Source organism: Triturus cristatus, chromosome 6 (genome assembly GCF_964204655.1).
Source record: "Triturus cristatus chromosome 6, aTriCri1.1, whole genome shotgun sequence".
Lineage (NCBI taxonomy): Eukaryota > Metazoa > Chordata > Amphibia > Caudata > Salamandridae > Triturus > Triturus cristatus.
Genome location: NC_140589.1, coordinates 929,015,729 through 929,087,817, shown reverse-complemented (window position 1 = coordinate 929,087,817; position 72,089 = coordinate 929,015,729). Strand labels below are relative to the sequence as shown.

Genomic DNA, 72,089 nt, shown 5'->3' with positions numbered 1-72,089 from the left:
CAGCCCCATGGATATCATCAAAGCCTTCACTTTGGTTAGCCAGCCAATTTTCTCAAGGTGTTCAAGTGCATAGACCTCGTCCAGAGCTGCAGCGTAAGGGAGTAGCTGGGGGGTAGTTTTCATGCATAGCCAAACGAGTAAGGGGCGTAACTGTGTAATTCCTATTGTCTTAGTGGACTCTCAGGGTACCCACATGTAATAAGTTAGACTTTCTCTGACATGGAGATACCAGTAACCCTGGTTTTCAGTGGTGTAGGTCCTTTGGCGAGGCAGGTGCAGTGGCACCGGGGCCCACTAAACCCTGATTATTGCTGTATTTAAGGGTTTAAACAGTAGCCAGGATTCCACTTTACTTCCTGGTAGTAGCTGCTATGACACACTGGCTACGCCACTGTAGCTATTAGTAACTCCTGATATGGGGAAACACCAGCCCATTTGCCAAACCACTTTTAATTAGGGCCATGGTTGCTAACAAGGTTGAAAAAACAGAAGACGTTGAAAACGAGCAAGTAATTGCTATGTGATTAATGGTCATTTTATATGAAATATTTTCTACAAGGCAAAGCTGGAGGAAACGTATTGTGACATTATTTTAAAAATATATAGTTATGACTCATTTGATAGATCTGCAAACCAAATGAATTTGTACTGTAGAAAACATCGTCCATAAGCAATCTCTTAAAAATGGGCAAGCTAATTTTGTTCTGTTCTGATGAATATGTACTAAGACCAGCACAAAAATGTTTGCGATTAACTTAATAACATCTTTCATGTTTAAAAAGTTCCGAAAATGTAAACATAGTGTGAAACCAGTTTGCTCCATGTTTTTCTTTTTTTTTTTTTTTTTTTTTTTTTTCCCCTTCCTTTTTTTTTTTTTTTTTTTTTTTCCTTTCTTTAATCCTCATATTACGTGCTTAGCTCCAATCTATCAAAACCAAAGGACCGCCACAGAGCAAAGAAAAGAATGGTCAAGTGCAGTGCTGTCTCAGCTTATAGCTGGAAGGAGAATGTTCATTCGTGAGGGAAGAGAACCGGTTCCCCACAGCAACAATCGCAACAGCCAAACATGATTTTGCTTGGGGAAGTGCCTCCGGAGATAGTGCCCAAGTTATCGGGACCCCCATAGCTCCAAGACTGTTGTTCTTGACAGCGAGGATAAGCAATGTACGTGTTAATCATAGGACCTGGGGAAAAAAAAAAAAAAAAAAAAAAAAAAAAAAAAAAAAACCCAGGTTATCCCAGCATTGCCCAAAAGACTCTCCTACTGGGGTTTCCTACTCTGGCGAGATCGAGTTTGGAAATTTGAAGAAGTGAAACTCGCCATTCATGCTCTGTAGGTGGTTGAGCATCTTTCCAATGCCTACATATCTCCCTACGTGCCGCTAAAATGGAGTAGAATGTTAGATTGGTTGCGGCATTGCGGATTTTACTCTTGAGACCAAATATAACAAGAGCTAGGTCTATGGAAACATGTTCACCCAGAAATTGTGAAAGCTTATTACTAATGGCTTCCCAAAAAACGGATAAATTTGGACAGTCATAAAACATATGTGTGTCTGATGCTGCGATAAACCCGCATCTTGGGCATAAGACTGGGCCTGTTAAAGAAAACTTAGTCAACCTCTGAGGGGAATAGTATGCCCTATGTATAGTGAATAAGTGGTTTCTACGAAGCCATGCCGGTTTAACTAGGTCCCAAAGCATTGAGCAAGAGGCTATCCAAAGTTCTTCAACATCTACACCTGGCATTAGTTCAGCCCATAGTGACGTCGGCAGATGAAAGTTGACATCCATTTCATCGATTATTTTGTTATACCAACATGAAATTTCTTTCTTTGCGGCGGGGCTTTCGATGAGGCAAGTTACCAAGTCACTATTGCCACCTAAAGGCAGCTTACTAATCCGTGCTGACTGCTCTTTGTATGACTGTGACCAGCTGGAGATCTGAATATATTTAAATCTCGAGAAACTTGTGCCTACTTTGTTTATTAAATAGTCCCATGGAAGTAATGTCCCATCCATAAACAGGTCATCCCACCTATTTATACCTGCCTCTATTAGCGGATTAATCAGGGCATCTGTTGTCCATGCGGGAGGGACGGGTAGATCCCATATGGGAGCCCTCCCGGAATAGTATCCAACATTTATCGCCTGCCTCACTTTATACCAAGTAGATGCTATCCCTTGTAAAACTTTCAATTTTATTTTCTTGAAGAATTTGGGGTCGCCAAATTTAAACAAAAATGCAGATTGGTCTACTCCTTCACATTCAAGTAATGTAGAAAAAAGAAGGCCCAGCCCTGTTAAAGTAGGGGTTTTAAGTAGCATACGTGTGTGCGTGAGCTGAAAAGCCCATGCATAGATTTGGAGATCTGGGCCAGCCAACCCTCCCTTCTCCCTCCGTCGCCTGATTTTTTTCCACGAAATTCTTGGGCTTTTACTATTCCAGATAAAACTGGTTATCGCGCTCTGTAGCTTTACAATCAATTTTGAATCAAAAAAAAGTGGAATAGAGTTAAATAAAAAAGAAACTTTAGGTAAGATACTCATCTTCACTAAGTTAACCTTTCCCAAAACAGAGAGAGGAAGATGTGACCAGTCTCTCATATGTTTCCGGCACTCTGCAGCAGTTTTGTTGAAGTTAAGTGAAGCAATCAAATCAATGTCTTTAACTATATTGATCCCCAGATATCGAAGTTGGGTTTTGGATGTGCCATTGTTGCAAATTGAGTTGCTATTCCAGGACATTGACTCTGTCTTTTGGGCATTAATCTCATACCCAGAAACTTTACCGAATTTTAGAGCCTGGTCAATAATCTCTGGGTATGCTTCATCATAATTCGTTGTAAAAATCATAATATCATCTGCATAAAGTGCCACCTTTTTATCCCAACCACCAAAAACAAAAGGTTTAATCCGTATACTGTCTCTTAAGATTTGGGCGAAGGGTTCTATGTAGACATCGAAAAGTAGGGGTGACAGGGGACAGCCCTGCCTAGTTCCCCTCGTGACCCTGAAGGTCTCAGTCAAACCCCCGTTTATCAAAAGTGAGGCAGATGGGCACCTATATAACAAATTCAACGTTCTCAAAAATCTGTCCCCCACATTGAACTTCCTCAAGGCCTCCGTCAGGTACAACCAGTTCACCCTGTCGAAGGCCTTTGTTGCATCCAACGTGAGGACATCCAGAGGGATAGCCTCCTTTATGGCGATGTCAATAGAGCCGAGTAATTCATACGTGAGCTCACAAAGCTGTCTCCCCTTAATAAACCCTTTTTGGTTATGTGCTATAATATCTGGCGCCACCCGACCCAACCGTTTGGCCAATATGGTGGCAAAGATTTTATAGTCGGCATTTAATATAGAAATAGGCCGATATGAGCCGCAGTCTGTGGGGGGTTTGCCGGGCTTCAAAATAAGGGTTATAGAGGCATTGTCCCATGATTCAGGTGGTATTTCGCCGTGTCTTAGTATTTGGTTAAAAAGAATCACTAAGATTGGAGAGACCTGAGTGATAAGCTTTTTATATATTTCACTTGGCAAACCATCGGTGCCTGTAGCCTTTCCTCCCTTTGCTCTCCTTATTGCCTCTTCTACCTCTATAATAGTTATCTCCTCGTCCAAAGAGTGGTTCTGTTCTGGTGTTAGAGATGGTAGAGAGATACCTTCTAGCCAGCTCAAGATGTCCTTCTGGGTAACGTTTAAATCATCTTTATAGATGGATTGAAAGAAATTTCTAAAAACTGCTCTAATTTCATCATCCCTTGAAAAGGTGCCCTCCGTGGATGTAACAGACGATATGTTGTTTCGAACCCGGTCTGATTTAATTTTCCAGGCAAGTAATTTCCCTGCTCCCTCCCCGTATTGGAAATGCGAAAGCTTACTTGCCTCCCATCTCTGAAGGACACGTTTCTCTAGAACTGCGGATAATGAGTGCTTCAGCCTGACCAACTCAGCATGTTTTCCGGCGAGATCGTTGTCATTGTCAATTACTCCTGGATTATCTATATCGGCCTGTACTAATAAGATATTGTTTTCAATAAGGGTTACTTCCTCTGCATATTGTCTTCTTCTATAGGCCACTTTGTTTTTAATGAGACCTCTCAATGTACATTTAAATGCATCCCATAAAATTCCTATTGGGGTTGTACCGATATTGATATTAAAAAAGTGGTGGGTTTCTGACTGTAAAAATTCAATATCCTCTGTTGTTCTGAGTAAAGACCTATCAAAGGACCACATTCTTATTAGAGGTGGCGTGTCCAACTTTAATTCTAACACTATTGCAGAGTGGTCAGAAAGATGCATTGGATTATAGTATATTGAAGTAATATTATCAGCCAGAACTCTACTAGTGAGAATAAAATCTATTCTTGATTTGTGTCTATACTTCGAGTTCCTGAATGAAAAATCCTGCCTTAGACCCTCCCTAGACCGCCAAATGTCGATAAAATCGTACTGGTTCATTAAGCCTACTAAGCAAGATCTAGATTTAGAGGTGGTTTTTTGTCTGCTGTTAGGGGATTTGTCTAGAAGTGGGTTTAAAGTGATGTTAAAATCCCCAGCTATAATCACCGGGTCTGGGAAGTTTAGCAAATGATTGAAAAGAGTTTTCAATACGGAGGGGTCATCGATATTTGGACCATAATAGCCCACTAATGTTACCTTTGCTTCTCCCAACTCTACTGCTGCAATGACCCAACGCCCTCCAGGGTCCACTTTCTGTTGTTTTATCTTAAACCTTACTGATTTTTTAAAAAAGATTGAGACCCCCCGTATGTTAGACCCTTGTGTTGTGGAAATAGAAGATTCTATCCATCTATTCCTTTGAACCAACTCGTGTATCTCACTTTCTGTTAGGTGTGTCTCCTGGAGGATAATGATCCCCGCATCCGTATCACGAAGATATTGCATAATTTTATTCGCTCGGGGCTTGGTGCGGAGACCATTAACATTCCAGGATAGTAAATTAAGTCTACTCATTTTGTTGTAGCTTTAGATTGCTCGGTAAGACTGACTGTAGAACTAATAAAGTATTTGGCTATCTGTATAGATTCATATTATCTAAGATGAGATGAGTATAAAACCTTATAACTGCAAACTTGATTAAACACAAAGATTGGAGCTCTTTTATGAAAATATGCTTATGCCCCACCACCCCCCCACACCCAACCCTCCCCCCCTGGGAAAACCCTGTGCTCACCACCCGGAAAAGTTTCCGGAAGTAAGTGCCCCTAGCTCTTCCCCGTCTCGACCCTGTGTGCCTCTACTATATTTAGTGAAAACTCGCCATTAAATATTCAGACATATTGTAGGCAAGTCATGTTCTTATGTGTATTTATTTATTTTGTGTGTTTTTCCCCCGCCCCCTTTTTTTGTTCTTATTCTTTTTATATCCTTCAATCCTTTTTTTTTTTTTTTTTTTTTTTTTTTTTTTTTTTCCCTTTATTTCCCCCTTCTTTTTCTTTTCTTTTCTTTTTCCCCTTTTTCCCACTTTTTCTTTCCCTTTTCTTTTTTCTCTATTTTCTCAATATTTAGTAACGTTCAGGTTTTTTAACAAGACTTTTTTTTTTTTTTTTTTTTTTTTAAGCACAGGCATTAACTTAATATAAGTAATGTTAATGTATTTATGTAGTTATGTGTTCCTTTTTTTTTTTTTTTTTTTCCCTTTTCCCTTTTGTATTTTTTTTTTTTTTTTTTTTGGGGGGGGGGGGGGATTTCTCCATATATGAAGATTATGACCTCAATGACCTCAATGACCTGAATGCGTAATGTCACACTCTTTGTTTCTTATTGCCAAGAGACATTAAGAGATCATCTGCAGCTTGCACTGATCTGATGTTGTGCATTTTGTTGTCTATCATGATTTTAAGAGAAGCAGGAAAGCCCATCTGTACTGTTGCGCCTAACTTGCGGAAAGCGTCCATCCTTCGTCCTAGCTCCCATTGTTTATCCAAGGTGAAGCGGGATAGATCAGAGCGGATCTGAAAGTTATAACCCTTGTATGACTGTGACTTGAGCTTAAGTCCCTGGTTCAAAATTTGTTCTTTTAAAGAGTAGGTATGGAAATTAATGAGAATTTTCCTGGGCTTAGCCCGCTGCATGTTACGTCTGAAGGGGTCTCTATGTATACGCTGAATATCTGCTGCTAACTCCTCAGTAGATTGAGAAATATTTAGTGTTTCTTTTAGTAAGGTAATTATATAGCTCTTGATATCAGCACCTTCGCTCCCCTCAGGAATATTCAAAATGCGTACATTACTCCGCCTTGCGTTGTTTTCCAAAGTCTCCATTCTTTCGGAGAGGGCTTGTTCTTCTTTCCTAAGCTTTACAATATCTTCCGTGGTGCCTTCAACTCTCATTGATATTTGGCCCACTGTCTCTTCTAAAGCTTGAGTTCTTAGCGTCAGGTTGCCTAGTCTCTCATCAAGAGATTCACAAAAGGTTCTTATCTCTCTCTGGTTAAAGGCTGACTCAGCAAATCCTTGTTTAATCTCTGCTGATAAGGCTGCAAACATTGCTTGTACCGAGGCTACAGAAATAGTCTCTTCACTTAATTCTTGGGACACGCCCAAAGAAGTTTCATCGAATAATCTAGCCTCGTAGTTGTCTTCAATGTGATTGATAGAGCTCTCAACTAAGTCAATTCTATCAACTACTGAGGAGTTTGGTAATAATACGCCGTCCCCTGCCAACGCATTTTCATTAACTGTTGTGCCTTGTTCCACTATATTTTTCAGATCTGAGCTCTCTGCTACAAACTCCACCAAAGGAGTCTCTTCTGCTTGTGTAGTATGGGATGGATCAGTGCAGGCAACTTGATTTTCAATTAAGGTGGTTAATGGCTTAGGTAACACGTCCGACTCTTTGTTTTCCATAATCTCTAATCCTGATTTAGCAGTATTACTACTAGACTGGGTTTGCTCTCTCCCGGGGCTCAAGATCTGAGGAATCACTTTGAAATATGAGCGCAGAGAGGGGGTCACTCTAGGGATGGTAGCTATTAAAGATTTGGCTTTGGCACGTTTTCTCCCCCTTTTTGCTTTAACCTCCACTGAGAGATAAGAGGATGTTTCTTCGTTCAATTGATCAACTTCTGAACTTTCCCCTGTTTCAGAAGCCACCTTATCCACCTCCTCAGTAACAACTTGCAATGTACTCTTTCCTCTCTTTCTGCAAGGTGCTGCTGCTCCCACTAAGTCCTTTGATCCCCCCTTCCCTCTGAGTTTCCTAGCGGGCTCCACAGGCTCAACAGCACTCATGTATGCCTGATTTTGGCAGTGGGAAGCGTAATAAACCTTGCTACCAGACCATTCATTCACTTGTATTTTACTTACTTTGACTGATCTGGAGACTTTGAAAAAGATACAATCCTCATGTAGTTTGGAATCAGGTGTGGCATGAGGAACGATATACAGGTTACAGAGAGCTCCGCCAGAAGAATTAACACTGAGGAGACTTTGGAAACGTCTCCCTTTATGCAACTGAACAGCGAGCTGCCTCCCCGGATACAATGCAGGCGGAGATTCGTTGCGCTGAGCTCCGTTAGAGAAGCCGACGCCGTAGAGACTTTGGAAGCGTCTCCCTCTATGCAGCTCGGCAGCGGCTAGCCTCCACGGATGCAATGCAGGTGAGAAAGCACTGAGAGCAGGGCGCTCCCTTCCCTGCCCGCTGCCGAGGCCACTGAGGCAGCCGCGCCCAGCCTCGAGACCGCAGCTCCGGACCACAGCAAACCGGCACATCAAGCGGCACATCAAGTGGCAAACCACACGAAAGGATACGATCCTGACCTACGCAATTGAGAGGTCAAACTCCGCAAGACCAGACCGCCGGCGAGTCAGATTTCCTCCAGTCAATGACCAGGCATCCACGGGGTTTAGACGGAGCGGAGCACTGCCGCAGTCAGCCGATTTGAAAAACTTTAGTTAGACTAAACCTTCTTTGTTGCTTTTCCTATTGACCCAGCAACAAACATAATGGGAAATTAATTCTGATCATTTTGTGCACCAGTGCAAAACAATGATCAAATATTGCTGTACATATACAGAGGAAAGAATGCAATCGTGCTTTGGAAGCTAACAGGAGGTAAATAGCCCCATATGGCCAAAGAAATGTAGAGGGTGCGTCTCATGTATTTTATCAAGAGGATCACATCTATAGAACTCATTTCAGGGGTGGGTAAAGGCTTAAACTATGCCCTGATAGTCACACATATTATGAAAACTTCAGATTGCTTCCAGTGGTGGCTGGCATGAAAGGAGGGTGGTGAGGCAAGGGGGAGCCAAAAATAAAAAACAAGTAAAAAAATAAAATAATTTAACTTACCTTCCTGGTGCAAAGTCCTCCTCGCTCGTGTATTCTCTCCAGGCAGGCAGGGTCTAGGTAACTGCTGTAACCAATCCTGGTTCTGCTCTCATGCTGCATGAGAGCAGCACCAGGATTGGTGGAAGCAGCCTCCCTTCCTCCTCCCGAGTACACTGGAGCCCTATGCTGTCTCCAACCCATCTGTCTTAGACAGCTGGGTTAGAGAGTTTTAAAGTGTGCATGCCTGGCTAGCCGTTGCAAGACGGTCAGCCAAAAAGGCATGCACACTTTAAACTGAATGTGTCCTGCCTATCGCTGCTTTCTGCTGCTGCATGACTGGCAGCAGCAGAAAGCTCTGCCCGCCTTCCTGACGCTTGTCTAGGGACGGGGTTTTGGAAAATAAAATGGTAATAAATGAGCTTCATTGCCATTTTATTTTTCCATCTCCAGGGGCAATTTTTTAGTGGGGCGACACTACTCCACCTTAACGGAGGAGCCGCCCCTGATTGCTTCAGTGATGGAAGCTTCCTGGGAGCAGTGAACTTCAATGGAGTGATAATTAAACCAGCCTCAACAGCCTTTGAAACTGGTCCTAAATTTACTAACGGTTTAGGCTGTGTTTGCATTACTTTTGTACCGCAAACCCGACGCAATGTGTTATGTTAGGATTTACTATTCAACACAGATTAGGATTTAATTTGGATAGCTTTCCAAAGTAACTCAAAGTGGCGCTTTGCACTGCATTGTGTTACTTTGCATCAAGGGGTTGTTCCATGGATAGTAAATGTGCATTCGCATCAACCACTCATGGGCTTTGACGTAAATCCCTAAATAGAAACATTAGTTTACAGGTCTTTTTGCCAAAATGTTCCTCGATGCAGGCATAACAAGGAGACATATTTTCATTTCTCCCTGTTTTTACTGCTTTGTATGAGTGCTGGTTTCTACGGCACACATACCAGGCAGGAAAAGTGTTAAATGACAGGCATGTGTCATTTACTGGAATGGTCCCCTTCCAGTATAAAAACTATACTATGGCGCAAGGGTGTGTGCGTTAGTGCATAGCATCCTATATTACTCTAACACAGGAAGAGAGGTAAACAGCAGCCTAAACTGTCTCAGTAAGTATGTGACTGTTTGCATTTATTCAGTTTGATTTATGAATCACAGAGGCCTTTCTGTAGTATGTGACTGTTTGCATTTATTCAGTTTGATTTATGAATCACAGAGGCCTTTCTGTTAACACTGTTTTGGGAAAGTTACCATAACCTCCAAAGGGACATTAGGGTGTACCCGGGTGCCACAAAGTTGCTTTAATCATTGCCTTATTCCGTTCGTTTGGCTTAAGCTTTCACTTACATCAATAAAGTTAATAACTGTAATGAATAGCTTTCTGGAAATAATGAGCTCTTTTTACATTCAAATTAGAAAATTCCCAATTTGTTACTAGACTTACTAGGATTCTGAAATTCTGTTCTAGTTTAGATTGATTATGTTACCCCAATTTTTGCAGGATTATCTCACTGTCCTCTCACCACTCTTCTAGTCAAGTCAAGTCAAGATACGCTTTATTCGATTTGAAATGTCAAATCATAAAAGCACAATACATTACAATAAGCGAGAATATATACATTCATTTAATTAAAATTTGACAAGTATATATTAAAAATAAGATCTGTTAAAAATTACAAAAAGAACTGTAAACTGATTTCAGTACACAGCCATGACATACATAACAACCATAATCATTTAATTGAAGGAAGGACCTTGCATAGTTTTCCTAGTTCTGACCACCCCTTTCAGATAATTGACAATGTGGTCAGTAAAAATTTCATCATCTAGGAATTGTAGCTTAATGAATGCAGGTCGGCATAGTCTCAGTCCTTGCATTTTCAGATAAGGCAGAACCCATCTTTTCCTGATTAAAATGTAAAATTTGCAGAATAATATAATGTGGATTGTTGACTGTGCAGATATTTCATCAAAGGGGCATGGGCAAAGAGAGCATGACCAATCATTTATCTGAGGGAATGTAACCAAGTAATGGAAGTTGCATAGGTGTAGGCACATCAATAACAACTTGTCATAATTTCTTGGGGTGAATAGTAGATAAGGTTATATCCCCGATTGGGTCAAGAGCAATTGATTAGCTCTAATTGATGTTTTCATAATATTAGAGGGCAATCTAACTGTCTCTAATTAATTGATTCATAATAACTTTAATTCCTTCCTCGTAATAAGAGATAGGCTATTGGGGTTAACAAAGTACTGAGAACGATCTAAGTCATGCATAAAATTTTTAACATATGCGAGCCAATGAATATATTGTACCCGTTGCAAGTTCAAACAGTCTTTTATCATGTCCCGGTTGGATTTTAATTAGGTCGGACAGGTATGACAGTCCCAGTTTGGCGTGACAAATATACGTGGCATGTGCTATTCGGGACAGCTAGAAGATATCTTAGAAACCTATTCTCAACTTGATGGAGAGACTCTACGGGCCCGATTCACAGAACTAACTTAAGACAAAATCCTAAACTTACTACCATTTTGGTATTCGCAGAAGGCACTTACTCATTTCGGTATTCCCAGAAGTTAGGAGTCCTAACTTTAAGACTCCTAAATGCCTTCTGTGAATACCGAAAGTCTTAAAGTTATGATTTTTCTCAGTTTAGGAGTAGTAAAGTTAGGACTCCTAACTTTAGAACTCCTAAATGCCTTCTCTGAATACCGAAAGTCTTAAAGTTAGGATTGTTCTCAGATTAGGAGTAGTAAAGTTAGGACTCCTAATTTCAGGACTCCTAAATGCCTTCTGTGAATACCGAAAGTCTTAAAGTTCGGATTTTTCTCAGTTTAGGAGTAGTAAAGTTAGGGCTCCTAACTTTAGGACTCCTAAATGCCTTTTCTGAATACCGAAAGTCTTAAAGTTAGGATTGTTCTCAGATTAGGAGTAGTAAAGTTAGGACTCCTAACTTCAGGACTCCTAAATGCCTTCTGTGAATACCGAAAGTCTTAAAGTTAGGATTTTTCTCAGTTTAGGAGTCCTAAAGTTAGGAGTCCTAACTTTACTACTCCTAAACTGAGAAAAATCCTAACTTTAAGACTTTCGGTATTCACAGAAGGCATTTAGGAGTCCTAAAGTTAGGACTCCTAACTTCTGTGAATACCGACATGAGTAAATGCCTTCTTTGAATACCAAAATGAGTAAGTGCCTTCTGTGAATACCAAAATGGTAGTAAGTTTAGGATTTTGTCTTAAGTTAGTTCTGTGAATCGGGCCCAAAGTCTCTGAGGGTTTTCTTGGCAGCTGCAATGACATATTGTCCTTTGTGTGCCGGTTCAATAACTTGTTGTCCCAAGCTCTCAGGTATGGCAATCCGCGAACCTCTTGGTATGTTACCTTCCTCAGTGACAGAAAGTTTTTCCTGCACATCCTTGAATTTTTGATATTCCGCGTCATCTGTGAGAGGACAAGTATGTTTTCTCCATGATTGCTCTGCAATTATGTCCTTGAGTGTGAGCATTTCTTTGTCTGTATTGGTAACACAAAGGATCTGCTCAATGGAAAGAGCTGCAGGGGTGCTTCACTTTACTATGAAATTAATGTATGCTTCAGCCACTTTAGACATTGCACTGTGATACTCTAACAGCAGTCGTGAGAAGTAATCTGCAGGGTTTTGATCCTTCCCCGGCTTATGCACAATAGTGTAATCATAATCTTGCAATCTAAAACCCCACCTCTTGATGCGAGAGGGCATCTTGGCCTTTGGATTTCCCAAAATGGTGAGCAATGCCTGGTGGCCAGTAGCAAGGGTGAAATGCTTTTCATACAGAAGCAAACCAAAATGTTCAAGCCCACACTACAGCTAGGCTCTCTTTTTCTGGCTGAGAGTAGGCACGCTCAGTCTGAGATAGACTTCGGGTGGCATAGGCCACAATGTGGCTCTGAGCATTTGTATATCCTTTGTGTTGAGCAAGGATCATGCCCACCACCACTGGGCTTGCATCTACAACAATTTCAGTATGTATCTCCGGATCAAAGTAAGTCAATTTAGTTGCATTTTCAATTGTGTGTTTGATTTTCTTGAAATTTCAGTTACAGTCAGAAGACCATTGAAAGGGAACAACTCTCGTAATTGGGCACTCACCATGGTAAATCACAAATGTATCTGGAACAATAGCTAGCCATGCCTAAAAAGGATCTAAAATTGAAAAGGACTCTGCGGTCACGAAAAGATGCCCGAATCGAGATTCATTCGTGCCACTTCCTTAGCGACTCGGTGCAAGTTCATCCCATAAAAAAACAGAGTCCTCAAACTCGGCTACAGAGCACAGCCTCCATCACGATAATGAACAATCTGACCAAATAGAAAAACTTTCATAGTGGCAAATAGTGACACTGGTTGAGATCAACTGATCTCGTAAAGACATAGTTCTTGTGGTCCTGAAGAGAACCCCAAGATTATTTAAGGGGTTCAAAACGCGTCGACCAGTTTCTTTCCACACAGTGGATATTAAATACAAACCAGTCCCTGTTTCTCGCAATAATTGTATTTGTTGCAAATTGATCAATTGAATGTACCAAAAAACAGGTTGGAGTTGTTCTTGGTGTCTCCACCCATCCACTGAATGTAAAGAATTTTGGTGTATTTATTTTTCTTCTTTACAATGACCAACATTCTACCGTGTGTCTGAACACTCTCTTTTCTGACGAAATCATTGTTTCAATCATGAAGACTTCTATTATTCTTATCCCTGCAGCATGTTTATGTGTGCGATGTATTTTAAAAATTAAAAGTGCGTCATTCACATATAAAGTGATATTGAAAGAAAGTTTTACCCAAGGCTGGCACACCCAGGAGAATTTCAAGCTCTAAATCAGCGAAGGGCAAAGGCACAGTCCCCCACTGCATCTCAGGTCCGACGCGTTTCGAGTGTAACTCTTCCTCATGGACCAATGCAAACTGACAACAGCTGTGTGCAAAGAATCTTGTCCTCTTTTATTTCAACATCTCGTAGGTACTCGCTCCAATGAGCAGAGATGCATGGTGGGATTCGTAGTACAATCCAACCCCAGTGGGTCACACGCTGCTGGAAGTCCTTAAAAAATAAAAAAGCAGGGAATTAGGATTGTCCTTGTGCAATCGCTCATACAATCAAAAGAGCATCTCCCGTTCCGCCTCATGGCTAATCAGAGGAGGAGGCAGACCCGCTGTTACCACGGTGGTGCCGCGCCGTGGCCGGGTAAGCCACTAATGTATTGAAAGAAAGTTCTACCCAAGGCTGGCACACCCAGGAGAAATTCACGCTCTAAATCAGCGAAGGGCAAAGGCACAGTCCCCCACTGCATCTCAGGTCCGACGCATTTCGAGTGTAACTCTTCCTCATGGACCAATGAAAACTGACAACAGCTGTGTGCAACAAATCTTGTCCTCTTTTATATCAACATCTCGTAGGTACTCGCTCCAATGAGCAGAGATGCATGGTGGGATTCGTAGTACAATCCAACCCCAGTGGGTCACACGCTGCTGGCAGTCCTTAAAAAAATAAAAAGGCAGGGAATTAGGATTGTCCTTGTGCAATCGCTCATACAATCAAAAGAGCATCTCCCGTTCTGCCTCATGGCTAATCAGAGGCAGAGGCAGACCCGCTGTTACCGCAGTGGTGCCGCGCCGTGGCCGGGTAAGCCACTAATGTATTGAAAGAAAGTTTTACCCAAGGCTGGCACACCCAGGAGAAATTCAAGCTCTAAATCAGCGAAGGGCAAAGGCACAGTCCCCCACTGCATCTCAGGTCCGACGCATTTCGAGTGTAACTCTTCCTCATGGACCAATGCAAACTGACAACAGCTGTGTGCAACAAATCTTGTCCTCTTTTATTTCAACATCTCGTGGGTACTCGCTCCAATGAGCAGAGATGCATGGTGGGATTCGTAGTACAATCCAACCCCAGTGGGTCACACGCTGCTGGCACTCCTTAAAAAAATAAAAAAGCAGGGAATTAGGATTGTCCTTGTGCTATCGCTCATACAATTAAAAGAGCATCTCCCGTTCCGCCTCATGGCTAATCAGAGGCAGAGGCAGACCCGCTGTTACCGCGGTGGTGCCGCGCCATGGCCGGGTAAGCCACTAATGTATTGAAAGAAAGTTTTACCCAAGGCTGGCACACCCAGGAGAATTTCAAGCTCTAAATCAGCGAAGGGCAAAGGCACAGTCCCCCACTGCATCTCAGGTCCGACGCGTTTCGAGTGTAACTCTTCCTCATGGACCAATGCAAACTGACAACAGCTGTGTGCAAAGAATCTTGTCCTCTTTTATTTCAACATCTCGTAGGTACTCGCTCCAATGAGCAGAGATGCATGGTGGGATTCGTAGTACAATCCAACCCCAGTGGGTCACACGCTGCTGGAAGTCCTTAAAAAAATAAAAAAGCAGGGAATTAGGATTGTCCTTGTGCAATCGCTCATACAATCAAAAGAGCATCTCCCGTTCCGCCTCATGGCTAATCAGAGGAGGAGGCAGACCCGCTGTTACCACGGTGGTGCCGCGCCGTGGCCGGGTAAGCCACTAATGTATTGAAAGAAAGTTCTACCCAAGGCTGGCACACCCAGGAGAAATTCACGCTCTAAATCAGCGAAGGGCAAAGGCACAGTCCCCCACTGCATCTCAGGTCCGACGCATTTCGAGTGTAACTCTTCCTCATGGACCAATGAAAACTGACAACAGCTGTGTGCAACAAATCTTGTCCTCTTTTATATCAACATCTCGTAGGTACTCGCTCCAATGAGCAGAGATGCATGGTGGGATTCGTAGTACAATCCAACCCCAGTGGGTCACACGCTGCTGGCAGTCCTTAAAAAAATAAAAAGGCAGGGAATTAGGATTGTCCTTGTGCAATCGCTCATACAATCAAAAGAGCATCTCCCGTTCTGCCTCATGGCTAATCAGAGGCAGAGGCAGACCCGCTGTTACCGCAGTGGTGCCGCGCCGTGGCCGGGTAAGCCACTAATGTATTGAAAGAAAGTTTTACCCAAGGCTGGCACACCCAGGAGAAATTCAAGCTCTAAATCAGCGAAGGGCAAAGGCACAGTCCCCCACTGCATCTCAGGTCCGACGCATTTCGAGTGTAACTCTTCCTCATGGACCAATGCAAACTGACAACAGCTGTGTGCAACAAATCTTGTCCTCTTTTATTTCAACATCTCGTGGGTACTCGCTCCAATGAGCAGAAGTGCATGGTGGGATTCGTAGTACAATCCAACCCCAGTGGGTCACACGCTGCTGGCACTCCTTAAAAAAATAAAAAAGCAGGGAATTAGGATTGTCCTTGTGCTATCGCTCATACAATTAAAAGAGCATCTCCCGTTCCGCCTCATGGCTAATCAGAGGCAGACCCGCTGTTACCGCGGTGGTGCCGCGCCATGGCCGGGTAAGCCACTAATGTATTGAAAGAAAGTTTTACCCAAGGCTGGCACACCCAGGAGAATTTCAAGCTCTAAATCAGCGAAGGGCAAAGGCACAGTCCCCCACTGCATCTCAGGTCCGACGAGTTTTGAGTGTAACTCTTCCTCATGGACCAATGCAAACTGACAACAGCTGTGTGCAACAAATCTTGTCCTCTTTTATTTCAACATCTCGTAGGTACTCGCTCCAATGAGCAGAGATGCATGGTGGGATTCGTAGTACAATCCAACCCCAGTGGGTCACACGCTGCTGGCAGTCCTTAAAAAAATAAAAAAGCAGGGAATTAGGATTGTCCTTGTGCAATCTTTAGACCAGGTACTTGACAAAAGACTAAGCTGACATTTGTATTGTACTGTATTTATGTGTGGGGCGCAGGAGCTGTGTTCAATGCTCCTTGGGGGAATTTTATTAATTTTAAACCGCTGATCTACTTTTTGCACACAGCACTCGCCACTTTTTACGCTCCCAATAGTAAGGGCAGCGTTCTAGTTCTTGCCGCCGCCAACGCGTACGACACGTCCTCTCAGCTATTTCAGGACTGATGACGCGACCGCGCGGCAGCACTCTTTAGACCAGGTACTTGACAAAAGACTAAGCTGACATTTGTATTGTACTGTATTTGTGTGGGGCGTAGGAGCTGTGTTCAATGCTCCTTGGGGGAATTTTATTAATTTTAAACCGCTGATCTACTTTTTGCACATAGCACTCGCCACTTTTTATGCTCCCAATAGTAAGGGCAGCGTTCTAGTTCTTGCCGCCGCCAACGCGTACGTCACATCCTCTCAGCTATTTCAGGACTGATGACGCGACCACGCAGCGGGCGCGCCGCTGGCGCGCCGAAGGCGCGCCTAAGGCAAGCCCGTCTGCGCCCGTCCGCAACTGGCCGGGCCCAGGGGCCAGAATCCCTGGGACTCCGGCCAGTAATCCTTGGATATACTCCACCATAGAGCTTAAATCTTTAAGACCCAAACCGATTTTGCAGTGTGCCCATACTTTGCAACCTGAGAAATATATGAACGCGTGTGTCGCATGCAAGTATAAACTAGATGTGAATCCCGACGTACCGGAGGTACCTATTAGCACGAATAAGGTCAAAATGTTTCTTGTAAACTGTCGGTCTCTCACCAAACATGCAAATGAAATTTGCCTGCTGCTGGATGACGAAAGGCCTGATTTACTTTTCTTGACAGAAACTTGGCTGAATGAAGAGGGGGGTCCAGGGATTGTTCAAGCATTACCTCCAGGTTACACTATATCCAGGCTTGACAGGACCACAGGCAGAGGGGGGGGCCTAGCCATCATTTATAAAGACAGTCTTAAATGTCGTACCACATCTAGTCCATTACCTAACTGCGAAAGTATCTTCTTCACGATTAGCTTATCTCAGGTGAATACGTTTTCCGGCATCTTCTTGACAATATTGTAAATCTCCACCTAGATGAGGTTTCTCTCCCATTAGTAGCGGAGATGACTGAAGGTCTCGGAGTACTGGACCTAAAACAACTGAGTAACAACCCTACCCATAATAAAGGACACACTCTTCACTTCATTTTTTCTAATATCTCTAATCTAAGGGTGGCTGATCCAATCCCTCTTCCTTGGTCAGACCATTCTTTGATCCCCTTTTCATGGACAATCCAAGGAGCTGATTTATGGGTAAAAAAAAGTACCAAGTTAGTACGACCTTGGGCAAAACTGTCATATGATTCTTGGTCAAAGCATCTAGAAGAAACTGTTCCTAGACTAGACTCTAATCCAACAATTGCTAATGACCAACTTAATAACTGGCTACAATCCTCATTGGACATGGTTTTACCCCAAAAAGTTATTCATAAAAAAAGAGGGTGTCGCCATAACTAAGGGTACACACCTAAGTTACGTGCCCTTAGACAAAACTCCAAGCAGCTAGAACGTCGCTGGAGGAAATCTCCGACAGCGGATAGGAAGGAGGACTATGGAAGCGCAATTAAAAGCTATAAAAATGAAATAAAATTAGCAAAATCTGCTTTCTATGAGAAAGAAATTCTTTTAGCTGAAAATAGCCCCCGTGAAATTTTTAAAATCTCCAAATCTCTCTTTATCCCCCCGCTCCCCCTAGCAATGATAAGGATAGTTTCCAACACTGTAATTTAATTGCTAAATTCTTCAATGAAAAAATTCAGACTATTTATCAATCATTTCCCATCGGCTTAGAATCACAGGTAATACCCCCTGTACGCGCTGTCATTAAGCAACTCAAGTTTTTTCCCCCTATAAATTTAACTATTCTTCCGAAAAATTTTAACCAGGTTAAATCTGGAGCTCCGTCAGATGTTGCCCCCCCCTTCGATTTTAAACCGAGTTTTTGAAACCATTGCTCCAATTGTTCTTGAAGTTATTAACACCTCCCTAGAATCAGGCTCTGTTCCCCTCTTAAGGAAACAAGCTATGGTCAAGCCTTACTGAAAAAACCTAATCTGGACCCTGTGATACTGTCTAATTATCGCCCTATCTCACTACTGCCAGGTATTGGCAAACTGGCAGAGAAGTATGTTAATACTACAATCTCGTCCTTCTTGGAAACTAACAACTGCTTCCATCAAACTCAGACAGGTTTTAGAGCCCAACAAAGTACGGAAACAGCTTTGCTAGTTGTGACGGAAAGTTTAAGAAGGATCACGGATAATGGAGGCTGTGCTGCATTGATTCTTCTCGATCTCAGCGCAGCCTTCGATACCGTGAACCATCAGCTTTTAATCCAAAGAATTAAAAGCCTTGGAATTACTGATTTGGCTTTAAAGTGGCTACAGTCCTACCTAGAGGACCGCTCATTTGTGGTCTTCGATGGGAATGTCGCTTCCGAACCATTACTTCTTGGCTGTGGGGTCCCTCAGGGCTCGTCCCTGAGCCCCACTCTATTCAATGTGTACATGAGTTCCCTTGCCGAACTGGTAATTCCTCATGGGATTCAGATTGTTACGTATGCAGACGATGCCCAGCTAGTGGTATCACTCAGCCAAGAAAATAAGTCTGCTCCGAATCTCATGCTGTGTTTGCAAGAAGTATCAAAATGGATGGATGCTTCTTATCTAAAACTTAGCCTTGGGTAAAACTTTCTTTCAATACATTAGTGGCTTCCACGGCCACGGGGCGGCACCACCGTGGTAACAGCGGGTCTGCCTCTGCCACTGATTAGCCATGAGGCGGAACAGGGGATGCTCTTTTGATTGTATGAGCGATTGCACAAGGACAATCCTAATTCCCTGCTTTTTTATTTTTTTAAGGACTGCCAGCAGCGTGTGACCCACTGGGGTTGGATTGTACTACGAATCCCACCATGCATCTCTGCTCATTGGAGTGAGTACCTACGAGATGTTGAAATAAAAGAGGACAAGATTCGTTGCACACAGCTGTTGTCAGTTTGCATTGGTCCATGTGGAAGAGTTACACTCGAAACGTGTCGGACCTGAGTTGCAGTGCGGGACTGTGCCTTTACCCTTCGCTGATTTACAGCTTGAAATTTTTCTGGGTGTGCCCGCCTTGGGTAAAACTTTCTTTCAATACATTAGTGGCTTACCCGGCCACGGCGCGGCAGCACCGAGGTAACAGCGGGTCTACCTCTGCCTCTGATTAGCCATGAGGCAGAACGGGAGATGCTCTTTTGATTGTATGAGCGATTGCACAAGGACAATCCTAATTCCCTGCTTTTTTATTTTTTTAAGGACTGCCAGCAGCGTGTGACCCACTGGGGTTGGATTGTACTACAAATCCCACCATGCACCTCTGCTCATTGGAGCAAGTACCTACGAGATGTTGAAATAAAAGAGGACAAGATTCGTTGCACACAGCTGTTGTCAGTTTGCATTGGTCCATGAGGAAGAGTTACACTCAAAACGCGTCGGACCTGAGATGCAGTGGGGGACTGTGCCTTTGCCCTTCGCTGATTTAGAGCTTGAAATTCTCTTGGGTGTGCCAGCCTTGGGTAAAACTTTCTTTCAATACATTAGTGGCTTACCCGGCCACGGCGCGGCACTACCGCGGTAACAGCGGGTCTGCCTCTGATTAGCCATGAGGCGGAACGGGATATGCTCTTTTGATTGTATGAGCGATTGCACAAGGACAATCCTAATTCCCTGCTTTTTTATTTTTTTAAGTACTGCCAGCAGCATGTGACCCACTGGGGTTGGATTGTACTACGAATCCCACCATGCATCTATGCTCATTGGAGCGAGTACCTACGAGATGTTGAAATAAAAGAGGACAAGATTCGTTGCACACAGCTGTTGTCAGTTTGCATTGGTCCATGAGGAAGAGTTACACTCGAAACGCGTCGGACCTGAGATGCAGTGGGGGACTGTGCCTCATTTAGAGCTTGAAATTCTCCTGGGTGTGCCCACCTTGGGTAAAACTTTCTTTCAATACATTAGTGTCTTACCCGGCCACGGCGTGGCGTCACCGCGGTAACAGGGGGTCTGCCTCTGCCTCTGATTAGCCATGAGGCGTAACGGCAGATGCTCTTTTGATTGTATGAGCGATTGCACATGGACAATCCTAATTCCCTGCTATTTAATTTTTTTAAGGACTGCCAGCAGCGTGTGACACACTGGGGTTGGATTGTACTACGAATCCCACCATGCATCTCTGCTCATTGGAGCGAGTACCTACGAGATGTTGAAATAAAAGAGAACAAGATTCGTTGCACACAGCTGTTGTCAGTTTGCATTGGTCCATGAGGAAGAGTTACACTCGAAACGCGTCGGACCTGAGATGCAGTGGGGGACTGTGCCTTTGCCCTTCGCTGATTTAGAGCTTGAAATTCTCCTGGGTGTGCCAGCCTCGGGTAAAACTTTCTTTCAATACATTAGTGGCTTACCCGGCCATGGAACGGCACCACCGCGGTAACAGCGGGTCTGCCTCTGCCTCTGATTATCCATGATGCGGTACGGGAGATGCTCTTTTGATTGTATGAGCGATTGCAGAAGGACAATCCTAATTCCCTGCTTTTTTATATTTTTAAGGACTGCCAGCAGCGTGTGACCAACTGGGGTTGGATTGTACTACGAATCCCACCATGCATCTCTGCTCATTGGAGCGAGTACCTACGAGATGTTGAAATAAAAGAGGACAAGATTCGTTGCACACAGCTGTTGTCAGTTTGCATTTGTCCATGAAGAAGAGTTACACTCGAAACGCGTCGGACCTGAGATGCAGTGGGGGACTGTGCCTTTGCCCTTCGCTGATTTAGAGCTTGAAATTCTCCTGGGTGTGCCAGCCTTGGGTAAAACTTTCTTTCAACACATTAGTGGCTTACCCGGCCACGGCGCTGCACCACCGCGGTAACAGCGGGTCTGCCTCTGATTAGCCATGAGGCAGAACGGGAGATGCTCTTTTGATTGTATGAGCGATTGCACAAGGACAATCCTAATTCCCTGCTTTTTTATTTTTTTAAGGACTGCCAGCAGCGTGTGACCCACTGGGGTTGGATTGTACTACGAATCCCACCATGCATCTCTGCTCGTTGGAGCGAGTACCTACGAGATGTTGTAATAAAAGAGGACAAGATTCGTTGCACACAGCTGTTGTCAGTTTGAATTGGTCCATGAGGAAGAGTTACACTCGAAACGCGTCGGACCTGAGATGCAGTGGGGGACTGTGCCTTTGCCCTTCGCTGAATTAGAGCTTGAAATTCCCTTGGGTGTGCCAGCCTTGGGTAAAACTTTCTTTCAATACATTAGTGGCTTACCTGGCCACGGTGTGGCACCACCGCAGTAATAGCGGGTCTGCCTCTGCCTCAGATTAGCCATGAGGCGGAACGGGAGATGCTCTTTTGATTGTATGAGCGATTGCACAAGGACAATCCTAATTCCCTGCTTTTTTTATTTTTTTTTATGGACTGCCAGCAGCGTGTGACCCACTGGGGTTGGATTGTATTACGGATCCCACCATGCATCTCTGCTCATTGGAGCGAGTACCCACGAGATGTTGAAATAAAAGAGGACAAGATTCGTTGCACACAGCTGTTGTCAGTTTGCATTGGTCCATGAGGAAGAGTTAAACTTGAAACGCGTCAGACCTGAGATGCAGTGGGGGACTGTGCCTTTGCCCTTCGCTGATTTAGAGCTTGAAATTCTCCTGGGTGTGCCAGCCTTGGGTAAAACGTTCTTTCAATACATTAGTGGCTTACCCGGCCACGGCGCAGCACCACTGCGATAACAGCGGGTCTGCCTCTGCCTCTGATTAGCCATGAGGCGGAACGGGAGATGCTCTTTTGATTGTATGAGCGATTGCACAAGGACAATCCTAATTCCCTGCTTTTTAATTTTTTTAAGGACTGCCAGCAGCTTGTGACCCACTGGGGTTGGATTGTACTACGAATCCCACCATGCATCTCTGCTCATTGGAGCAAGTACCTACGAGATGTTGAAATAAAAGAGGACAAGATTCGTTGCACACAGCTGTTGTCAGTTTGCATTGGTCCATGAGGAAGAGTTAAACTCGAAACGCGTCGGACCTGAGATGCAGTGGTGGACTGTGCCTTTGCCTTTCGCTGATTTAGAGCTTGAAATTCTCCTGGGTGTGCCAGCCTTGGGTAAAACTTTCTTTCAATACATATACAGTGGTCGCCCCAAGGGAAGCTGGTACATGAAGTTCTCAGGTGGTTCACCCCAGTGGGTGCAAGTAAGTACTTGTTAGACTGATGATCTCTAGACCCGATACATGTCCCGGGTTTTAAAATATCGCCCGAGACATGGCTCGGGTTTCGGGATAACTTCCCTCATCAGTAGAGAAAATAGTTAGGGGTGGAAGAGAGGGCCGCCAAGCAACCGTCAAAGGCCTCAGTGCCCGCACAGGCACGCAGGTGCGTCGTCCAGGAGCTCGTCAGCTCGAAGCTCGAGGGAGCCATTTTTAAAACAACCGCAATGGAGCGCACACCGCTAGCCCCTCCTCCGGGTCGCCCCAAGGGAAGCTGGTACATGAAGTTCTCAGGTGGTTCACCCCAGTGGGGGCAAGTAAGTACTTGTTAGACTGATGATCTCTAGACCCGATACATGTCCCGGGTTTTAAAATATCGCCCGAGACATGGCGCTGGTAGGACGAGCAGAGTGCGGCCAATCGGATTTTTGATTGTATTCAGGCTCCCTTGAGCCGATTGGGCTGACGAGCCCTGGACCAGCACCTGTGCGCTATGAGTGGTACTTTACCTGATAATACTTTTTTGGCAGTCTACGCGGCAACCCCACACACAGACCTACTCCCTGCTGACGAGAGGCAACTACCTCGAAACACGTGTCCAGGGATGGCTAACGCGACACTTACCTTTACTTAAAACTTTGGCACAGGCGTATTTGCCGTCGCCACTTCATGGACCACAATTCCTTGGAGTAACACGCTGGTAGGACGAGCAGAGTGCGGCCAGTCGGATTTTTACATATAAAGTGATATATAACTAAAATAACACTGAACAATCCCTTGTTTTTCCCTTTTTTAATGCCCCAACTGAAATGGAAAAATGCAACATTTTCTCAGCATTTAGCGAAAACATAGCCTCCAACATTGCTTCTAAAATATATACATTTTTGAGGATTTAAGAGCATGTTCAGTATAAACATTTTCCATTCTATTTTTCTAGTCTCTAAAATGAGGTCTGTAACCTTACGGTCGAAACAAAAAGGTTTACACTAGAAAAATAAATGTAGATAAATTAAATCAATTGAAACATATTCCGCGTTTTTTGAATATGCTGTGATTGATTTTTATAATTGATCATCTTCATTCTCTGAGTTTCATCCAATGGCATAAATCACAACGATGAGCCTTCCGTGAGAAAGTGATGAGTGACCCCCTCAGTATCCCATATCTCACAAATATTTATTGGAATTAGGCCGAATGGGCCCCTCCCTAATGTGTTTAAGCCCCCCTGAAGCATTGGGGACCTACCTGTGCTGCAAGGGCTGCAGGGGTCTGCCTTACGCCCCTTGTTCAGTCATGAATTACAGTCAAATTCCATTTGGACTCTAGGCGGTGTTTCATGGTGGAGGTTCCAAGATTGATTTTTTCATCTTTATTCAAGCGCGTCCAGTTTATACAGCTGTGATATTTATAAAAACACACACATACTGTACCTGTATTTCTATTCTACCCTCTAAAACCAGTAGTTATAATTGGCTTAATTTATGAAGAAGCCTATATTCTATGCTTACCATATATGTTCGTGTTTTTGTTCCAATGGGGGACTAAGCATCAGTTCAGCAAGGATTCTCTGATACCAAGAGATTAGTTGACTTATTGACATTTTTGTCTTTATCACACGTTAATGATTGAATTGCACTCTTATCGGTATGAGATCTTTAATATAATAGAGACATAGGGGGTCATTAGTATGGCGGGCGGACTTTGTCCACTCACCATACCCCCGGGAAACAGGACCGCCCGCAATGCATGCGGTGGTCCCGCAACTACAATTAGGATGCGCCCGCCACACTGGCGGGCGCATCCTGCATTCATGACATTGCGACGGGCGGTGCTTTCAGCACCGCCCGCCGCAATGTCACAAAAGCAAGTTGTGCCTTTCAATGTACAACGTGACAGGCACCGCGCGGTGCCTGCCACGTTGTACATTGAAATGCAGGGCACCCCCCACACTCCAGAATCCCTGGGGGCACGTTACGGGCTCCCAATGTCGAAGTCCGCATGTCTTTCCATGGCGGAAGTCATGTCCCCGTCTGCATATTAATATAGATGGCGGTGTCTACCAGACCAGACACCGCCACCATGTTAACAGCTTTTCCTCCCGGTAGGCAATCGGGCGGATTGCCTACCAGCGGAAAACTGGCGGATGGTCTTTCCGTCCGCCGGGGTCCCCCCTTGCCATAGTAATATGGCGGGGGGGAATTGGCATGCGGGCGGGACAGAATGTCGGGCGGATCGCCACCGCCATGCGGGCGGTGGCGATCCGCCTGACATTCTAATGAGCCTCATAGTTTCTAGAACATGAACAGGGAATATGCACACTACGGGCCTGATTATGAATCTCTGGCAGAGATACCACTCTGCCTGATTCTAAGAGGTCCACTATTTCAGGCCCCAAATTACTGGGTCTTTGGGTAATTCTGGGTCTGGAAACACAGGACTCTTTTTAGCAGGTCCAAATCTGCACCCATTAAAATATAATAGGAGTTTGCCCAAGGTTTGAGCTGAGGCAGAGGTGCAGCGTGGCCCATCCCGGCCTCAGTAAGAATCACATGGAAGCTGTGCTTCCTCTGGACTCCAAATGCTCAGACACTGGCTTCTCTGCCCACATTCCTAGCATCCCATGAGCAGCATGAGCCCTAGGCCAGAAGAAGAAACCTGTGATAGGTAGAAACCCTGCCTGCCCTCAGACTGCCTAGTGACTCACCCGTCACCACATCCCCCTACTTCCTTTGCCCCATAGCTGTAGTGTTGGATTGTGAAACCACATCCAGCTAGAGGAAGAGAGGATAGTCTCAGAGTAGAGGCAACAGTTGGAGGCAAAAGCATCCCCAACAGAACAGCAGCAACACCAAGTGGGTGTTTCAACAGCCCCCACTTTCACCAAAGACCCCGCAATACACCAACAGGGCTTGACCCTCTGCCCCTTGCACATCTAACCGTTGTAGCTCCTTCATCACAATTACCACCAGATGAGAGCAAGTGGTAATTGGAGTATTAAACAGGTCAGATTCTGCAAAAGTATGTGGAAATTGACCCCATTCCAGCTTGTTTAATTCATAGTTGGACAGCGCAAGGAATCCAGTCAGGAAGGAATCCAATCAGTAATTTGGCATGTTAATTCAGCTCCCTCCTCCCTCCGGCCAACCTATAAGAAGATTCTAACATTGTTAGCCATGTGGGGTTGGTGGTAACAATTCATAAACGTCCTGGACACCAAGACCCCATTTATGAGAGACATGCATTATGTTTGCACCACGCAAAGTGGTATATGTTTGGCTCAAACTTCAAAGTTATATTTTTGAAGTCAAGCAAAGTCACTTTGCATGGCTCTGAGTGGCTTCAAAAATCTGGAGTAATGCAACGCAAATCGCTGGGTTGCATTACTTTTCCCTGGGTAGGCATTCCATGGGCATTGCAAATGTGCTCCCATGCAACTCCCATACATTTTGACACATCCCCAGATGTATAAGAATTTGTAAACCTGTGGTTGTGCCAAAAAGGTACACCCTCCCAGAGGAGACATAGCAAGGAGAAATATCTCGATTTTTCCTTGTTTTTCCTCTTTCTATGTGTGCTACATTCTGAAGCACGCATAGAAAGAAGAATATTCCTCCCAGGGTTGTTTTTGAGCAGAAAGGTGCCCCTTCCAGCACAAAAACAATACTGCATGCACCACAGGCACCCCTGCACAATAGTGTAAGGGTGTCTGCATTGGCAGTAGGCTACCAAAAGGGAACCTGCACAAAGAAAAGGACAGGAATGTGCCATATTGCTTTAAATACAGCACATTCCTCCCCTTTCCCTTTATGACTTCCTCATAAGTGAGGCCCAAAGTCCTTTGGGTAAGTAGAGAAAGTTGATTGAGATTGTAAGAGAATACTGGGAACTGTGCTTCTCTGTTGCTAACATCTGACTCAGGGGACTGTAGGCTTTCATTCCTCTGACTATAGGACAGCTTGAACATTGATCCAGGATGGCAGCCATTTATCAATATTCAGTGTGTTTTTTCAGTGGATGAGATGCAGGCAACTCATTGGTGGCTGTTAAGTCAATGCATCTTTCATCAGCTGCTCCTGGTATAGGAAATGCGAAGTCAAGGTTGGAATGGCAGAAATAATCCTATTTGCCACTTCACTATAGTAGAATGGACCACAAAAGTGGTAACAGAGTGTGCCACTTTGTACTCATTGAGGATTAGACACATGGTTACTTTCACATATCGTTAGGGGTTTACTGCTTCAAGCAGGGCATTTTGAATGTGCTTATGGACTACTCAACTTTTTATTGGATTTTGGGCCAATGTGGTATGAGACATTGGTGTGAGGTGCTAAATTACTCTCTCTAGTTTTGAAATGTATGCCCTTGAAAATATTACCCCTGGTCTGCTTTCAACTCCAATGGAAGTCCATCTTTTATAATTGTACTACGTAGCACACAACTGCTTTTGTAGCAATAGGCTTGTGGTATTGTTTGTTTTCATCAATTATCACGAGTAAATGCTATGCATCTGGTGATCTGCAGTAACCCATACTCAAGCACTCCCAGAGGGTTGTGCTCAACAGCTCTTTTTCTTTTTAGTTTAAAAAAGCTTTACTGAAATAAAATCAGTAAAACGTACATCAGAATAAACATGTCTAGTATTTAAATCAAAATGATAAACAGAATGAATGTAAGATTATAAATACAACAAGTACTGTATACAATAAAAGAAAAGTTAATGGCGGCTGAAATGCAATCATTCTGTCATGGATCCAGGTAAAGTTACAAGATAAATATGTGGTAAGAGATACCCAAAACATATCCTGCTGATTAAGTTGTTGTGTAGAAGTGGCAGATGCTCTATCGAGTCTATGATGATGACAGAGTACGTTCCACCATCCTGTAGAGGTAACTGTAGTAGAATTCTTCCAGTTGAATGCTATTATCTGAAAGGCAATGGCAATAGGTAGATCTACAAATTTGCCCAATTTATGTATGCCTTTCCAGGTATGAGTAGAACTTCCCCTAAAAAATAGATGGAATCTCAAAAGGAAAAGTAATGGAACATACTGTTGAAATTGTTTTACATATCTTCATCCAGAAAGACTATGGATGGACAGTGAAAAAGCATATGTATATATGTGCCCTGTGTTTTTTACAGGTTCAACATGTGTTCTGAATGTTAGGATTGTATTTACAGAGAGAGTGGTTGGGGTTAAAACCAACGTATGGTAGAAATAATTTAAAGTTTGCGTAGTGCTGGCATTACAGGAGATGTGGATTTTTGGACCAAATTAGCTTCCAGGTTTGTAAGGAAAATGAGTGTTGTAATTCTGATTCCCATATTAATTCTATTTTAGATTTGGGATGTTTTGGAAGTGCATAATTAAGATGTTTGTATATATAGAAGGCTTTAATAGGTAGGGGAAAGCTAATCTGCTCCAGAAGCTCAATGGGAAGGGGGAAAACGCTCATGTGAAAGGGGGGATATTTGTTGTGTAATAACCTTTTTCAAAGTCGTATTTATGAGTGGAGGTAGAGTTAGAATAAGTGGTTAACAGTTCTGGAAAGGCAGTATAAGCGTTTGTGGATCTGAGACATATAAGACAATAACATCAGCATAAGCAGTGAATTTGATTTGAGTGTCTTTGTATGTAAAACCATGAAAAAAAAGGTGAATGATGTAAAGTATGAATAAAAGGTTCCAAAGACAATATAAAAGGTAGAGGTGATAATAGCTACCCTTGACGAATATCACATAAGTGGGGAAACTATGATGATTTAATGGCAATTACAAACATTAACGTTTTTGGGTAGGAATAGAGCAGACTAATATATTTTAAGATACCAGGTCTAAAACCATGCTGTTTAAGTGCACACATCATGAAATGCCAATAAACCTGGTCAAATGCCTTTTCTGAAACCTGTGTAATAGCAGTGATAGGTGTAGAACCTTTCAATGTAAGATGCAGCATATCCAAAAAAGCTCTAGAGTTATCAGCCATATATCTACCTTTTACAAACCCGGTTTTGCTCCATACCAATCAAATCAGGAATGTACTGATTGAGTATAGGGGTTACAGTTTTCAAAATCATTTTGTGGTCAATAATTACATTGCTTCCAAAAAAGTACTGCAAGCCTCATTATTGGAGAGAAAGTATTGGTACAGGGAAAGCAAATGAGGAAGTAAGATGTGCGAGAAGCATGAATAGAATTAGGTTGTAAAGCCATCCAGTCCAGGGGCTTTATCTTTAAGTAGTGTAGCAAGAGCTATCTTTGATTCAGAGATGGATAAATCTTGAGACTGATGAGAGCGTGGTGGAAGAAAATGAAAGAAGTAGTCAAGAGCTTTGTCTGTCGGGGATTGTTCTGGGGTGTATACGTTTGGATAAAAATCTGTAAAACATTTCAGGATTTCAGCATCTCCAAAAAGTTTGATACGGTTGTCATCCGTAAGACAATTTTAGATTTTCTTACATCTGGGTGCCTGCCACATGGTGCAGGGACTGGCCCCCAACTGGAGGCAGGGGGGGTAAAGGGTGCCCTGCTAAGGGCTTCCAATGTCACTTTTTGATAGGTTTTCCATGTCGGAAAGCCTGGCATGGAAAGCCTGTTGGAAACCAACATTGTAATCCCTACGGTGGAAATACCATCCATTGGTATTACGTGACGGTCTCCAACTGGCCGATTGGCTCCTTGAGAAGGATGGAATCCAGCCAGAATGACCAGACAATTTCAGTATTAACCACCTGCATTGTATGCCATGGTCGAAAACGAAGCTGCTTGGGGGAGGATACACATGTGAGTGAAACATCTGGTGTGGGAGTCCAGGCAAGACAAAGGACATCTGCAGAAAGAATAGAAGATAAAAAATAATTTATAATAATATTGTCAAGAAAAGACATCATCTATTATATAACTATAACTACATTTTAAACTCAGAACAAAGTAAATTCAAGGTAAAACATCAATTTAAAAAAAAAAACGTTTTCCCATGTTCTATTTTTTCACCCTTGCATTTAAATATGAATTTTCTTAAGTCATCTGGGGAGTCAAAAGAGAAAGTCCTCTCCTTGTAGGTCACTTTGAAGAAACATGGGTGTAAAAGGCCATAATGGGCGTTCCTGCAGCATAGGGCAGGACAGAACAACAGAAATCCCTCACACAGAGCTACCATTGCATGAGCCACATCTTGAGAGAAAAAGACTTTCTGACCCTACCAGAGCATTTGTTTTCCTTGCTTGGGTACTGACAAAACCATAGGTAACTCAGTATATTCTAAAACAAAAACAATAATTTCTCTTGGGTCGCCCGATGAAGAAGCTCCCAAAAATGTAGGGCCTACCAGATGGGCTTGTTGCAGATTAAGATTTATTCCCTCCTTGAGCCCCACTATTTTCAGAATGTGAATTTTAAGAAAGGCAAGCATATCTTAACCCTCTGCTCTTTCAGGAATGTTCATCTGTTACACTTTTCCAGATCCTCTGTCTGCTGATTTAGAAGGGAAATTTCCTTTGACATAGCTTCAAAACTGGTTGCCGCATCCTGTACATTGCTTAGCCGTTGTTCCACCTCGGTCCCCCGGAGTTTGAGTCTTGACCATTTCTCTTGTATCCTCTGGAGCGTAGCATTGGTCTCCATAATTCTTTTTACAGGAGTTTAATTTTCTCCATTAAATCCTAGAGCTTCAGAGGTAATAGAGACTCTGTTGGTGAACTTGGATCTTCCTTTTGCCTTTTACATTGTTGAAGTCTTTGCACATAGAAGACATTGTTCTAAATGAGGTTGCAACTTTTTGGCTGAAGTATGGAGTAGAGTCCATAATTGTGCATTTAAAGGAGTATCTACGGGCTCAATAGAAGGAGAATGTCACATGTTAGCTGCCCAAAATAACAGGAAAGAATGGAGCAAAGGACACCCAACAGTAGCACCAGACGTTGTGTGGAAGGAAAAATAACATAAACTTAATGTAGTGGAGAAAGCCAAATGAAGAAACACATGTCTGTGTGCCTTATTTCTTTATATCCAATGTATAAATCGTCCAGATGTAGAGCCTGCCATAAACAGACACAAGCAGGCAATAATAGTCTTCTGTGTTGCAAGTGTGCTTCTATTGTAATTCCCCAACAGGTTCTCAGCATTGTTCAGGTATTAAAATATGAAATCAGGCAGTGCAGGAATAGCAGGGCGCCACCGGACAATTCCTTTTTCAAAATGGTGGCCATGACCGATGAGTGTGAGACAAGCAGCGTGGGGGAAGAAAACTAAGGGCCTGATTACAAATTTGGCGGTTTTGGAGCCGGCTGACATGCCATGCCAGGCCCTAAATATGGACTGGAAAACAGTCCAAAATGTTGAACTACCTACTCCCCCACACTTGCGCAGTGCCGCTGCTCACTGCATACCCTTAAAATGTCAAACTGCAATGAGGATCCATCAAATGTCTCCGAGGGGGCGGGGAGACTCATGAGTCAGTGGCCATCTTGCGGGCGGTTCGGCCTCGTCCCGCTCAACTGTACTTTGATGAAGTATGCTGGTTTGTCAGAAAGCCGCCTCATTTGCACATTAGAAACTCTATAATCTGGACATTTTTCATTTGGTCTGCTCTGTTAAACCAAGCCTGTCACCATGTTTGTATCTTGGCTATGACTACTTCCTGATGGCTTGTGTTTGCCCATTGAATGATGTGCCTGGGTGATAATAGTGACACAACAAAATGCACTCCAGTAAGTACCAGCCTGCACGAAATCTGTCTTTTCTGCATGGTCACCCTGGAAATGTCATCTTTTCCTGGACCCTATATTTATGATGGCTTTATAACACTGTGCACTTTACCACTGCTAACCAGAAGTAAAGTTTCTGTGCTCCTGTTTAAACATGGTTGAATTGGCATACTTCTAAATTCATATTTAGTTTCCCTATAGCTCCATAGTATATGGTCTGAAGTGTAGCCAGCACATGGAAGTGAAATGCAACTAGTGGACTGAAGCACCTATTGTGACATCCATTACAGTGGCAATGAAAAATGGCGTCAGGCTGACCACTGTAGCCCAACTATAGCAGTGTAAAAACTGCAATTTGCCCTTACATAAACAAGCTGGCAGGTAAAAAAAACTCCCTTTCAATTATGAATAAGTCACTCCTATGTAGGCCTTGTAGTCCACAAGCAAGGGTGCATGGTATATAAAAGTAGGACATGTAGAAATGTAGGGCTTGATTACGATGTCAGTCGGAAAGGCTCTGAATCAGATCCGGGTCTGCCGAATTTAGGGCCAGATGTACGACTCATTTTTGCATTCTCAAACGGATTAGCGACCCATTTGCGCATGCAAAAACTGTTAGGGCCATGTACAAACCCTATTTAGCGACTCACAATTTATTTGAGACTCGCTAAATAGAAATTGCGACTTGTAATTAGGAAGAGGTGTTCGAAGGGCATACCTTCCTAATTGCGACTTGCAACCCTCTGTAAAAATGTTTTGCAGTTGCGATCACAAAACACTCGCAATTTACCGCCCTCTTCAAGATGGTGGTAATGCAGTCACAAATGGGAAGGGGAAAAATTTTTTTAGGGGCAGGCAGTGATACTAGGGATTATTGTGTATTTAATTTCAGCATTATCAAGAGTAGACAGAGGAGATATTGGCCACGCCAGCGGGGAAGCAGCTGTGCCCTGTAGTTCTGGTGCTGATGCCACAGACACCTAGGAATCCAAAGGCACGGAGGTTGAGCGGAGCGCAATGGAGTACGCCAGCTCCACGACATCCTCTTCAGTGAGCATCCCCTATTAGTGGCGGAGACAGACCTGATACGAAATCTACCAACAGTATTCTTGTCTGCCACCCTCAGTACTATCTCTACCCTCCCTCTTGCTCCCACCAGTTGGCCAAACCTATCCCCTAAAAGGGGTGGCTTCAACTTTGCTCCAGGCACCTCACCCCCTGCCACTGTCCCCTCCCAGCTGCACTGAATGAGGAGGCTATCGACCTCCTCCAGAACATCTGTGTAGGCCAGAGTCCACTACTGAATGCCATCCAGGGGCTTGGCTGCCAATTGCAACAAATGATAGCCTACCTGGAAGGCATTCACAGTGCTATGTCTGGTCTACAGAGGTCTTACTCTATTTAAGGTCTAGCCTTCTCACTGACCACAGCCTCCCAACCATCCCAACCTTGTGCCCCACCTCCTGCCCCTTTCCCATGTAAATTTGCTATTCCCAGACCTGTCCCAAGCACACTCACACCTTTACACATAGCCACTCACATGGACACAAGTAGCACACCCACAGAGAAATACAAAGAACACAACAAAACACAGGTGTGCATCCAGACAGACACCACCCTCACCATCACCACCACAACCACAGACACCGCTGACACCACCACACACACATGTACTACACTTATCACCAACACACCCAAAGACACTGCAGCAGGCCTAGAGGCAGCCTCCATTTTCTCCGTGGAGTTGTGCGTGGGAATGTGTTTTAGAGGTTCGGATTTGGCCAGGCTAGGGAGCCTTCTAAGATGTCAGCCCAGGCTCAGATGCGGGCACTGCTGGATCAGCTGATGGGCACCTCTAGAGACGGTGATGAGACAAGACAAAGAGTGAAATATTCAGATGATTGTGTCTGCAAAAGTCATCTCTTGGATTGCTGCCCTCATGGTATTCTTGCTGGAACACGTAGGAATCTGGGAGAATATACCAAGGTTCATGACTTGGCTTTGAGGGCAGACTATGAAATAGCTTGTATAGCTGGATGCCATGGATCACCTTCATTGCTGAGTGTGATTGAAGAACTGATGTTGCCAAGAAACGTCTGGCAGAGACACAGGAGGAAATAAGAGCAGAAGCCTCCATAAAGGCAGAAAGGGCTCATGAGTTGAATTAGGAAATAGGTAAACTACTGGCCAAAGCAAAGCAGCTGGGAGCGGAAGGAAATGTTGATGAAGCGCAAAAGGTCATGATGGAGGTGGAAGCAGTCCGAACACTAAAAAGAGAGGCAGAGAAAGAATATCGTAATTCCATGCCAGCATCCAGCTTTCAGCAGCAGAAGCTGCGCATGTGTGAAATGTGTTCTGCATACCTTGGTCTCCATGACAACGATCGCCGTCTTGCTGATCACTTCGGAGGCAAATTACATTTGGGGTTTATCCAGATTCGTGAAAAACTGGAGCATTTGCAGAAAGCTGTGGTGGAAAAGTAGGCAAAATGCAATCAGGAACATTTGAAGAGAAGAGAGCGGGAAGAGAGGGGAAGTAGAAGGTGGAAATCTGGAAGCAGAGACCACAGGAGATCACGTTCTCTGGACAGAAGAAGATGGCGTTCAAAATCTGGGAGAGAAAGCGGTCAAGAACTAGATCAAGGGACCAGCACAGGCGTCAATGTAGATGTTCGCGCAGCCGCAGCAGAAGACCATCGCAATTATAGAGAAAGGAGTTCAAAACACAAGTCTTCAAGAGACAAACCGTCAAGAGGAAAATCCAGAGAAAAGTCCAGAGACCGATCCAGGGTCAAATCCAGAGAAAAATCCAGGGGCAAATCCAGAGTAAAATCCAGGGGCAAATCCAGAGGAAATTCCAGGGACAAATTCAGAAAAAAATCCAGGGGCAAATCCAGAGAAAAATCCAGGGAGAAGTCCAGAGAAAAATCCAGGGAGAAGTCCCGAGAACAATCCAGTGAGTCGCCCCCCCACGAGCACTTCCACAGACACTATAGCCATCATCACACCCACATGCACCACACCCAGCACCTCCACAGACACCACAGCCACCATCACACCCACACCAACATGCACCACAACCATACCCAGCACCTCTTCAGCATACCGATTCACACTTATACACACATCCAAATTAACAGCCACAAAACTCAAATGCCCACACTCATCCAAACAACAGGCACCTATGACGCAACACACAACCAAACACGCAGTAGTGGTTCATAGTGGGAGTGTTGCGGGGCGGTGGGGCAGGGTGGGGGAGGGGTAGGGTGTTGGTAGTAAACTCCAGCATACAGCCGACCCGAGGTAAGTACATAAATAAATAAATAAAACTAATTACATCATCACACCCACATGCACCATACCCACACCCAGCACCTCCACAGACACCACAGCCACCATCACACCCACACCAACATGCACCACAACCATACCCAGCACCTCTCCAGCACACTGATCCACATCCGAATGAACAACCACAAAACTCAAATGCCCACACTCATTCAAACAACAGACACCTATGACGCAACACACAACCAAACATGCACACACCAGACCCACAGGTACCTACACCCTCAACAGACAAATGTACAGCAGACAATGCCACTCCCTCTACCTCCCAAACCCAACTCCACCCGAACACCCTTCCCATTTTCACAAAGAATAATCTGTTTTTGCCCTTGCCATTACCCTGTCAGACCCTAACCCACCACTAGCAAACACCAATCTACCTCCTCCACACCCCAACCCACCCCTTCCACTTCCCAGCCCACCCCTTCCAAACACCAATCTACCCTTTTGACACCCAACCTGGTCACTCCACATCCCAAGCCACCCCTCCCAAACGCAAATCGACCCCTTACAAATCCCAACCCATCCCTACGAAATGCAGGAGCACCCCTCCCAAAACTACACCCCCCTTCCGTGTGAGATCTTAGAGGTACCTGCTCTGCCCACTAGATGCCCCTTCCTGAGCAGGTTCCCATGGCAGTATAATTGGAGGCAAGCGTGTGCCACTGCACAACAGTGCAGATGTTTCGCTTGATGGACTGCTATTTGACTTAATAATTCTTTTGACAGCCTTAACTCGTTTTATTCAATAAATATATACTTTTCATTTGACCAAATTAGTCCTGGCATAAATTTTCCCTAGCAATTGTTTGATTCTTAACAATGTTTCAGAGTAAAATGCGATGCATTTATTTTTCTTTACCATGATGGCAGGTAATACAATTGATATCTTTTAATGTTTATTTTGTTAAGTGTATTCACTGGTTAACATTCAATGTGATAGTCATTTGAACTTAGGTGCAGGCATTCGTCATAGTAATGGCCACTTGCACAAACTAATTTATGTTACAAATTTTATTTGTATTTGTTACTACAGTTGTGTTAGTATGAAATGTTTTGTGACTGTTGAAGTTGGATACAGTACAGGACTTGCACTCGACAAGGGGAAATGTTACATGGATGTATATGTTGAGTACTTCTAATTTGTGACTGACATATTTTATTGTTAATTTCTAAGTTAATGGTAACACCTTGTCTAGTGCAATTTCTACATCATGTTAAATTGCACTTATCAATATGATGTGTGTGGCATATGTTTTTAATGTGGGAATTTTAGGAATGTCTTTAATCACATCTGTATGATGACTTTTTGATTTTTATCTGGATATACTTTTTGTGCAATTGTTCATTTTTTAAGGCAGCTTGCACCAAATGTATACATACAATATGATCATACAGGTGGATTTCTTTAAATTTCTTAAACTTCAGTATTACACATTGGTATGCTATTGCTTGTAAGAGAGATTTATAAATGCATGAGTCCTGTACATATGTTAACAAACAAGTCAGTAGGTAACAGGTAAGAGTGTAGCCAACCGTCAATTAAGTCCATGACGGTGTTGGTTTTGTTGGCGTGAAGGCACATCATAATTGGTCCACCGGGGAAGCTGGAGTTCATCCCTCCATTAGCTGCTTTTGCCTCCCCCGCCGTCAATGTAGCCGAGATTTCTTGCCAGTGACAGCAGGACTGCAGTTGTCTTTCATCTATGGACTCACTAACATTTAAATAGGGTGTGTGGACCACCAACCCGACAGATGGGAATACCGCCTAAAAAGCAACGGCGGGACTCGATCCACCCAGATCTAAATCAGGCTCTAAGTTTTGGGGTGTCGTCAGCTGCAAATATTTTTCAGGATGTCATTTGCCGCATAATACAGGCTGTCATACATGCTTTTAATTACAGTGATGATATACTGATATTTGGGGCCACTCGAAAGGAACATGACAAAGCCCTTACATAAGTATGCCATTTAGTTGCTGACGCAGGTCTCACTTTAAATACAGAAAAGTGTGAATTTCACATAACAAAACTCTAATTCTTCCAACATGTTTTCTCTGAAAAATGGATGACACCAGATCCAGCTAAAGTGCACGCATTACCATCCTCTTGTCCCCCACCGGATGTGACCATTCTACGATCTTTCCTTGGCAGGGCCAGTTACTGTTCTAGGTAGATACGTGCCCCATTGAGAGATTTAACAAAACGGACGCTCTGTTCAAGTGGTCACATGAATGTGATCAGAGCTTTAAGAAAATCAATTGGTAATGCGACTGGAATGGCCTATTTTGATCTAAAACTACATACTGAGATTGTGGTAGATGCAAGCCCGATGGGACTGGGTGCAATCCTTGGCCAGCACAATGGACATGACACTACTCAGAGATACGTTATAGCTTATGTGAGCAGGAGTCTGTCGCAGACCGAACATACTTATTCCCAACCTGAGAAAGAAATTCTAGCTGTAGTGTGGGATTATGAATACCTCTATTTGTCCATTGAGAGGTTGTGGTGCAGATACCAGAGCTGCCAATTCGGAGCTCGGGATCTACCTTTATGTCTCGGCATCGGATCAATATCCTGTGATTCTGGGCGAATCACTCAATCTCCCCATGCCCAAGGACAGTGCCTGGGTACCCTCACGGGTGATAAGCCACCCTATATAAATCTACATATTGAATTTCTATTTGGAAAGCACGTCGCCCTTTACACTGATCACCAGGTATTGTTCACCATTAATGGATATCCGAAAACCAAGATGCCCCCTCACATCGAGAAGCGGGGTTTTCAACTGCAAGAGTATGATTACACTATTGTGCATAGGCCAGGGAAATATCAAATCCCGCTAACTATTTTTCACGAGTATTATTACAGTGTCACAGTACCATGTCTAAAGCAGCTGAGGCATATATTAACTTCATAGTCAAGCATGCCTGCAGCTATATCTGTGGAACAAATTCTTGCTGCTACAGACACCAGTTGAGATATGCTTGCCCTCAAGGACTTTATTGCACAGCAGTCCTAGGCCTTTTACGGATGACTTTGAATGTCAAAAGTTCAAGAATGTGAGAGAAGAACTTTCTGTTACTCAAGAAGGCATTGTATTATGAGGTTCAGGAATTGTAATTCCAGAGAGTCTGAGACAACCAGTCATTGAACTAGCACACGGGGGTCATCGCGGCCTGGTTGTCACTAAGAGATCTCTCTGAGACCGAGTGTTGTTTCCTCATCTTGATGAAGGAGTTGAGAGAGAATTAAAGGGCTGTCATTTGTGTATATGCTTATCTTCCAAAACAACACAGCACCCACTAGGTATGTCTGATCTTCCGAAGCAAGAGTGAGAGAGGATTGCAGTGGATTTCTTTGGACCGCTCAACAATGGACATCATCTCATGGAAGTCATTGGAGAATACTCACGATTCACTCTTATGGCAGACCTATCTTCAACCACACTTGGCAAAGTAATTGGGACATTAAATTACATTTTTGAAAATGAGGTGTTCCCTTCATTCTTAAGTTTGACAATGGCCCACTTTTTAATAGCCAGACGTTTAAGGCCTTTCTTATGTTTCTTTGAATGTTAAACATCAGAAAAGTACACCTCTCTGGCCACAGGCGAATGGCAGTGTCGAATTATTCATGGACACCCTAAAGAGAGTAGTTCAGCATGAGACACTTGAAGGAAGGGACCTCAAGTCATGTTTATGTTCAGCCTAGCGTGCTAACAAGTCAACTTCCCATTCCACGACAGGTGAAAGCCCCACCACCTTAATGTTTGGGAGAACCATGGGAACAAAATTGCCACAATGGAGCTCTAATAGGTCAACAAACGCTAACAAGATTCCCACAATGGATTCCTTTCACATGTCCAGAATGCTAACAAACTGAGATGTGCTTGGGACATGATTTTCAAGAATGGAGACAGGGTCCTGGTCAAACAAAAATGGAAAAGCAAGTTTGACGCTCCGTTTGAAAGTAACCCACTGAGTGTTGTGATGAACAAAGGACATGTGGTGACCACTTAACGTCCTGGGAAGTCCATCTTGAGATACTACTCATATTTTAAGCACCTGTCTCGACGTTTATTGGTTCCAGATGTTAGAAGTTAGTCATGTTTACCTGAGAGTCTGGAGAGCCCAATTCATATACCTGCCTCTGCATCACCTGTACACAAGGTAGGCCTCTCTCCTACACTTCTTCAACCTCACATGATGAGATCTGGAAGATTGGTTTGACCACCTTAATGGAATGTATGACCTTACAACGCATACATTTACAATGAATGCCTTTAGAATGCAGTTTTTACATCGCAACATCCTTTACAACGCATCCTTTTACATCGCATGCCAATACATCGCATTTTCAGAAACAACTTTTGCAATGCATCCCATTACATCGCATTATACCTTTACAACACATACCATTACAATGCATACCATTACATCACATTTAAGGTAAGTGTTCAATAGTATAGGGGTAATAATTACTATGATAACTCCAGTGAGTGCAACAGTAGGGTAAGTGTTGGATAGTGTGGGGGTAAAAATTACTATTCTAACTCCAGTTAGTGGAACAGTAGGGTAAGTGTTGGATAGTGTAGGGGTAAAAATTACTATTCTAACTCCAGTGAGTACAACAGTAGGGTAAGTGTTGGATAGTGTAAGGGTACTATGCGTTGTAATGGTATGCATTGTAATGACTTGCGATACTAAAATGTCATGGAAAATGCAATTGGAGAAAAGCAAGAGCATTTTACTCCAAAATTCTTTACCCATAGTAAAGAAACATGAGAGTAGCATGTCTAAAGCGGTTTCCCCAGCCCTTGAAGTATATAAGTATAAGGCGCAGTCGGCTTCTCTATACGGGGCAGAGCTATGGGGACCCTCAAGTTATAATACTTTTATGGTGGGAGAAAAATAAGTTCTTCAGGAATATTTTGCACCTTCCAATGCGTACACCACTAATACCTATTTAATGGATCTTAATGTACGCCGAATGGATCACCAGGCAATTTTAAGACCATTATTGTTCTGAGTGCGATTGTGGTCCACAGAGGAGCTAGTGCACTATAAAGAAGGGCTTGAGTAAATGGTAAGGCTTACCCACGGAGCAGGTCTGCCATGGCTTAAGCATGTTCGCTCTTGGTTTAAGCATTTCTGGGATGAGCCTACACAATTGACTATGGGTTCCAAGAAAATACTAAAATCAACCTTCTGGGCCTATATCCAAAACAGTGTGCTACATAGTTCAACCATTGGTACATTAACCTCTTCAGTGCCCATGACGAGATAGTCTCGTCATGGAGCACGGTTGCGCTGTGCCCATGACGAGACTATCTCGTCATGAACCCCACCCACTAGTGCAATGCCCGGCACAGGAGGGGGAAAGGGCGTGGCACTGAAGGGGTTAACAACACGGTTCCTCCTAATTAAACAAGTCTGGAGCTTCGAGTCCTTTATGGACGAGTTGCAGCCCCAACTAGCAAAGTCATTATATCTGAAATTTCGATATGGAATACTGCAAATAAACTCAAACATATCGAAATGGGCTTGCAAGCAAGGGGAAGAAAATATTGAGTGTTGTGCCCTATGCCAATTAGGTGCAAGAGAAGATGACTTTCATTTATTATTCTTTTACTCAGCATATATAAAATCTAGAAAGAAATGGATTAAACCTATTTGCTGGTTACTGGGTATTTGATCTTGTAACGAGGCAGCAAGAATACTGAAAACTGATACCTCCCAAAAAATCATTTTTAGTATTAGTAGGTATTTGTTTGATGTAGGTCTAATAAGGGCAAAGGAAGGATTGAAATTTTAGCATGGTACTAGAAACTTTGCTATTTCAGCTTTAAATCTGCACTTTTTTCTACCATTTTAAAAGTAAAAGTGTTATTTTACTTGACTTCACTTGCACTTTAAGATTCAACAAGATAATTGGTAGATTGATGTCCCAATTACATATACTGCACTAAAGCACTTGCACTTTTTCTATTGATATTTTTATTCAAGCAACTTAGCAAAAATGCTGCAAGCCATATGCAAATAGATCTTGGCTTCTTATAATGTTATTTGCTGCTTCTCCTCAGTATGTTTTATTTATTTAATAGATTTTAACCTTATTTGTTGTTAACTTTTGGTTTGGCGGTACCTTTTGAAATGTATTAATATTATGATGTTTAAAATGCTATTGTATGTCTTTTATGGTTTTTTAAACCGAAATAAAGATGATTGATTGACTTGCGATGTAATGCCTGCGTTGTAGTGACATGCAGTGTAATGACATGCGTTGTAGTGACATGCAATGTAATGGCTGCGTTGTAATGACATGCGATGTAAAGGATGTTGCGATGTAATGACTGCTCTGTAAAGGTAGTGCGATGTAATGACTGCGTTGTAAAGGTTGTTTCCACCTGCATGACTCATTTAGAAACTATGATGTATATGGTTCACTGACAGAATATCGACAACAAAAAAATCTAAGTAAAATATATTGAGGGAAAAATATAGGATTAAAAAATATCGACTACCTATACTTAAAATGTTAAGTACAAAAATGCTGAAAAAAAAATCTTTTAAAATAATATAGTTGTATTAAATATTGATTTTAAAATATATATATAATATACAATTTTGAAATAAACATATAGTAAATACTAACATTAATTTATAAAAAATAAAATATAATTAAAGGTATATTTTAACAAATAATTTTTAAAATAATATTATAATTTAAAAAATCATAAATAGATAAAAAATATATGTATCCATATTTAAATATACCAAAAACATAAAATATTACAAAAAAGGAAACCAAATCAGATTTAAATAAAAATACACATTTCTTGCAATTTAATTTAAAATTATTTACAAACAAAACATTGTATATTATAAATATTATTATTATAATAAATCAAACACATTATTGTAAAATTATTTATAACAACATAAAATAAAATATTACAAATTAAAATAAATACATATAAATTTACCGCTATATTAAAAAAAAGTTTTATACTAAATAAATATAAAAATTAGTACTCCCACCTAACACAACACAACACAAAAAATTATTTACTACTCTAACTACAATAAAAATCAAATTAAATAAATATAACAGTGCAAAATACTACAATGTACTATTCCCACTACAATTAACACAACAATAAAATTAATATTTAACAAAAAAAAACAATAGGGAACGTAATGAATTGCAAAGGGGTATAATTTACTATTCCCACTCCAATCAGTGCAAAAGTAGGGAAAGTGTTGGATCGCAGAGGGGTAAAATTTACTATTCCCACTCCAGTCAGTGCAAAAGTAGGGAAAGTGTTGGTTTGCAGAGGAGTAATATTTACTACTCCCACTCCAGTCAGTCCAAAAGTAGTGAAAGAGTTGGATTGCGGAGGGGTGAAATTTACTATTCCCACCCCAGTCATAACAACAGTAGGGAAAGTGTTGGATTACAGAGGGGTAAAATTTACTGTTTCCACTCCAGTCAGTGCAACAGCGGGGAAAATGTTGGATTTTAAAATTAAAAAACATATAGGGGCAGATTACAATATGGCCAGTAAATACACACAGGTGACCGAGCGGAAAAGGGGCCTGATATGGTGGCATGTCTGTTAGACACCGCCATCCATATTAGGAAGGCAGCGGGAAGCTGCCTTTCTGTGTCGGCATTGACTTCGGGGGCCCGTTGCGGGCCCCCAGGTTATTAGGGGGGTGGGGGTGCACATACCCCCCTGCATTGTCATGGACATGGTGGTAGGCACCTCCCGGTGCCTGTCACCCTGTGCAGGGCAATGCACACAGTGCATTCCCAGCATTGTGGCGGGCGGTGCTGTGAGCACCACCCGCCACAATGCTGGAAATGGAGGATGCCACCGCCACAGTGGCGGTGGCATCCTAATTGCAGGTGTGGAACCGTCGCACCACTGGCGGCCGGTCCCAGCATCCCATAATGTCCAAATTGGATTTGCTCGTTCCGGAACCCGTCTAGAGGCCTTCCTAGCGAGATCGGAATCGGACCCATGGTTTTCATGCTGATCTGTTCAACATGGAAACCACGGACCTGATTATGATGAGGGTGGGAACGCCACCGACAACCCCTCGGTGGTGGTCCCACCGCCATCGTAATGAAGATTCCTGCCCACTGCATCAAGATAGGTGCCGGATGGGTGGTGGCAGTCGGAGAGACCAACCACCATTGATCCAATAGGCTCATGGAGTCCATCGGACCGTCGGAGAGCACATCGTTCCATACAATGGTGGCAGTGCCTGCCAGGCACCACCATCGGGATTATGATGCCCCTCCCCGCCGACCGTTTCATGGCGGTTTATCCGCCATGAATAGGCTGGCGGCAAGGGACATTGGGAGCCCGTGGTGGGTTCCCCTTCCTCCTGGCACTATCCTGCACCACACAGCAAGCACTACATGGTGTCTGCCACGTAGTGCAGGGATATATCTAATGTTCATTTTTAGTACTGCGGTGTGTGCTGCAGACCACAGAACCCACTGAAATACAAAATATAGACATTTTGACTGCAGTGGTGGCGGTCGCATCCTAATTTGGCTGGCAGCACCGCCGACGTGTAGTCGAGCGGTCCAGTTTCCAAATGGATGGCGGTCGGAGGTAATTCCGACCATCATCCTAATAAGGGCCCATTTCGGAAAGCGTGTTAGGGGGCTCCCAGCAGGGTCCCATTTGGTGCACGGCATACAGTTAGTGGCCGCCCCTTTTGGTCCCTGGACCTTGAGACAGGCACCTGGCGGTGCCTGCCACGGGTACAGGGATGAACCGCACCTCCCATTTCATTATGGGATCATACATTACGGCCGGTTTATGACTGTAATGCATGCTCCCTTAGTGAAATATAGTCGCATCCTAATCGGGCGGTCGGGACCGCCAACCAGGTGTCGGTCGGACATCGTAATGAGCCCCATATTATTCCCACTACAGTCAGTACTACATTACAGACAAATAAAATGTCTACAAAACCTAATTTTAAGAACTAAATAAAAATATAAAAAATGTATATTTAAAACAATGAAAAATAAAACATTTCTGAAAATGTAAAACATCAGAATATTACAAAAAATAATAAAAATTTAATTTAATTCGGATATCCGTAGATGTGGATGTAGAAGGAAAAACAGGCAATGATTCAATTAAGCCATCGGATTCAGTTAAAGATCTCAACGTGGAATGCTTGGAGCCATACTATTCAGTATCGGCCATATGATGTAGCCTGATATGTTTGACTGAAATGCAATGATTCTCCTCACGACCTGGTAAAGGAGGCAGGATCACAGTGTGGGTGCCTTTCAAACCAAGGACTCTGACCCGTGCACAGTAGGAAGGTTCAAATTCTTTTTTGTTTTCCACCTTTTCACGGACCAGATCTCCAACTTTTGGAAGCCAGCCAGAAACAGGAATCAGCACTGCTGGATCTGCAGAAGAGGGCAACTGGGCTCTCGCTTGTGAATCATAAGTTTTTTGTAGATCCTGTAACATAGCACAATGATTATCTACGTCAAAGGTTGAGGCAGCGGCCACAACATCTAGACCATCAAGGTCTGGCACAAACATTTTAATGCCAAAGAGCATTTCGTATGGGGTCGGCCCACCCAGAGATCTCCAAGGGAGATTATTTAATGCACGTTTGACTCCATACAAATTTGTGAGCCAACCACTGCCAGTACCTAAGACTCTAGCTGTTGAAGATTGCTTCAAGTCCTGGTTCATCTGCTCCACAACTGAATTGCCCTTGGGCCGGTAAGGAGAGGAATATTGCCATCTGGACTGCTGTCAAAATCTTTTCTGTAGGAGAGAAACACATCTCAGCCGATGTGTATAAATGCAATTTATATGCTATGGAGACCGTATCCCCTCATTGAACGTCAAGTAAGTGAAACCCAACGCACCCGGTACAGTGATATTGAGCATGCTTCTCCTCCAGTTGCAGTCATAATTGACATTCCTAAGAGTACCACACCTGATACATCTGATACAGCACATCCCCCATTGTTTCAACTTGGGTCCTGCAGGTATAATATGGATGATCGTAATAGCTTTTCTTCTGGCACATCTCCTCTTCTTCTTCTGTGCGGGAGATCCCTACCCGTACCGGTGTTTTCATCTCCTAGTTCAAAAAGCCTTACTTGGTCCCACCCTGGACATATATCTGGATGGTGCTAGCAATGATATTCCTCTTCATGTGGATCGGATTTATGACTGTGTTTTTCCTACTCATTAATGGCCAATTATTTAGCTGAATGCTCTGCTGTAAACTTTTTTGATGGCATTCTAACCCCTCACACATCGTCCCACATAATGAAAAGAGACCACGCCCGTGTAAATATATCAGCCTTCCCTGTTGTTGATGGCATTGTCTGGTATAAAGTTGCATTCGATATCCATCGCCTGATGGAAATTCTGAACATTCCAAACGTCTTACGCGTTTCCTTAGAAGATGTGGTTCTGCCCGACATACATTCAGATGACTGGGATGTTCAGGCCATTCATTCGTTGTTCTCTGATTTAAAATATTATGCTGCATTTCACACTGAAGATTTGTATTTAAATTTGGCAAATTACGCAGATTTGTTTTGTTATCAACATTATGGCCATAATTTCTTACATATAGACCCTTTTTTAATTATACCCAATGGGAACATTGCCCAACACCGTTACAGAGAAGTTCGAAGACCCAACAGAGCAAATTTGTATATTTTTCTGGTTACAATCTGTCTGACCCACGGTCCTACTTTTATAAATTGAAAATGCCGCCACAAACTAAATTTATGTTAACACAGACTAAACTAGTTTACTCTATGTCCTTCAGGACTGATTTGTCCATGAAATGTTATAAACATTGGAAGGACATCTGGGGCACTAAAGATTTGCAAGTGCAGGGCATAGAAGCTTTGCATCGTGCATGTCTGACACTTTCTCATATCATATTTTTAAATGACACAGTGCAACAGACTACTTGTTTTGGTTTAGCCATGGCAAAGAACTTAAATATTCCCTCCATCCCATCATTAGCTGCGTACGATACATGGCAAATATTAACTAACTACACAATTGAAGACTTAGCTATTTTAATTCAGAATGGCCCCGTAACTCTTCAGATATTAACCCCTTAGGATGGTTAGTATGGCCGACAACTTTGAATGCATGTCAATTACGTATTTTGAATACTACAAAAGGTTTTACACAAAGTTGACCTGATCCACGTTTCTCGCATTTGCATACAGTTACCACATATTCAGTGGGTAAATCGTGTCAGCAATGGTTGGAACATTCCACCCTGTCGTCTGTGAAACAACATCCCTCTGATCTGTCTGGTGACATTGATCTGGCTGATTTTCTTTCAGCTCCAAAGTCACCTCGAACAAAAAGCTTAATTTATTCCGCATATAATTAATTTTGAAAACTGTCACAGATGGAAGCTGCTGTACAACTATGCCAAATTGACCAGGCAAATTTAGAAAAAGTCCTTGCAGTGGTGGATAATAGTATTAATACACTATCTTCCTGTATATATACTTTAGATAATATTCGGTCTTCTGTTATTGACATTGTTCAACATGAAGTGTCTCTTTTGTATTATGGTCAAAATCAATTACGTTCTATAATGCGGTTTGCTTGGACGTTGCGAACACTCAAAATGGGAAAAGTGGCATGGGATTACTTAAATGCTTTTTCACAGTTTTTGCCATTTAATTTGACTGATAGAAATTAATATCTATAAAGGATGCCACATACAAATTGTTTCATATTAAACAATTAGAACAGTTACCGTTTTCGGTGGCTGAAACTGATTCAGCTGTGTGGTTAATAAATGGAGTTATTTCACTGCCTATCTCAACTTTTAGTTCACAGCATGCATGAAACATCGTCCTGTGGGGAGGTATGAACCCTAGGCAATAATTTCATTTATGAGTTATGGTCATTACCTTTCGCTTATACATGTCAACGTGCAGAAATGGAAGTTCTCCTTACAGGGGAGGACTGTGATTCCACTGTTAGACATTCCCTAGTCTGCAAGCAAGTGAAGATTCACAGTGCCTGGTAATGTATCGGCCCCTAATCTAGCTTGTTTTTTGAAAGGTACCCCTGTCCCGGCTAACATTCCTGTATTAACATGGCTTTCTAACAGTAGTTATCTTATTTTGAATAACCACGATTGCTGCAGCTTAAGAGCTGGCATCCCGTATATAGTAACGTGTTGCAGCAATGTCCTCTTTCCACCCCTACATGGGTTTGTAGATAGTTCACTTTGGCCTTCTATTTCCACTTTGAAAAACATATTTCAATAAACTAAGCAGACTCAAAGCGCTATTGTTTCAACAAGAAGTGGCTCTCACATCGGCTCGAGAGACCTTTGGATTGCAGGTGGCAAGAACCGCAAGCGAAGCGAGATACACTTGCTGTTAAATACAAATCTCACACTCCATTTTGGGGAATTAATGAACCGAATATTTAATGTGTCTGATGCGAAGGGCCTTGCTCACTTTTTTAAACTTGTGGGATCTGGCCTTGTTTCTGCCTTTCAGACTATTTTGAGTCATTCAGGCCTTTCTTCATTCTATATTTTCCAGCGCCTTCAGCGGGTTTCCTCTGGTGCTACTGCTGGTCTGCGGTGTGCTGTTTCTCCTATTATTGCTTTGCAATGGATGCTCAATCTGTGGAACATCCAGGCCAGGCCCAGTTGCAGCTGTACCGTGAATGAATGTGGCAGCTTTTTGTTGCTATGCCAGTGGAGTCTTTTGCCATTGATTACTGGCTGACCTTCCATTATGCTTACTTCACCTGCGTGAAAGTGTGTTTCACTGCCTCCAGTGCCCTTTTCAATGGGCCATGGGTGTCTGCTTGTCCAATACTGCACACACTGCCCAGGATTACGATCTATTACTGGGTCCATTAAATGCCCATGACCAGGTATGTGCAAGGGGTAGGCGTTTGGTGTGTGATCCTCTACTCGGACCAACGGCATACTTGAGTACCTGTGCTCTTGCGCAGCGCCTCACAGACCTCAGTTTCATTGAGGTTAACGCAGGTTGCCCTGAGATGCTCCTAACAGCTTCTGGATATGAGGAGCATGCGTGCTCGTTCGATCATCTCAACTGGATGGCATATCTTTTTACAATGGAAGGAATAGACAACATTCTGGAGTTCGTGCATTCCGTTTTTCCCGTAACATTTTTAAACTTTGAGGACTAACATGTATGCTTAGCAATTGTTACGCGCCCAATTGGCAAAATTTGGGAACATTATAACCTGGCTGTCCCCAAAACGTTTTGCTTTCGAAATTTCATAAATTGCCCGTCGACAAAGAAGCTTTGCCTCTGCTTACCCCCGATTTTTGTTTTTTGCAGACAGCTAACGCCCTGGCCAAGGACAGGGTGTCACGTGGTCCATGGGGATATTGTCGTTTTTCACTAACTGAGCATGAGCACGTTGCAGCTTGCTGGCTACTTTTCACACGTTACTAAGCATCTTTATTTTTTGCAATATTTTCTAAGACTGCTTTCACATGAGAACTCATCGCTGTGTTCATCCTCTGCATGTTCCTGGGATTTGACTGAACATTATGGGCAAGGTTGAACAACAATGCCCCTTGGTATTCTGTTCTAGCCAGTCCTTAGCCCTTAGACAAAGCATGCAGATGAGGCTGTTGTTCGGACAGCGTACTTGGGTTTTTAGTGGGGTGCGCGAATAGGTGATACACACTTGGAGAGGGATCTTTCCAGGGAATAGAGCACCCATGATGTAGAGCTACCATCTATAGGCTAAGGTATGGGGTCTGCTGACAAAGCCCAGAGATCTTCTTTTTTATAATAATACTTCTAAGCACGGGGAGGGAGGTTAGGCACTTTAGTCCTTTCTCCATTGTCTTTCTATGATGACATCTCCCTTTATGATATACGAACTGTGCTATGCTGACAATATTTGTATTATGCATTTTCCTGCTTGTTGTGGCATGTATACTGCATGTTAGGGCACGTTAGTGAAAAGAAATATTTTAAACTGTTTTGTGTCTTCGTCAGATCTTATTGTGGACGAGTAAAGGAGAGTGAGAGAAAAGGTGTGTATTGATACCGCGATTCCTGTGAGATATGGGAGTGTTGTGTTCTGGGGTGCCTAATCATTTGTTACTCTGTGAGTGAGTGGGAGAGCAGGTAAGGCACTATAGGTAGTCGGTCCTGGGTTCGTGGGTACTAAGGTGGTGGGAAGACTCAGTCCCTATACACCAAGGACCCATTTCCTGCGCATAGTTCTGTATTTGTGCAGAATCCCTATTTGTAAAACAGAGAGAGACCCCTTGACAACTCAAGGGAATAGGGTACTCTTCACAAGTATCAAAATCGAAGTCCCTTTATAAGCCCACACATAAATGATCCTGAGTCACAATATCTCAGAAATCAAAACAATTTCTATAAAATCTTTCAACATTTATTGTATACAACACATACATTTTATCCTGTTAAAAACATATCCTGTGCAAATCCCATACTAGGACAATTTAAAAAGCATATAATCTACACAATATCAATCAAGAAAAGAGGATACAATGAATAACACAATTAATCACATCCCGTTACGAACCCGCATAACAGAGAAAACAACATCAAAGACAGTATACTTTGTCATATATTGCACATCTGAATGGACCAATAGTCTTAGTGGTACAGCTTGTGGTATATCTGGCACTTATATAGCTACAAATCTGTAACAGTTCTTTCGATTGTGCTTTTGAATGCGTCGACACGTTTCGATGGCCTTTCTCTATCTCACCATCTTTATCAAGACCACAGATGGATGTTTTCTCAATTGTGATGTCTTATTGATTTGATCCTGTTTAAAAATAAGTATATAGGGTCACCCAATTTCATATTGGATTTATACTGTAACCAAATTTACTCACTCCTACATTCTAATACATTCCCTTCATATACCCCCTCATCAATCCATTGTTATTCTGTTCCTCTCTAGGTCCTATGTCCTTCTTTTAGTACTATTATCCCCTCATTTTTTATATCTTATCTAGAAACATTTGTATTTACATATCCTAAAATGTATCTCTTTATCCACCAATCTACTCCTTATCTCTTTCTATCCTTGATTATATTTGATTTACTCGTTATATCTCATCATTTATTCATAGTATGACATTTTGTTTCCTCGAGGGATTCCTCTTCTCTCTCTTGAGGCACATCCCTTCATGTGTGTATAAGTATATCTCACGATCCGTCATCTAATTCTCTCCATGCCTCTACAAATAAACACACCTTCACTCAGGAGCACTAATGGTAACTGATGTTCAATCCCACATTTTTCTAATTCAATTATATGCAGCCTTTTGTATTTTTGCAAAATAATATTGTTCCTCACCAGCTTATAACATAAACGTCTCCTCAACCTAGAATATTTATGGTCTGTTCCTGTTTTTTCGGCTCTTTCCGATCGTATTTATTTATTCCACATGTCCTTTCGATCTATAATATATAGAGACGAGATTACCATCTTCTTTGTGTACTGGCCTTGATAATAGGTCCACATAATTGTCACCTTATCGAAGCCTACCTTCTGTTTAGTGCCGCCTCTAATCTTGTATGATTTATGTGATATTCCAGTATTTACGAGGGATGTAGGGGTCCCGAATCAGATCTCCCTGTTGATATCACCACCTTATCCTAGGATTGCATAATTAACAATATAAACCGGGTTGTGAATAATCTCTCACTAGGTTATTGTATATATCTACGGGTTAAATGGTCCCCCATCCCGCTTGGTCTGCAATATCTAATTCTCACCTTATGGCGTGTTAAGCGTGGCGTAGACGCGGAAATGTTCTTCCAGTATCTATCGTCCTACTCACTATCGTGTCCTCCTATTGGACCACCCCTCAACGTGTACTTTATAGGTCCTCTCGTGCACGTGATGAATGTTTACGCCGATGTGCCGATACATTCTAAAAATGCTCATACCATTCATTTTGGATTAATAATAGCCCTATGTTTATTACACCTCGACTCAAATCTACTGGCCACTTAATCCTAGTCCTAATCCTGTTTATATATCGCCGCGAGATATATTTAATTTAATGTTCCCTAACTCAATGCAACTTGTGCTGACTCTACTTTACTGATTGGTCCCCACGGACACGTGATACTCTGTCAATATCATCCCAATGTTGTGTTAATTGACACTATCAGTGTAATTGGCTCATGTAGAGATCATTATCTTTGAATGTTTGTTCATAGAACAAAACGAGTCGGGATGTCGCTAAATTCCAGCATGGTTTCCCCAGTCTCTAATACGTGGAAACTTCAAACTAAATCCAACTGATGTTTCTGGTGTATTCACTAATCTATTCACCATATTATTTAGCAGATGGAAAATATTATTGGGTCCACAGTCCCTAAAAAATTTTTTTTTTATGTTTTTGTCGTGTGTATACAATGAATAGATTAATGCCTAAACTGGTTTTATAATAATCCTCCTCTATATCGACATCTTACAAAAACATCTTCTCGTTCTTAAGGTCCTGTTCTATTCCCCCCCTATTATTGTGATCATTTCACTGAAATATTTATAATTATGAGGAAAACCCAACAGTTTAATCACATATCAGTGGGTATCCAAGCACAATGGTTTAATGTGCCGTTTCTTTATGATTTTATTATACCCATTTTTATTTCACATTTTTCATAATTTGTTATCCATAGGGGTCACAGGAATACACATGCACACATCTAGGTACAATAATCGACTTCTAACATATCTGAAACCGATCTGTCACTTATCATGATATGGCTACAAGATATATTAAGTGTTATTATCTTTTCGAGTACAACATTGTATCTATGTGGCTATTATGCTCATCCAGTCCTCCTTTGAATTGAGTCCCACATCTACAGTATTAAGATGGCACATGTACCATTGTTCTCGTTTTTTTCTTTTTACATTTAAATCGCCTCCTCTTCTATTGATCACCACTTTTTCCAAAATGAACCATTGAAATTGATTACAATCATGGTTCAGTTTCAAAAAGTGATCTGTAAGTGGAGCATTTTCTTTCTTTGTCCTAATCGCTGATTTGTGTTCTAATAGGCGAATACGTACTTCTCTACTAGTTTCTCCTACATATCCCAAACCACATGGGCAAACCAGGAGATAAATTACTTTTTTGCTCCGACAATTGTTCAAAGATTTGGCCCATATTGTTTTGTTGTTATATGTCAGACTTTTGGCTTCAATACATTGTTGGCAGACTGAACACATCCCACATTTATAATTGCCACTTGCTTTATCTCCTATTAATGTAGTCTGGATTCCATAAGAATGTTTATATGTGCTCACTAGAGAGTTGCGGATGGTTTTAATGCGTCTGAAAAAAAACAACGGTTTTTCTAAACAGTTATTTGACTCATAATTTAAAATTTTCCAATTCCTATTCACTATATTTTTTATTTGATTGCTCATGTTAGAGAACTGGGAAACAAAAACAATTCTCCCTATTGCCTTATTGTTCTTATTCTTGTTTGCCTCTAATAGACAATCACGATTGTAGTATCTTGCCCTTTTTAGTGAATGTTTAATTAATTTATTTGGGTACCCTCTTGCTTTTAATTTCTTCTTTAGATATTCAGCATGATGAGAAAAATCCGATAATGTGGTGCAATTACGTCGTAATCTCAGGAATTCCCCAGAGGGAATATTATCCTTCTGGGATCGCGGATGATTACTACTGTAGGAAAGTAGGATGTTTTTATCCGTGGGTTTTGAGAACAGCTCCATGTGTAAGACATCCACCACATTTTTGATCTTTCTATCTAGGAACTCCACATATAAGTTGCTATAATGTGCGGTAAATTTCAGATTTGGATCCCCAAGATTGATCCATTCCAAAAAGGATTCTAATTCCTGACTGGCACCGTCCCAAACAAAAATGATATCGTCTATCAACCGGTGCCAGCAGGTGATATTTTCAAAATATGGAGCCATTTCATTAAAAACATGTCTCTGCTCGAAATTTCCTACATAGAGATATGCTAGGCTTGGAGCACAGGTAGCCCCCATGCTGGTCGCTTTAGTTTGGATGTATGCCTCTGTTCTGCTTGATTTTCCCGGCCTTCTTGTGTTAACAAGTGATTGAATGTGACTTCAGTCTCTTACCATTCAAGCCTAAGGGTTAGAGTAGTGAATGGAGCCTATTTACTAGGCACTTCGACATGATTCTGTGCTCTTCCCCATAGATCAGGGCTTGCACACATAGCCTAGGGGATAGATTCGTTAGTATTAGGGATAACCTGTCCTGTAGTGAGGGTATTTCATGGAGCTGTGCTGAATTCAGGCCTGGTAGGCCTCAAACGGGAGAGACTCCATCTTTCTTTCTGCTCCGGCAGCTTGGGATGCTTCTAGGTCAAAAGTAATGTTTTAGTTATGAGGTGTTATTCGCTTGGAGAGAACCGGTTCAGGCCGGCCCTTATCGAAGGATTGTATTTTTCTTCATGCCGAAGACACTACATCAGGCCGGCCGGCTGGGAACGTGTCCTTGGTACGGGGAGGTACAAGAATTTGGTGGGCGGCAGGTTACGGGCCGGAATTTTCCATGAGGAAATGCACCTCTATATTAGTGAAAGTCTAAGGCAGTTACATGTTCAGTCTGTAGGCGGCATCTTGCCGTTAGCAGTAAAGCTACTACTTATTCCAGGGAAGACAGACGCCATCTTGAAGGCGGAGAAGAACCGAGAGACAGATGCTTTCCTAACAGAATAGCCAGAGAGGAGAGAGTAGCCGATAAGGAAGAGGTCCCAGTGACTCGGAGAAGGGTGATTCCAGGCGAGCCGAGGCACAGACGAGAAGGGAGCCTAGATGACCACTGAGTGCAGGCTACATACTACTAAGGTGATGTCGACCCTTTCTTATTAGAGTGTACAACTTAATCTTTCACTTTTCTTTGCAGGTTATGTGTTATGTCGTAATGTTATGTGATTGTGTATGTAATGAGTAATAAAGTATCCAGTTTGTAGTGAACCAACATGTGCTGCGTGTTCTTGTATAAGAGGGTAGCCTATTCTTCTGGTCAGCTGCGGCTACATGAACAGATGTTAACCCTGATCAGGTAAGTGGTAACTGAATAGAGGAAAGAGGAGCCCCTCGAACCTGAGAACAGGCTATGCCCGAACTGGCAATCCTTGTGTGATCTGATGAATAGTGAGACTGATTCCCTTTTTGTATGTTATGGTGATCATAGGATGAACTGTCGTATGAGACTGCCGTCTAGGTAGAGAGGTCTGGATTCGTAGGGGATCGCGAGGCCGCCATTTGTGCTGATACTGTCGTATGGGCAGAGAGGTCTGGGTTCGTATGGGACCGCGAGGCCGCCACTTGTGATACTGTCGTATGGGCAGAGAGGTCTGGATTCGTAGGGGATCGCGAGGCCGCCGATTGTGCTGAGACTGCCGTCTGGGTAGAGAGGTCTGGGTTCGTATGGGACCGCGAGGCCGCCACTTGTGATACTGTCGTATGAGACTGCTGTCTAGGTAGAGAGGTCTGGATTCGTAGGGGATCGCGAGGCCGCCAATTGTGCTGATACTGTCGTGTGGGCAGAGAGGTCTGGGTTCGTATGGGACCGCGAGGCCGCCACTTGTGATACTGTCGTATGGGCAGAGAGGTCTGGATTCGTAGGGGATCGCGAGGCCGCCGATTGTGCTGAGACTGCCATCTGGGTAGAGAGGTCTGGGTTCGTATGGGACCGCGAGGCCGCCACTTGTGATACTGTCGTATGGGCAGAGAGGTCTGGATTCGTAGGGGATCGCGAGGCCGCCAATTGTGCTGATACTGTTGTATGGGCAGAGAGGTCTGGGTTCGTATGGGACCGCGAGGCCGCCACTTGTGATACTGTCGTATGGGCAGAGAGGTCTGGATTCGTAGGGGATCGCGAGGCCGCCGATTGTGCTGAGACTGCCGTATGGGTAGAGAGGTCTGGGTTCGTATGGGACCGCGAGGCCGCCACTTGTGATACTGTCGTATGGGCAGAAAGGTCTGGATCCGTATGGGATCGCGAGGCCGCCGATTGTGAGGTCTTGGTATGCATAGTAGGAATCCCCTGTCCTTAGGTGATAGGTATATGTGGTTGCAGGATTGTAAATAGGTTCTAGGGAGGGGGTAACGTTCTGGCTGGGTTAGCGAGGCTCTGATGAGCGGGTTCTATCTGATCCGAAAACCCAAGCAGAACATTTGGCGTCACGAACCGTTTACGAAACCTGTGTGCGTTGTGGTTGTATCGTGTTTGCTTTCGGTGCGTGCGTGGTTTCGTTTGTATATTATTTCTATATAATTGTTTCTTCTTTTCTTTTTTCTCTTTCTTCTTTTTCTTTTTCTCTTTTTCTTTCTTTTCAAAGATGTTTCCTAGAAAGTCGAAATCTACTTTTAAGTTGCCCGTTGATATTCCCGGCTGGGATTCAACGCCTTATGAAGCCTTAGCCCGTGAGTGGGCTGATTCTACTGGTTTGAGTGAGAATTGGAATTCTTTTTTGGAGCTGGCGGAGCCGGCTAATGTGATTACTTGTTTACAGAAGGCGCCGGTATCTAAGGGTGATGAGCTTCCAGTTTTGGGGCGCAGAGGTTGGATTGTTCTGTCTGCGTACAGGATTCTGCATGAGAGGTTGTTGAAGTTGCAGAAATCGCATAAGGATGTGGAAGTGAACTTTGTTGAAATTCAGAATGCTCATACTTTGTTGCGGTGTCAAAATAAGTTGCTTGCTGACAAACTTGAGACGTACCAAACTATTGCCGAGAGGGCGGCTGTGCGAATTGCTCGTTATAAATACAAAAATCGGCGTGGTCGGGTTTCGAAGCGAAAGGTGCGTCTGGTCGTGGCGAAAGCCGGACTGGATTGGAATCCTGATGAATGGGATGGTAATATCTGGAACTCGAGTGATTCTCCTTCCTCGGGTGAGGAGTCTGCCAAGCGCGAGTCCTCTCGCTCCGGCCGTGCTTGTAAATCTGCTTCTTGCGCCTCTGATGGTGCACCCCGTGATTGCGCTCGTCCTTCGAGCGGGGTCGATGCTTCTTCCACTGATTGTTCCTCTACGTGTACTGGTCGAGCTCCTTGTGATGCTCGTCCCGCGGTCTCGGCGCATCCAGTTTTTCGACGGAAGGTGCAGCAGGCTCCCGGTGCTCCGAATGGTATTGCTTTAGACTCTTTGGAGGATTTTACTCAACAAGAAATTAGTGATATTTTGCAGCGATTTCGGCAGCGAGTTGGTGAGCCCTTGCTCACATGGATGGTGCGCCTTTATGAACTGGGCGCTGCTGGCATTATGTTGGATGCTGGCGATTGTTTGAAGTTTTGTTCCTTGAGTTCGGATTCTACTGTACAGGATCATTTTCGTAACTTTAATGGTGGTGGTCAAATTTCTTTGCTTCAATTGGCGACTGAGGGTTGTAATCAAAAATATCCTACTGAGTCTGACTGGCCTCTGAATGACAAACCGTGGTATAATTTGCGCGATGCTGCGCAACGTCTCAAAGAGGAGGTGATGAAAACGGCAATTTTTCTGAATACTGCTGACCAGTTGCTTGATGGTTTCTTGACGTCTTCTGTGCGGAATCGTATTATTCGTTCTTCCCCTGTTGCTTATAAGCAGGTCATGATGACTTTATTGATTAATCAGACTGGTAACATGTTATCTGTGGTGTTGGAATCGGTACGCCAACTCGGTGAGTTGGGTGAGTGGTTTAAACCTGAACGGCAGTCCCGGCCTGACACTCGTACTCCTGGTGACAATAAATTTACTAGACGTGATATGTTTTTTGCTCTTATGGCTGATGGTGTGCGGAAGGAGGACATTGATGGTGAGACTACTTCTCGTTTGTGGGAAATGTTTCGCAAACGTGGCTTAGATCGAAAGGAGGGTGCCCGGCGTGTTCGGACAACTGAGTGTGATCGTGGTTTTTCTGACGGTAGCGGTGATGACGACCGCCGTGGGCGCTCTGATCGTCGTGATGATCGACGTTATGCGCGTGATTTGTCCCCCCGTCGTGAGAGAGACAGGGAGAGAGAGGGGGAAAGAGAGAGGGGGAGAGATGATTATGTTAACAGCAGACGTAGAGATGATAGGGATCAATCCCCTGAGTTGAGAAGGAGAGAGGATCGACACATATTGGCCGATCGAAACCCGCAGTACAATGCAGGGAACAGTAATCCATTTCGTAATGGAGATGGATATGAACAGGAGGTATCGATACCTAGGAACCGTGAGAGTCTTTATCCTGATTTATCCTGGTACACAGAACACAATAAAAAGGACTAGGAAATAGGTCAAGCTCCAGTACACAGATGGGCTCACAGAGATAATAGACCCTATGTAGATATTGATATTTATTGGAGACATCGTAATATCCAAAGGGCCCGAGCATTGGTAGATACAGGAGCGGAGGCCACTCTTATTCATGGAAAATCAAAGAAGTTTAAAGGTCAGCCTTTTACAATTACCGGATTAGGTGGAAAGGAAACTCCCGCAGTTCAAACCTTACTTGAAATGAGAATAGGTAGAATTCCTAGAAAAGAATACTCTGTATTAGTGGTGCCACTCTTAGAATTCATAATTGGAATTGATATTTTGAAAGGAATGACTTTGCACTTAGATGATGGATGTTACCAATTTGGAACTAAACATTATATATCGTCCAGGTCTGTACGGGTTGGTCGTTTAAGAATGCCCCCCATAAAAGTTCCCCGGGCGACAAAAGTGGTTCGTCAGAAGCAGTATCGTATTCCAGGTGGTCATGAAGAGATTAGTACACAGGAGTTGGTGGATGCAGGAGTTATCACCCCAGTTACTTCTGCTTGGAATAATCCTGTTTGGCCTGTACGTAAGAGTGATAATTCTTGGCGCATGACTGTTGATTATCGAGAATTGAATAGACACACACCCTCTTTGACTGTTGCAGTACCGGATGTTATTACCCTAATTGAAAGAATCCAGAAACATTCAGGTACATGGTATGCGTCCATTGATATTGCTAATGCTTTCTTTTCGATTCCGATTGCCCCTGAGTGTCAGGAACAATTCAGTTTTACGTGGAACGGGCGTCAGATGACGTTTAGAAGTCTTCCTCAGGGCTATGTGCATAGTCCTACGATATGTCACCGGCTGGTGGCAGAGCATCTGGCTGAGGTACCAGTTCATCCACAAATTCAGATATGTCACTATATTGATGATATTTTGATCCAAGGTGAATCACAAGAGAAAGTTCAGACCCAATTGGATAGAGTCATTGAGTGCTTGCGTGAGAAAGGTTGGGAAATCAACCCGGGTAAATTACAAGGTCCGTCCCAGGCTGTGAAATTTTTGGGTATTAATTGGCATGAAGGGCACCGAGAAGTGATCCCTCAGGTTAAACAGAAAATTCTTGATTTTGCAGTTCCGAGAAATAGGAAAGAAGCCCAAAGCTTCATTGGTTTGTTTGGATTTTGGCGCCAGCATATTCCTCATTTGAGTCAAATATTGGCCCCTTTGTACCAGGTCACTCGTAAAAAGAATGCATTTGAATGGGGTAAACCACAGCAAGATGCGTTCAGTCTGGCAAAAGAAGCAATTCAGCATGCTCTGGATTTATGGCCTGTATGTGATGGTGATGTGGATTTGAATGTGTCTGTACAAGGCCTTTATGCGAATTGGAGTTTGTGGCAGAAACAAGGCAAGAGTAGAGTACCGTTAGGTTTCTGGACCAAAAAGTTACCTGATGCTGGTGAGCGTTATACACCTTTTGAGAAACAGTTACTTGCATGTTATTGGGCTCTGGTGGATACCGAGCAATTGACTTTGGGACATGATATAGTTTTGCGACCTGAAATTCCTATCATGCAGTGGGTTATGAGTTCGCCGAAAACTCACCGAATTGGACACGCTCAAGAGGCGAGTGTGATTAAATGGAAATGGTATATACAAGACAGGGCACGTGTGGGACAAAAAGGAGTTGCATCTTTGCATGAGCAGGTGGCACGGGCGCCATCAACTGAAACTGAGAGTGAATGTTCCGTACCTTTAGTACAGGAATCTCCTGTTAAGTGGGGTAAACCTTTTGATGATTTGTCCGCAGAGGACAGAAACCATGTCTGGTTTACGGATGGTTCAGCAAGGTTCATAGGGACGAAACGGCATTGGAAGGCAGTGTCCTATAATCCGATCACACAAAAATTGCTGAGTACAACTGGTGAGGGTAAGAGCAGTCAATTTTCTGAACTCTATGCTGTTTATCAAGTTTTGAAACAAGAGTTACCTGGCACATGTCATATTTTTACCGATTCTTGGTCTACTGCCAATGGACTGGCAGTTTGGTTACCGACTTGGCATTCCCATAGTTGGAAAATCCATTCCAAAGAACTGTGGGGAAAAGAATTATGGCAGGAGATTTGGGAAATGCTCCCACAGAGTACTGTTACAATCTTCCATGTGGATGCTCATACCCCGATAGACTCTCTTGACAAATTCTTTCATAACATTGCAGATGAGAAATCTAAAATTGCTGAGGCAGTGGTGGACACGCAAGATTCTGATATTGCGGGATTGGCGAAATGGGCCCACCAGAAAGCAGGACACTTTGGAGAGAAAGCCACTAGCAGGTGGGCTGCTGATCAAGGAATTTATATTCCCCTAGATTTAATTAAAAATGTTATTCTACATTGTCCCATTTGTCAGCATATCAGGCAGCGCAAAGTGCCCCAAATTGTTAAAGGTCATTTACATCGCGGGAAATTGCCCGCTCAAATTTGGCAGATTGATTACATTGGTCCACTTCCTATGAGTAGGAATTGTCAATATGTTTGCACCATTGTTGATACATACAGTGGCCTGTTGGTGGCCCTTCCCTGTAAGCAAGCTACCCAATTGAATACTATTAAAACATTGGAATTGATTATGATGTATTATGGTGTGCCATTCCAAATTCAATCTGATAATGCATCCCATTTTCGTGGAAGATTGGTACAGGAATTCTGTGTGGAAAACAATATTGAATGGGTGTTTCATATACCATATTATCCACAGGCCTCGGGTCTTGTGGAGAGGTTGAATGGCCTGCTGAAAGACCAATTGCGCAAATTAACAGATGACAAGTATAAGAATTGGCGAGATTTTTTGCCTCAAGCGCTATTGTTTTTGAATAACCGTCCTTTTCTAAATGCTTAATCCCCACTTATGCGTTTGTTTCCTCCGAATGTTGATGCTAAGCCCAATGAGATCCGAGAGACTGTGATGTACTGGGAGATTACTCCCGGAGCTTTGGCTCCATGCAGAGCGACCCCAGGGTCGGCAGGTTTAGACTTGCATGCCATGGATGACACCATTATAAAAAGTAAAGATCGAGTCATCATTGAAACCGGTGTTGGTGTTCATATACCAACTGGAAATTTCGGATTAATTGCCCCTAGATCGGGGCTGGCTGTAAAAGGCATTCAGGTGCTTGGAGGAATCATTGATAGTGATTATCAGGGAGAGATTAAGGTGCTCCTGCTGAATAGCAGTGAGGTTGACTTACTGATACATAAAACTGACCGAGTGGCTCAATTGCTAATAATGCCTGTCTTCAGTGGTGAGATGACAAAAGGCACTGCCCCAACGTTGCTAACTGTACGAGGCCAGAAAGGTTTTGGCTCCACAGATAATCCTGGGGCCAGAGTTTGGGTGCAGTCGCCTAAGAATCCTCCTGAACAAGCAGAAGTGATTGCAACCGGTCAAGACAACACCATTTTAGTTCTGAGACCAGGGAAAGATAGCTGGGAAGCAGTCCCGGCTGACAAATGTTACTTACGAGAATGAATAATGCCTGTATTTGATTCTTTTTCAGATCATTCTTTGGACTGTTGCTGCAGGATGTGTCGGCGTTGGACTCCTTTTGGGATGGTACGACGAGAGAGGAGGGATCCCATTAACCCGGGCTGAGTTGAGAACCAGAGTGTCGCGTTCCTTCGTTGCGTGGGATTCGTCGCCAAACTTTTGGGTTACATTGGCCAAGCAAGTGACGAAGACCCCTCATTTCTGCTTGACACCGATGAGATCGGTAACGGATATACTGGCAACCTGTTTGGTTGCTGTCCCTGCTTCATTGGAGACTCTGACTCATATTTGTAATATAACAAATGCTCGCCCCAATGTTCTTCTGGGCGATTTCGCTGCCCATGAGTATTGCCCCTTGTGTACTGTACTGTCAGACCCGATACCGCCTGTCCAGTCCCAAATAGTTACCTATAATATCACACAAGGTGATTTATGTTTTTTCCTTACTTGTGATCCTAGTGCGATTTCGGAATGTATGCGTTTAAAATTGAAAGGTGCCACTTCATTCACCGCTCATGAACGAACTTTGTGCTTTCAAAGGACACCGAAAACATGTACTTCTGTTCAGAATAACATGACTTGCAAGAGTATGGTAGTTACCCCCAGTCACTATCGCACGATGTTACTACCTGCCGGATGGCTTTTCTCATGTGGTAATACTTCCTGGCCATATATCCCCGCAAATATTTCTGGAGGCCCTTGTGCCATTACTAGACTGAGCTTACTAATGTTCTCGTCACATCCGATTGCCAACTCTCGTGTGATCCGAGATACAGTGAGGTTACAGGAGGATTGTGACTCATCTTTGCATTTATATTCCAAGTCTGAATACCTTAGCCTGGCTGTTTCAATTGTTGGTGTTCCTGCTTTGGCAGTTTATAATGCCAAATCTATTGGGAAAATGGCCTGCTGGATGGTAAAATCCATCAATCATACTTCTACAATCCTGTCTGACATGCTATTAGACGCCCAGGGTGAACGAAGGGCTATCTTGCAAAATCGAGCGGCCATTGATTATCTTTTGCTTAAACATGGACACGATTGTTCTGATTTTGAGGGTCTTTGTTGTTTTAACTTGTCGGATCATACAAAATCCATTCAGGTTCACATTGATAAATTACATGACTTGACAGAAGAAGTTAGAAAACACATTGACCAGGGCTGGTTTGACTGGCTCTTTAATTGGTTACCTGATTTGCATTTGTTACGTCAAATATTAGGAGGTATTCTGATTGCTATTGGCATTTTGATTTCTATCTGTTGCTTTATTCAGTGTATTCCTTCACTACTTCAATTCTGCACACCTGGTACTAGACATAGATCAGTTAGTCTTGTTTCATATTATTCTTCCACAGATGTTAGTTCTGTTTAAAGAATGTATAATAGACTGAAGTCAAGGGTGAAATGTTCTGCTTGATTTTCCCGGCCTTCTTGTGTTAACAAGTGATTGAATGTGACTTCAGTCTCTTACCATTCAAGCCTAAGGGTTAGAGTAGTGAATGGAGCCTATTTACTAGGCACTTCGACATGATTCTGTGCTCTTCCCCATAGATCAGGGCTTGCACACATAGCCTAGGGGATAGATTCGTTAGTATTAGGGATAACCTGTCCTGTAGTGAGGGTATTTCATGGAGCTGTGCTGAATTCAGGCCTGGTAGGCCTCAAACGGGAGAGACTCCATCTTTCTGTCTGCTCCGGCAGCTTGGGATGCTTCTAGGTCAAAAGTAATGTTTTAGTTATGAGGTGTTATTCGCTTGGAGAGAACTGGTTCAGGCCGGCCCTTATCGAAGGATTGTATTTTTCTTCATGCCGAAGACACTACATCAGGCCGGCCGGCTGGGAACGTGTCCTTGGTACGGGGAGGTACAAGAATTTGGTGGGCGGCAGGTTACGGGCCGGAATTTTCCATGAGGAAATGCACCTCTATATTAGTGAAAGTCTGAGGCAGTTACATGTTCAGTCTGTAGGCGGCATCTTGCCGTTAGCAGTAAAGCTACTACTTATTCCAGGGAAGACAGACGCCATCTTGAAGGCGGAGAAGAACCGAGAGACAGATGCTTTCCTAACAGAATAGCCAGAGAGGAGAGAGTAGCCGATAAGGAAGAGGTCCCAGTGACTCGGAGAAGGGTGATTCCAGGCGAGCCGAGGCACAGACGAGAAGGGAGCCTAGATGACCACTGAGTGCAGGCTACATACTACTAAGGTGATGTCGACCCTTTCTTATTAGAGTGTACAACTTAATCTTTCACTTTTCTTTGCAGGTTATGTGTTATGTCGTAATGTTATGTGATTGTGTATGTAATGAGTAATAAAGTATCCAGTTTGTAGTGAACCAACATGTGCTGCGTGTTCTTGTATAAGAGGGTAGCCTATTCTTCTGGTCAGCTGCGGCTACATGAACAGATGTTAACCCTGATCAGGTAAGTGGTAACTGAATAGAGGAAAGAGGAGCCCCTCGAACCTGAGAACAGGCTATGCCCGAACTGGCAATCCTTGTGTGATCTGATGAATAGTGAGACTGATTCCCTTTTTGTATGTTATGGTGATCATAGGATGAACTGTCGTATGAGACTGCCGTCTAGGTAGAGAGGTCTGGATTCGTAGGGGATCGCGAGGCCGCCAATTGTGCTGATACTGTCGTATGGGCAGAGAGGTCTGGGTTCGTATGGGACCGCGAGGCCGCCACTTGTGATACTGTCGTATGGGCAGAGAGGTCTGGATTCGTAGGGGATCGCGAGGCCGCCGATTGTGCTGAGACTGCCGTCTGGGTAGAGAGGTCTGGGTTCGTATGGGACCGCGAGGCCGCCACTTGTGATACTGTCGTATGAGACTGCTGTCTAGGTAGAGAGGTCTGGATTCGTAGGGGATCGCGAGGCCGCCAATTGTGCTGATACTGTCGTATGGGCAGAGAGGTCTGGGTTCGTATGGGACCGCGAGGCCGCCACTTGTGATACTGTCGTATGGGCAGAGAGGTCTGGATTCGTAGGGGATCGCGAGGCCGCCGATTGTGCTGAGACTGCCATCTGGGTAGAGAGGTCTGGGTTCGTATGGGACCGCGAGGCCGCCACTTGTGATACTGTCGTATGGGCAGAGAGGTCTGGATTCGTAGGGGATCGCGAGGCCGCCAATTGTGCTGATACTGTCGTATGGGCAGAGAGGTCTGGGTTCGTATGGGACCGCGAGGCCGCCACTTGTGATACTGTCGTATGGGCAGAGAGGTCTGGATTCGTAGGGGATTGCGAGGCCGCCGATTGTGCTGAGACTGCCGTCTGGGTAGAGAGGTCTGGGTTCGTATGGGACCGCGAGGCCGCCACTTGTGATACTGTCGTATGGGCAGAAAGGTCTGGATCCGTATGGGATCGCGAGGCCGCCGATTGTGAGGTCTTGGTATGCATAGTAGGAATCCCCTGTCCTTAGGTGATAGGTATATGTGGTTGCAGGATTGTAAATAGGTTCTAGGGAGGGGGTAACGTTCTGGCTGGGTTAGCGAGGCTCTGATGAGCGGGTTCTATCTGATCCGAAAACCCAAGCAGAACAGCCTCTTCCTTGAATAAAAATATATTGTTTTAAGTACCATTTCAATACAGGACATGATGAAGCCTTTTTTAGCTCCCTCCAGATCTTCATGGTCCAAAATGGTCGAAATAACCCCAATGGTGTCATCTTGGGGAATATTTGTATATAGGGCTTCCTAAATACTGGAATATCACGTAAATCATACAAGATTAGAGGCGGCACTAAACAGGAGGGAGGCTTCAATAAGGTGACAATTATGTGGACCTATTATCAAGGCCAGTACACATAGAAGATGGTAATCTCGTCTCTATATATTATAAATCGAAAGGACATGTGGAATAAATAAATACGATCGGAAAGAGCCGAAAAAACAGGAACAGACCATAAATGTTCAAGGTTGAGGAGACGTTTATGTTATAAGCTGGTGAGGAACAATATTATTTTGCAAAAATACAAAAGGCTGCATATAATTGAATTAGAAAAATGTGGGATTGAACATCAGTCACCATTAGTGCTCCTGAGTGAAGGTGTGTATATTTATGGAGGCATGGAGAGAATTAGATGACGGATCGTGAGATATACTTATACACACATGAAGGGATGTGCCTCAAGAGAGAGAAGAGGAATCCCTCGAGGAAACAAAATGTCATACTATGAATAAATAATGAGATATAACGAGTAAATAAAATATAATCAAGGATAGAAAGAGATAAGGAGTAGATTGGTGGATAAAGAGATACATTTTAGGATATGTAAATACAAATGTTTCTAGATAAGATATAAAAAATGAGGGGATAATAGTACTAAAAGAAGGACATAGGACCTAGAGAGGACCAGAATAACAATGGATTGATGAGGGGGTATATGAAAGGAATGTATTAGAATGTAGGAGTGAGTAAATTTGGTTACAGTATAAATCCAATATGAAATTGGGTGATCTTAAATACTTATTTTTAAACAGGATTGAATCAATAAGACATCACAATTGAGAAAACATCCATCTGTGGTCTTGATAAAGATGGTGAGATAGAGAAATGCCATCGAAACGCGTCGACGCATTCAAAAGCACAATCGAAAGGACTGTTACAGATTTGTAGCTATATACCACAAGCTGTACCACTAAGAATATTGGTCCATTCAGATGTGCAATATATGACAAAGTATACTGTCTTTGATGTTGTTTTCTCTGTTTTGCGGGTTCGTAACGGGATGTGATTAATTGTGTTATTCATTGTATCCTCTTTTCTTGATTGATATTGTGTAGATTATATGTTTTTTAAATTGTCGTAGTATGGGACTTGCACAGGATATGTTTTTAACAGGATAAAATGTAAGTGTTGTATACAATAAATGTTGAAACATTTTATAGAAATTGTTTTGATTTCTGAGCTGTTGTGACTCAGGATCATTTATGTGTGGGCTTATCAAGGGACTTCGATTTTGATATTTGTGCAGAATCCCTGCAACACCACTCATAAAAAAATATTAATAGTTAACTACCAATATTACCATAATTAATGAACAATTAAATAATTAACATTTATTAACAATAGATTAACAATTAAATCAAATTCAGTTCAATTACTTATTTACTATTAACAACTAATTATCAATTAATCAAAATTGAATTACTTCCCACCCTTTAACCCCACGACCCACACCTAAAAAAAATTTATTACTCAATAACATAATTAATTATTAACTAATTATTTAATATTACATTTAAATTAAACTACTTCCTACCCTTTACCCCTATAAACCCCATAAACACAATTAGTTATCAATTCATTAACTACTATTAATTATAAATATTACTTTGTTAAATTTAAATTACTTCACAACCTATACCCCTATGGACCCACAAACCGATACGGTACTAAAAAACACAAAATATAATTAAATGTCATTTAATAACTACTATAAATTAAACATATATATTAAAAAAACATAAACAATAATTATACAAACAAATTTCATTATACGCATTTAAAATATATACTAAAATAGATAACAATAATTGAAAAACTATATTTTAAACAACTATATTTTTGCACACTATATTTATGACTTCGATATTTTAAGATTCGATATTACTCAACTTAAATTCGATACTCTTCACATCGATATTCTTGCTGATGATATTTCCCTATCACAATATTTAAAACTTTATATTTTGGTACGGGGATATTTTGATTCGATATTCTTTCTGGAGACCGATGTATATATGTAATATTTGTACTTTTTATTTAACAATGAGGGAGATGTAGAGTTCTCTGAATATGAACAGGACCCTTCTGGTCCCAGATGGACTCCGTAGGAGAATGATGTAATCGATTGGGTGTATCTGAGTGTGGCTAATAAAGTTTATATCCCATTTTCACTCTGAAGTATGAAGATGTGATCAACAGAGCTCTGTGTGTGGCATGGTCATTTCCATGCTACCGGGTTGGGGAGGACGCTAGAGAAAGTAGAAGGAAAGTCTGCCCTTCCTGGCTTGTCTGATCCTAGGGACTACAACCAAAAATGACTGCGAGGAGTGAAAAAACCCTAGCCGGAGGGACAGAAGAGATTCCAGGCTGGTGCAGCAGAGAGATGTGATAGGGGTGGGCACTATGTTCCCCGCCTGTTTTGAGTCTGACAGTTGACATAGTACGCACGATGCAGGACGCAGCAAAGACCACGAGAAGGAGAAGAGAGGAGATCAGTACACAGAGAGCAATGCCCTGTCTTCGGACCCTGGTCCTTGGACCTTGGGAAGAAAGGGAGATACTCTGCGTTATACCCGAGGCTGGAAGCTAAATAGGAATGGAGCTATGGAAAGTACGTTGCCCCGGGCCAAATCCCGCAAATCGAACAGAGGCAACGCAGAGTGGCGAAGAGTGGCGGGTAAGGTCTGAGCGCAGCAGTAGCAGCCACCGCACGCAGGGATGATGTCGGGACCCCTGCAGAGGCAGCCCAGCCATGTCTGGGTGTGGCTTGCAGGGAGCCAGGTGGAATGCCCCAGCTGGCAGCCATTGGCTTGAGCTCCCATCTCCTGGCAGCAAACACTGACATTGTGGAGGAAAGCAGAAAGATTTTGGCTAAGCCTCTGACCTGCACAATTCCAACCCATGGATTCTTATGGTGCCCATTCCCAAGGGTAGCAACAAAAGCAGAGCTGGCGCCAGGAGCTGCGACCCGCCCGGAGCCGCGACTCACAGAAGAAATCCCAGAGGCAAGGAAAGCTGTAAAAGGCCATATCGCCATCAGACATCCTCAAGGACCCTGATCCCGAGTGCCGGCCCCAGTCTGCATCCAGGAACCAGGCCAAAAGTGTGGCGGCAAAGGCATAGGCACACTTGGGTGTGGGAAACAGGCACCAGGAACAAGGAACTGGAGGGCTGAAGCCGGGAAGAGATGGAGGAAAACAACACATATGGGGTGACCTCAAAGATCGATTTAAGAAAACTCTGCTGAGTATACACCCAAGTACCCGAATAAATGCAGACTCAAGTGTAACATTGGCATCAAGCCTAGCCCACCAGAGACCAAACAAAGCAGCAAACTGGCAAAAAGAAAAGGCGCCTCTACACCAGTAAGGAAGGAACAAAAAGCCCGCAAGGAGGCCCCAGGGGCACAAAGAATCAGTGTCCGGTAGCACTCATAGAGGACGCTGTCCTGGGCCCCCGCCAACTACAAAGGCAACCGGCCCAGAGACCGTGCACACACCATGTATTCCTAAAACCGATATAAAGTGCTTCCTAGTGCAAATCGAGAACCGCAAATCGCTGAGCACAACACAGTCAAAGCCAGACAGGATGCAGGAATCAGACCACCTGAAGCCAGTCTCAAGGGATATCAGACCTCCCAGGCCAGTGGAAGACTCATTAAACACAATCCAATACCGGAATCATAACCCAGGCCTACATCCATTCCTTTTAACTCAATCAATAGCTACAAGCAAAGAAAGACCAAGTTCGGGCGGGCGGTCTATTCTCCAACACTAAGCCAAACAGTGGAAGCCGTACCCATCCAGGAGAGAAGCATTGAGAGAGTTATGACCCACCAACGAATATGTAGAGCGATCCCATTAAGTCCAGAAATACGAATAATAATAAAAAAGTCAATTATTGAGAAAGCAAACAGGTCCCCAACAAGGAAAGGGGGGACAATCATAGATAGTGAACATAAGACCACATGCCCCAAAATATCAGGCCAATATATTACCCCACCAAAAAAGAAGGGACAAGAAAATGGCAATAAATCAGAGTCCAAAAAGAACCTCACCAGCCAGTCCCCGATTCAGCACTTGGGCGCCATCAGACAGACTTTCCAGAAGTGGGACAAGGCCGGGTAAAGACCCCAAGAAAGATGTTCTCTATTGAGCTGTTGCTCGGTTTTCTCAAGCACCCGCTTCACTGAAAATCAGAAATGTGATAAACCAGCAGGAACGATAGAACAGGAAACAGCGGCAATACAACAAATAGTGTAATTACGGACATCAACAAAACACTGGACGCAATGGCAAACGCTGCACTTTTACACGCAGATAAACTGGACATACAAACTTTCATATTACAAACAATTGCCACACTAATCACAAAAATAGATGATAAACTGGAAGCCTTAAATAACTTAATCACCAAAGCACAGTACAAAGTCCAAGTGGAACTTACATAAAGACACATGCACTTGTGGCCCAATAATAGAAAAACTAGCAGCCTTGCCTACATTGACTAATACCCTGATCGAGGACCTGAAAGAGTCTACCATTTGCCACAATTCCATCAATAGGTGGCCCCAAAACCAAGGAGCACAGAAATTCCCCAAGGCAAGGGACCAAACCCAGGAGACTCAAGAAGTAACAGCAAACAACAAAGTTGGGGAAAGGCCAAATGCAACAATCCCACTTGAAAATCTCCGTACAAATAGACATAATTCCACAATAATAAATATCATCGCAGACCAACCATGCCAAGTGCAGAAACTGCCACACCCCTTAAAAGCCAATATAAATCTGGAGCAAAATGAGAAAGGGAAATTCACCATGTCTAGAAAAAACAAGATTTTTTTTTTAAAACTATACAAAAACAACAACAATAAACGGAGATCGCTATTGATCAACTGGCTGTGCGCCAACCCAGAAGAGGAACAAGGGAAAGTGGAACCACAAGTACTAAAAGCCTAAAAGAAAAGTGCACCCGGCGAAGAGAAAACCACCAGCGCCCAAGGACTAGACAAATCTGAGCAAAAAATGGTCCTTGAGGACCCGCAAGAGGCCATGTTAATATCAAACATGGCTCCCAACCCAGAAGATATAGGTGACTCAGTCCATTTGATGAAAAATGATCAAGTAATTGACATCGGACCACAGCCATTAAATCACCTGTACCAGGGGATGGAAAGGTACCGACCAGCTCCCCTAAATTGCACTGTGGGATCACAAACAATAAATAGATTAATAGTGTCAAGTAATTGCAGAGAGGAAACACCTTGGAGTCATCTATACGAGTCACCTGACCCCATGCCGTATGAAACAACCCCAGTAATAGCAAAAGGGGGCCATCAGCAGACACAAACTAGAATACAAGGAAAAGTAATTCCGCAGGGACACCAGCACCATCGCCCCCTGAACCAGGCAGGTCAGAAGATAGCACCGGCGAGTCAACAACCCAGAAGCTCCATTCCCAAGAAAATTACACAAACAAGTTCATAATGGACCAAAGAATAATCCTCTATCCGGAATATGAGTAAAGGGGAACAGAGGATATCCTCAACAGAGGTAACTTCTTAAAAAATATGCACAAGCATAGCAGGTCTGGAACAAAATGCTCTGCCGACATAGAAGGGGTCAGCTTACTCCAGATTGGTACGGGCAAAACCAATGAACACATCAAAATTCTACAACCAAAATCCAGTAAATGCTCTAAAGGAAAATAAAACACAACTTGCACAATGGGGTATACAGCTAGTGGAGTCTGTGGCAAGGAAATACCCCACCTGTTTTCTGGTCAAAGACGCAGGCACAAACAAAAAGCCCAGCTGGGAGCATAATCCAAAGCTGAAGAACACCCCAAAGGTAGGCTTGGTCTTAAGGGGCTTCTCTGGAGGCAGTTGGCCCGCGGAAACAACAGAGGAGAGTTGCTATTAATAACAACCACCAGATCTGACAAAAGCAGACAGTATGTAGCACAAAACTCAGCAACAACAAATTGGGCATGGCTGCCATCCACATTAAATGCCCGACACTAGCTCAGGCATACACACTAACACAAGCCGGGGGCCAATCTGAAGACTGGCCCATGGAATATAAGAGAATTAACTAAATCAGCTAACAAGAGTCTGAGCATAAAAGAGCTGTGGAAACTTGACATCATTGCCCTCCAGGAAACTTGGGCACTAAACTCCTCTGCCGGGCCAGACTTTACAGCATATGAATCATTAGCAAAGGCCTCGCAGGGGGTGTAGCAATATATACCAAAAATGACTTAATGGGCTCGACAAAAATACTAAAAAGTGGAAAAGGGGACTATACCATACTAAAAATAATCCTGCCAGCAGGAGAAAGAATAAGGCCCACTACTTCCCAAATAGTAGGCAGCATACACCTACATCCAACCAGGTCAAGAAGGAAACCTACCCTGACACCTCTCCTCTCAACCCTACATGACCTCAGTGCAGAGAACCTGGATGACATGTGAGTAATTATGGGTGACTTTAATGCCAATATAATGCAAGAGAACCAAAATAATACCCATAATTAGGCTCACAAGATGAAATATGGGATATCCATCCAACCAAGGCGCAATATGCAACGTTATAGCATTAGCGTATGCGTTGGCGGGAGCGCCTTGAGCGCCGAAGGAGCGCCTAAGGAAAGCCCGTCTGTGCCCGTCCGTGCCAGGACGGAGCAGGACGGAGCTTAGGACCGCAGTCATGGCAGCTCAAAATCCTAACAGACTTGTTTATAATGGTGAGTTTTTATTGACACTAAGAGATCACGCTAGATCACTCTGTCCCCCGGTGGCCATTTTCGAGAGCATATCTACCCATTGCCATCGGTGCACTACACTGCACCGCAATCCCCTTAATTCAGTGGAAACTACTAACACCCCTATTATTTTTGCCTTGTTAAATTGTAGATCCCTTCCGCAGCATTCAATAGAAATTAACCTGATTCTAGAGGAAAGAGCCCTAGACATACTCTTCCTAACCGAGACGTGGCTCACTGAATCATCTGACCCGGATATTGTTCAGGCCCTCCCTCCCAATTACTCTATTATTAGATTAGATCGCCAGACAGGACGTGGAGGAGGTGTGGCAATTATCCATAAGCATATATTTAGTTGCAGAACTCAAGACAGCCCTCTCACAGACTGCGAGAGCCTCGGCTTTTCCATCTCCATTTCGCCCACGAGTACTTTCTCAGGGATCTTGGTCTATAGACCCCCGGGTGACTATCACAGCTTCTGTCACAATCTTCTTGACAAAATCTCTCTCTCTATTAGCAGCTCCTCTAATTTTTCCATTCTGGGCGATCTTAATATTCATCTGGATGAAACAGATACAGCTGCGACTCAATGCCTGCTGGATACCTTGGGATTAGTCCACCTTGACCAAATAGTGACCTCCCCTACACATACAGCAGGTCATTTGTTGGACCACTGTTTCACTAATCTCAAGAATATAGTGTGTGAGCCTCCCCATTTCATCCCATGGTCAGATCACGCCCTACTTTCTTTTGCTTGGTCTCCTGACACGCAGAACCATAAAGTTAGACTCTCAAAGAAAGTAGACCGAGTCTGGTCCAGACTATCAGCCAGCGACTGGGAAGCTGCCCTTAGGAGATGTCCACCATCCCTTTTTGAGGATCCTGTGGCTGCCAATGAAGCCTTTGATCACTGGCTGAACTACACTCTAAATACCATCCTGCCTAAAAATGAAATGCGACATCGTGAAGGCCATAACAAACATCCATGGTATACTGATAATCTCAAACAACATAAACAGTCTTGCAAACGGGCAGAGAGGAAATGGAGGAAAGTATTTTCTCCCGTTGCTAAAATAGAATATAAAATAGCCCTCAGGTCTTATAAAAAATTACTCAAACTCACTCAAGCAGAATACTATCAAATAAAAATTTCAGAGGCAGAGAATTCCACCAGAGAGATCTTCAAGGTCTTTCAATCACTGGTTGCTACTCCTAGGCCCATCAATCCGCCACCTGACTTGCATAAACAT

General features: G+C 43.3%; 1 pseudogene; it reads left to right on the top strand.

Moving 5' to 3' along the window:
* The first annotated feature begins 32,944 nt into the window (after positions 1 to 32,944).
* On the top strand, positions 32,945 to 43,735 carry LOC146820806 (putative RNA-binding protein Luc7-like 1 pseudogene; annotated as a pseudogene).
* The last annotated feature ends 28,354 nt before the right edge of the window (positions 43,736 to 72,089 follow it).